This window comes from Columba livia, unplaced genomic scaffold (genome assembly GCF_036013475.1).
Source record: "Columba livia isolate bColLiv1 breed racing homer unplaced genomic scaffold, bColLiv1.pat.W.v2 Scaffold_291, whole genome shotgun sequence".
NCBI classification, from domain to species: Eukaryota; Metazoa; Chordata; class Aves; order Columbiformes; family Columbidae; genus Columba; species Columba livia.
Genome location: NW_027043328.1, coordinates 90,162 through 161,016, shown reverse-complemented (window position 1 = coordinate 161,016; position 70,855 = coordinate 90,162). Strand labels below are relative to the sequence as shown.

The following is a 70,855-nucleotide window of genomic DNA, read 5'->3' as shown; positions in this document are numbered from 1 at the left end:
ACCCAACGCTGCTGTTCCTGTGAATCTTCTACAATAAATACTGCTCAGAGTAACCCACAAGAGTTCGAGTCTCTACCCAGCGCCTACCTACGACCTTTTTTTTCAGTTGGCGACCCAGATGGGACTCTGCAGCATAAACTGAAACAACGGGACCTGGCCAGGGACAGGTGAGTTCGAGTCTCTCCTGTTCTCCCGATTTGTTTCTTTTCTTTATATTTTTATTAGAGTTCAAGTCTCTAAATATATTTACAAGGATGGGGGCTGGACCCTCAGTTCCTAAAAATACTCCTTTGGCTGAAATGATTTCAAATTGGGGAAGATTGTCAGGAACCGCAGGGTTGCACATAAAAAGATTAATTGCCCTCTGCCAAGATGATTGGCCTTTTATAAGCAGAGTGGCTGGGGCTTCCCTTGATGATCGGTGGCCGATTTATGGCTCATTTGAAGAAACTAAATTGCAGTCTCTCCGTAAAATCCTGGAGGACCGCCAGCCCCAACAAATGGACTATTTGTATTTGTGGTTTGACTATGCTGATATACAAAAACGAAAACAACTCCAGAAGAGCATGAATAAACACCAACTACTTGCTTATCTGGATGATGAAATAAGTGACAATTCTAAGCCCAAAACTGATTCACCTGCAGGTATTTTCCCTATGACTTTATCCTATGTGGCTAATCCCAGAGCTGGTCGTAGTAACGCTGGCAACCAGCCACCGCTTCTCAGGGTAACTACACATTACCCCTGGAAACCAGGTGATCTTTTACTCTGGCATGATAAAATGCCGCGACTCCGTGATGACGCGGAGCGATGCTCTAAAATAATTCGAACTATTGCCCGAGATTACTCTCCCAGCTGGAATGATATGCAAACACTTTTGTCCGAATTATTTACACATGAGGAGAAACAAAAGATCCTGGCCAAAGATAAAGAATTGGCTGAACAGACACAGGGACGTAATCCCTGGCCAGAACAAGATCCAAATTGGAATTTACATGAGGAGGACCAAAAAGCTACCTATTTAGTTGCAATTGATAATCTGATTGAAGCAATTCGAAAGTGTGATGAAAAAGTGACTAATTGGTCAAAAGTTACAGAGTGCCAACAGGCTCCTGATGAACACCCAGGAGACTTTTGGCACCGCTTAAGAAAAGCTTTAATACAGTATGGAGGAATGACCGAAGATAATTTTCAGGAACCATTGGCTATTAGCATTTTTGTCAATCAGTCAGCCCCTGATATTCGAAAACATTTTCAAAAACATATGCCTGGCTGGCAAGCAGAGAATTTACAAAAAGTTCTCTCTGTTGCTAATTTTGTGTATAACGGCCGTACAGAAGAGCAACAACGTAAGCTACAATTAGAAAGGGAGGCTGAGCACCTTCAGCAGGAGAAAGAACGTGAGGTCGAACGAAGACGGTATCAGAGAGAAAGACAGGAAGATATGAACTTACTAGCTGTAGCCATAGCTCAGGGGGTTTCCGCAACTCGGGGACGTGGGTATCCCCGAGGAGTCCGAGGGGTATTCCGAGCTCGCTTCCCTCGGGGCCGGGGACTCCTCGGCAGAGGAATCGGGATGGGAAGTTCCTTTCCACCCATGGGGGGTTCTTTCCCTGTTACAAACCCTGCTGTTACCAACCCTACGAATGACGCAATGCAATTAACCTGTTTTTGGTGTGGTAATTTAGGACACATGCAACGTGAATGCCCGTTGCGACCCCAATATCAACCAGGAGCTACTCTACCTGCACCTGCTGCCACTGCTGGTAGTCAACTTGGTGGTATTACTGACGCCCCTTCTGCTCCGCCGCCTCCATATCGTCGTAGCTACTCTCAGTAAGCATTGCATAATGACCTTAGAAATTTCCTCTACAGGCCATGTCTTAGCTGATGTTAATGGAAAATCAGTCTCTTTCTTAGTAGATACTGGGGCTACACTCTCGCTTCTCAACATCGCAGGAAATGATTGCTATCAAGGGTGTTACAGGCTCTGTGCTTAACCATGCTCTCTCTAAACCACTCCCTGTTACTTTAGGCGATAAAGTTACATGGGCTCGCTTTATTGTTGCACCGGGGGCACCGACTTCTTTGCTGGGACGAGATCTCTTACAAGAGTTTGGTACTCAATTGACCTATGGTAAAGGTAAAGCTAAATTGATTTTTATTGGAAGTGTTTTCACTCTAGATCATACTCCGAAGAAAGAAGTGGCCATTCCCTGGGAATTGCGGAATGTCCCTTCTGGACTTTGGAGTCGTACAACTAAAGATATTGGTCTTTTGAAGTCTGCGCTGCCGGTTGTTATTAAAACTAAAGGTGGTCCCCCTCCTGCTATTAAGCAATATCCAATACCAGCTGTTGCATTACCGAGTTTGCGAAAACAAATTCAAACCTTTCTCGATGAAGGGATTCTAAAACCTATTATGAGTCCATTTAATACCCCAATTCTTCCAGTTAGTAAAAATCGACTAGATGAGGATGGAGATCCTGAGTACCGTTTTGTACAAGATTTACGGGCTATCAACGATTATGTTGAAGCTCCGCACCCAGTTGTACCAGATCCAAGTTTAATTTTAACCGAAATTCCATCTTGGGCGCACTGGTACACTGTTTTAGATCTGACAGGAGCTTTCTTTAGCATACCTGTAGCAGAAGAAAGCCAACCTTTGTTTGCCTTCACTTGGGAAGGTCGCCAATTGACTTGGACTCGGCTCCCTCAAGGCTTTACTGCTTCCCCTACCTTGTTTTCGCAAATTCTCAAATATGATCTCCAAGACATTGAATTGCCAAACAAATCTGCACTGATTCAATATGTTGATGATTTGCTTGTTGCTAGCCGAACTCGGGAGGCCTGTGCAATTGATACAGAGCACCTTTGCATTCGACTATATCATAAGGGTCATCGTGCCTCATTAGCTAAGTTACAATTCTGTGAACCAGAGGTAAAATATTTGGGCCTGACTGGGGAGCTGGAGCTGTCAGTGCTGCAGACAGAGCTGTGACACGGATGGAATGAACTGCCAGGCAGGGAGGCAGGAGTGAGTTCATCTGGTCTCAAGGACAGCAGCCTCCAAGCACAGCAACAGTCCAGGTCAAAACTCAGTCTAGACCTGGAAGGTAATTCAAGGGCCCCATAATGAGCTGTTACTACTGCAGGAACAGTTAAAGGAGAAACAAAGACACTGTGTGGACACTGATGAATTTAATAAGAGGTGAGAATCCCTATGTCCTCTTGTTCTCCCTCTTCACCAGCAAGGTCTCTGAGATCTCTGTGACTGGAGGCAGAACAACCAGCAGTGCATGGGGATCAAGTCAGGGGTCACTGGAACTAACACAATCCTTTCCAGTCTATGGGACAGCAGGGGCAGCATCCCAGGAGCTGGGACAGCAGGACCATGTCACAGTGAGGCCACTCTCCCCCATCTGTGAAAGCTCATGGAGACTGGGGGGACTCCCTGACCACTGGCAGCTCTCACACAGTGTGTGCACTTTTCAAAATGGCCAATGGGTGAGCAGGGGAACTAAGGGCTGTGCCCCAGACCATGTCCACTGGGACCCCATTTCTGGGTGTCTGGAAGAGAAGGTGACGGGCTTTACCCAGGGCAGGTTGTGCCTGTCCATCCTCTTTGCTTTCTGTGAGGAAAGGACAGGGTTGTGGACGTGGGGTAACAACAATGGTCTGATACGTGAATGTCAGCAAGGCATTCAGTGTCATCTCCTGTAGTATTCTTGTGTCCAAGGTAGGATATTATGGTCTGTGTTAGTGTGTAAGTAGATGGGTAAAAAGCCAAGTGACCAAGATGTGTCTGGATCAAGCCTGAGTAATCTGGTCTGACCCTGCTTTGAGCAAGAGGTTGGTCAAGACACCTCCCGAGGTCCCTTTGAGCCTGAATGATGCTGTCCATTCATCCCCTTCATGTTTTCAAATTAGGGAGAACGCTCAAGTTCTCCCAGACCACAGAAGTAATTCACATGAGGTGCAGGGCTGCTTTACAGGTGCCCTCAAAGAGTCCTGACCACATCTTTTCCATCCTTTTTCTTTTGCCCTGAGCCAAGATCTTATTTTTTGTTGTCCTAATGCCTCTCCAGAAAGAACAGCCTGTGTTGTTAACCCTTTCAGAGCAGGTTGCTCAAGAGGTGTCAGCATCCATGTACAGAGTCTGCACATCAGCCATACACAAATCCATCATTATAGAAATGGAGACGAGGCTCTTGACCAGCTCCTTGCAGCGAGCAATTGGCACAACTTGTCTGGTGAGATTCCAGGGAACACCGGAACTTTAAGAACTGAGAAGTTTTAGTCCTCGCTGAGCATCCTGGTTCATCTCCTGACCCATGTGGTGCTTCAGGCTGTGAAGAGATTCAAAACCAGCCATTGCACTGGGGTAGTTCCATTTTACACGTGTCACACAGGGCAGATGAAGGGAGCTCAGAACTCCAGACTCTGCTGCACGGTTGGGACTGCAGAGACTGGAAATGCAGGTGACAGTGTGTGTCAGTGCACACACATAAAGATTCTGGCTTCCTTTGGGCCTTTGCACTGACCTGGGATCTGTTCATTGGCCTTCTTTGTCTCAAAAAGAAACTATTCTCCTATGGAACCCCCACAACACACCACATCAGAAATAATTAAAAAGTAGAAAAATAATGAAAGAAGCACAATTTGGGAGTAATTCTGTCTAAGAGGTGTACTCTTTAAATGATTAAAACAAAAAAGAAGTGAGTGAAAAAGCATTGTTCTAAGAACTTCTTTCAATACACAACTGCTGAGGTGTAGTAGATGCTTGGAAAAGCAAGAATGACTGTTCGGACTGAAATTAAAGAGATTTAAATCATGACTGTTTGGACTGAAATTAAAGAGATTTAGGTCATCATGATCCTCAGTGAGAATAAGGAGTTCCCTGTTACTGTTACTAGCGACAGCAGCACTGTTCACAAACATCCTTCAGAGCATCTCCATTGTTCCTGGGCTCCAAAGCTCATCCTGCTCAGAGTTTGACAGGATTGCTGCAAACCCCTGTGACCCAAATCTCTACAACTGTCTCTGCTCAACAGCCTCTTACCCCAGGAAGGGGAAAACTGCCAATGCAGACACCAACCCAGTGCCCAACCTGCCTGGAGAGCCAGGACAGTTGTGCCACACAAGAGAAGCCTCTGAGGGAAGCTGGAGGTGGTGGGTTTGAAACGGTATCAACCCAAATCATAGAATCAAGGAATCATTTAGGCTGGAAAAGACCCTTAAGAGCATGGAGTGCAACCATAAATCAAACACTGCCAAGTCCACCACTAAACCATATCCAAAGCGCCAGATCTCCACAGCTTTAAACACCTCCATCCTGCCCTTGGACTCTGGATCCCATTTCCTGAGATGCAAAGCTGGTGGCCTTCTGAGGATAATCATGTTAAAGGCATGAATAATCCTTCAGGTGTTTGTGTAATTTGTCTAGGAATGTCAGTCGTATATGCTTATATTTACATATCTGTAAAATAGTACTCTGCATCTGTGGTCACCCCTCTGGCAATGACAATTAAATAGGTATTTGCACTATAAGGCTCCATACCCCATCCACAAGCACACATCTAAGTGGTTCAGATGACGGGTGGTCTGGCAAACGTCACCATTTGTGTCCCCAGGTGATGGACACTGCTCATGTGCCTCTGCAGAGAGTGGCAGGAGCTGGATCCCCTTCTCGGGACAGACTCCTTCCAGGAGAGACACAGACACAGGGGGAACTCATCAGGGCTTTACGGCATTTCACTGGGCATCAGTTTGACATATTGGGTGCTGTCCTGTGACTGCCCTTTCTGCACAAATGATCATACAAACACAAACATTTAGTGAGACATGGTCATAAAGGGCTGTTATGGACAAGAAAGCTCATCATGAACTCTGGAGAGAGCGAGGAAGTTCATAATAAGCACCAGGAAGAACCAAGAAGCTCAAGGCCTCTTCTGAAGAGCGGGAGGCCTGAGCAGCCGTGATTGGCCATTGTAGGTGTGGGGGAGGGTCAGGGCATGTCAGGGAGAAGCAATGAGATGGCTGATGGCTTCAGTGAACCCTTCCAGCCATGTCTGAGCCCAGAAATGGAAAGCAGTTGATGTCTGCAGGTGGAGGAGGAACAGGAGGAAGATTTTCCTGGGAATACGGAAGGAAGAAAGGCCTCTCTTGGGCTAATCCTGTATGGCAGTGCCATTTGCATGCTGTGGGCATGGCTGTGCCTGGGAGATGGGGAACGGCTGCTGCTGGGGTGGCTGTGCTCAGTCATGGCCCATGAGCTGACCCTGCTCTGCTCCTCTCTTACACTGCCCACACTTGGATGGTCCTCAGGAATCATCCATGAGCCTGGTGGATCCATGAACCTCCTGCAGTGATGGTATGGATCCAAATAGAGGATTCAAGCAATTTTTGGGACTGGGACATTGAGGTGACTGGTGACCATTGCCAGGTGTATGAAAGAAGCTGGATGAGTTGTGATTTGCTCACAGGCATTTCCAACTCCACAGAAAAGCAGAGTCTTGCAGTTAAAGCAACAGCACTTACATAAACACCACCCCAAAACACAAAACACTCACACTGACCACAGGAAAAGCCTTGAAAAACATTGGAGACAAATCTACCAGGTCCCAGGGGTCAGGGCTCAGCCATTCTGGTGATGAACAAGCATCAAGGGCTGACATGGCACCAGAGCCACCTCCACATGGCCCTCACCACCTGGAACCAGTGTCTCCAAGTCTTTCCTCCACCAGCCTCCAGGGACAGGGACCTGCACTGGTTGTTTCCTTCACAGCTGTGTCAGTGATGGCCCTTCATGGGGTCCAAACACCCTCAGAAACTTGGGGTTTGCTTCTGCCTTTCACTTCACTAGAGGTTTGTTCATTGTTTCAGTAGCTGCAGTTCAGGATCATGGCACCAGAGGGCTCACTAACATCTAAAATGCTCTTACAAGCCAAGGCTCTGTGCATCATTATCCTAAAGGCTTCAAGTCTGGTGTGGATGATTAGGGAGATTTCAGGAATAGCCAAACAGAGAGCATTTGCAAAATAAATAGCAATAAAGCCAAATTTCTTCTATTTCCTTCCCTTCTCACCCTTCCCTCCCTTTCCAGAACAGGGGGTATCGGCAGAATCCAGTTCGTATCCGTATGGAGCGTCTCCTGATAAAGACAGAATATGTCAGAAAAGTGGGTGCCTAAATTAGCATGTGAATCAGGAGACAGGCCAGGACACCTCAAGAGGAGTCACACTCCTCTGGACCAAGAGGTGGGTGTTCCTGGCAATCTCAGGTGCCACAGCACAGCGATACTTGTGTTCAGGGAGCTGGTCAAGTGACCCATCTCCTGTTCTGTAATGGTGTCTGAGTTTGCTCAGGTCACCCCTGACTTGAGCCCCATCCACTGCTGGGTGTTCTCCAGACTCCTGCCTTCAGGAACAAAGTCCCAGGAGACCTTGCTGGTGAAGATGGAGGCAAAGAAGCCATGAAGAACCTCAGTCCTGTCTGATTCTACTCTTACGAATTTCAGCAGCAGGCCCACATTCTCCCTGTCTATTCTTTCACTGCAAGTAAAGAAGTGTCAGCTCATCTTTCTGCCCTCAGTCTCTCCTTCAGGTATGAATTCCAGGGCAGCTTTGTCATCATCCCCACATCCATGGACAAGGTTTCTAAATTCCTCCTTTGCAGCTTCCCCTGCTTCCACCTCCTGTGTGCTGCCTTTGTGCCCTGGAGCTCCATCAGTTCAGATGGGCAGCCTCACGAGATAAATGCTTCTGTTCATGGGCACTTGGAGAGATCATTCTTGTGCTTGGAGCAGCCTGTCCTGTAAGGCTGATCATATTTCCTGAGCTCCTTCACCCTTCAGACCTACTTCTATGTCACCACCTCTATTGGTTGCTGTCCCCCAGTATGTCAAAGTCTTCTCCTTGGGAGCCCACCAGCTTGTGCTTCCTCCCTCCCCTCTGGTGCCTGGGACCCCTCTGTGTCCTGCTCACAACAACCAAGGTGGACACTGATGTTCGCATCCCTCACCAGCTATTTCTTGTTTCCCAGTTCCAGATCCAGTTGAGCATCACTCTCATTGGCCCACAATGCAGACATGTTAAGCAGTTGGCCCAAGATCCTTTGGACTGTTGGCACTTGCCTCTTTGCCAGGCCAGTTAATGTCAGAGCAATTACAGTTCCCCATAGGAACCTGCTCATTGACTGGTGACTTCCTCCTTGAGTTGCTGACAGAAGATCTTGTCCATTTCTTCTACATGATCATGTAGTTTGTAACACCCAACACATTGTCACTCTCTATTGGGATTACATGACAAATTCTTGGAACTGGGGGTAGGTGTGGGTGTGCTACAGCTGTCACCTCTCCGGGAAGACAACAGGAGTTTGACCAATGTCAGACAGAGCTGATTTCAGCTGCTCCAAGATGGACCCACTTCTTGCCCAATCTGAGCCACTCAGTGATGCTGGCAGCACCTCTGGGATATTGTATTTGAGAAAGGGTAAAAAACGCTGCACAACAGCAGGTGGGAGAGAGAAGGGAGGAGATGGGAGAGAAAAGCACTGCAGACACCAAGGTCATATCCCACAGGACCCAAGCAGGTCCCTCAGCAGGACAAAGCTTGCTCTCCTGAAATCCTGCTCTTGGCCTTGTTCTCATCTCCCAGGAGCCTCAGCTCCACTTTCCATCCCTGACTGTTCCATCCTGACCAACTCTTTCTGGTTTGTAAGTGTGAAGTCCCACAGGGCACCTCACCCCACTGACTCCTCAGCCACCCGTGTCAGGAAATGTTGTCAATGAGCTCCAAACCCTCCTTGTCCCCAGCCAGGAACCTGGGAGGGGTGGGACCATAGTCCTGCCCTTGGCCTTGCACAGCCCCACATCACACTGTCCCAGGAAGGGCCCTGGGCAATGTGGGAGGGACAGGATCTGCGTTCCCAGGGCTGGGGGTCAGATCTTGGCCCTTTGGTTAATGAAACACATACAGCTTTACTCAGCATTAGAGAGACCTTTACTTTGCTTTTCCTGACCTGTCATCATTGCCTCCAGTTTTCTTCTCTAACCAAACCTGAGTATTGTTTCTCAGTTGTGTCCCTCAGTGTGACCCATAAACCTTACAATAAACTTTGGAGTTTGAATCTGACTTTGACTTCTTGAGAGATTTCATCAACTTCCTCCAGGGTCTGAGGTCCATGGACTCAGCACCAAACCCACCAGAGGGGTCATTAAAGTGCCTTGGGCTGCTCCTGTGCTGCTGAGCTGGGCTGGGCTCCTGGGACACAGGGAGCTCATGGCAGCGGCAGCGCTGCAGAGAGACAGCTCTGCCCAGGAGCAGCTCCTCTGCACACGCAGCAGGGCTGAGGGCTCTGCCTGCAGCACCGAGGGCACAGGAGCCGGGCAGAGAGAAGGAAACACAGTCTGGGGTGGAAGGATGCTGAGATGCCCCTTGGAGAGAAATCTTCAGAGATATAAAGCCTGTGGCTGCAGGGCATTGCATCTGCAAATCTTGGTAGGATCTCAGAAAGCTGTCACATTGCAGAGCCTGCGAGAGATGTAAGTACAGCTCTCAGGGATTCTCTGATCAGAGGAAAGGATGTGCTGCAGAGCAGGGATTGCCTTCTGCACTGTCAGAGTGACAAGACGTGAATGCTGCGTTGTCCCCAGGGTGGCTGTGGGGGGTAAATGTAAATGTGCAGGCAGGGGTGCCCAGGGCTGTCCTGCAGAGCAGGGTCCCTGCACCCCAGGGCTGTGCCGGGCAGGGACTCTGCCGCCTGCCAGGGTCAGCGCTCAGCCTGCCCGGGAGAGCCCAGCAACACTGAGGGGAGAAGCTGTGGGGTGAAGGAGCAAACCCTATTGGGCAGTAAAAGTGCTTCTGCTGTGGAGAGGGTGCTGTGTGGGTCAGGGCTGCTCACAGCTCCAGAACACCTGCAGGATTTTTCCAAGTGGATGCCCCAATGAAAAGATCAATGCAAGGATCACCAGACAAATAAGGAGCTTTCCTGAGCCTGTCTTTTCAGTTTCCTCTCCCAAGGGGTGGGGGGTGCAGGAAAGGATAAAATGAAAATGAGCTCTCATGCTTAAACAAGTCACTGAGACTCCTGAGCTGCAACTCTGAGTGATCAGTCCATCTGCCAGAAGGCTCATGACATCCCTTCCCCACCCCTCTGCCTGTGCACAGCACCTGCATCACCTTGGCTGGACCCGTCAGCCTTAGTCTGACCTGTCCTGTTTTCCAGCCTGCAAACAGGAAGATGCCCCCAGGCAGTGCCCTGTGAACAGGCAGGATCTGTAGGGCCAGGGGGAGGGCACAGAGGGTGGGATGGTCTGTGAGCACTGACAGGGAAGAGACATGGACAGGGAAACACCTCCCAGGGGGGAATCTCCAGGCAGCAGGGAAATGATCAGAAATGAGAGGAAACCAAACCCGGAATGGTTATGGGAGGGAGAAGAGAGAAAAGTGCCTGTGATCCCCTGCAGTGCAGATCCCTCCTGTGAGCAGCCCCCTGGCCTCCTGTCCCACCCAGCAAAGCCTCTGCCCTCAGGGCCGGGGGCTCCAAGGCATGAAGCAGCTCCTGTGCAGCCAGAGCTCCAGTTCCTCTGCAGAGCACAGGGGCTGAGAGCAGCTGCCCGGCAGTGTTGGTGTCTGGGAGGTGCTGCACAGCTGGGGAAGGGTGACGCTGTCTGCGTGCCCGGCTGCCTCTGCCCTGGCCTCTCTCACACCCACCCTCACCGCATTTTCCTTCTTGCTCCCCTGCTCTGGGTCACTGCTGTTGGGATCTTGTTCTTGCTGTCAGGCTCTCTGGGGATGGCAGTTTCAGCTGCAGAGTCACAGCCTGAGCTTGTGGGTCCTTTCCTGCAGGTGTGTCCATGGGCACACGTGTCCCAGCTTTGCTCTGACCTGTGGGGTGTGGGCAATGCAGTCTGTGGGGCTGGGGAATGAGCTGAGTCTCCCTCAATCAAATGCCATCATCAGGACTGTTGATTGTCTCCTTGACTTTTCTTTCCAAGCTGTGAGCTTCCCTCCAGGATGTAAACCTGTCCTATAGCATCTCTGTGTTATCTGAAAGCCCCATGGAGATGCACAGAGATGCTGTGACAGAGAAACTGCTTTTGGGTTTGTGAAATTAGCTCTGTGTGTTCTGGGCTCAATGTGGGATGCTGAGACCTTAGGGAAGGCTGACACATGTCATGGTCTGAGGTGGATCCCTCTGCTCTCAGCAGTGCCTGGTGGCTTTTCAGGGTAACATGGGAGTGTGATCAGCCCCCATCTCAGAAAGGTGCCAGCCCAGGGCAGCTGGAGCAAGACAGAGGGACAGAGCAGCTGCCCTCACTCTGCACTGACCAACAGGCATCCTCTGGTCTCGCAGGACTCGCTCTGTTCTCCCTGAGTGCAGCAGAAATGCTGAGGGTTTCTGACACCCAAGAACACTCCCCAGGGTGGGAGGGCAGAAGGAGCTGTAGAAACACCAAACCTCTCAAACTCAGTTTCTCAGGCCTGGGGGTAGAGATGCTGACAGTCCCTTCTGCACCAGGAGCGGTTCCAGCTGACAAAGCTGAACCCCAGGACTGGCCCCTGCCTACCCGATCACACAGGGCCAGGCTGAGTCCTCAGGAGCCCCTGGGCAGAGACCCTGCTCTTCATTGCACACTCATCAAGCACCAACGAGGGCTCCAGCCAGGACGTTCTCCTGGAAAAAGAAAAGTGTCTCTTTGTGTGACAGGGTGGGAGGGTCTGTGGGAAATGGTTTTGATTATTCCCAGAGAAGTCTCATCTAAACCTTCACTATCTTTTCCTCCTATGACAGGTCCTCACGCCCACAGGCAGCAAATGTCCAACAGCAGCTCCATCACCCAGTTCCTCCTCCTGCCGTTCACAGACACACGGGAGCTGCAGCTCTTGCACTTCTGGCTCTTCCTGGGCATCTACCTGGCTGCCCTCCTGGGCAACGGCCTCATCATCACCACCATAGCCTGGGACCAGCACCTCCACACCCCCACGTACTTCTTCCTGCTCAGCCTCGCACTCCTGGACCTGGGCTGCATCTCCACCATTGTCACCAAGTCCATTGCAAATTCCCTCAGGGACACCAGAGCCATTTCCTATTCAGGTTGTGCTGCGCAGGTATTTCTGTCTTTGTTTCTCATTTCAGCAGAGTTTTACCTTCTCACCATCATGTCATACGACCGCTACGTTGCCATCTGCAAACCCCTGCACTACGGGACCCTCCTGGGCAGCAGAGCTTGTGTCCACATGGCAGCAGCTGCCTGGGCCACTGGGTTTCTCACTGCTCTGCTGCACACGGCCAATACATTTTCACTGCCCCTGTGCAAGGGCAATGCCCTGGGCCAGTTCTTCTGTGAAATGCCCCAGATCCTCAAGCTCTCCTGCTCACACTCCTACCTCAGGGAAGCTGGGTTTCTTCTAGTCGGCTTTTCTTTCGCTTTTGGCTGGTTTGTGTTCATTGTGGTGTCCTATGTGCAGATCTTGAGGGCCGTGCTGAGGATCCCCTCTGAGCAGGGACGGCACAAAGCCTTTTCCACCTGCCTCCCTCACCTGGCCGTGGTCTCCCTGTTTGTCAGCACTGCCATGTTTGCCTACCTGAAGCCCCCCTCCATCTCCTCCCCATCCCTGGACCTGGTTTTGTCCTTTCTGTACTCAGTGGTGCCTCCAGCAGTGAACCCCCTCATCTACAGCATCAGGAACCAGGAGCTCAAGGATGCCCTGAGGAAACAGATGACTGGATTTCTTCTGAAGCTATAAACTGTCTCTAACTTCTTCTACATAAGAGTTATAGTCCAACTCATTGCAGGTTCATCCTGTGTGCAGTATTTTTTGTTTCTACTTGTGTTTGCTTATTATGAAAATATTTTAATTCCCTTTGTAATTCACTGCCTGCTTTTCTTTTCTCACTGAGTGGCTGTGTCAGTGACAAATTCGTGCTTTCTGTGTTTAAGTAAAATAAAGGGACCTTCCACCATTTTTTTTCTACTGACATCTTAACTCCAAGGCCTTTCTGGAGCTGCAGGGACAGTTCCTGTGATGGGTGGAGGGGAAACGTGTCCATCATGGCAGCCCTGCCAGGGAGCAGCAGCGCTTGCTCTTCCAGAGCTGTTCTGGTTCCACTCCCACACTCTCCTTCTCATCCCTGGTGTTGGTGCAAGGCCTGAGTGCTCTGGCAGCTTGGTCACCGTCCTGCTGTGTGTCAGTGCTGTGGGCGCAGGCAGGGACAGGCAATGGGCACTGCTGTGACAGAGCTGGCCTCACAACAGCCTTTCCAGATAGAAAGGTGATCTCCTATGTGCAGTGCATGATGGTTTATGTCTTCAAGCATATGAGTACAAAAGTGTCCCACAGATTCAGACACCAGGGTACAGCTGAACAGTGTGTGTGTGCAGGGCTGGCACACAGCAGTGTCCTCTCACAGCCAGGCTCCTGCCAGAGACCTGCAGGACCAGCAGAGCAGGGGCTGGGCTGTGCCCCTGTGCACTGGACACCCCAGGGAAGCTGCCCCAGGGCATCGTCAAGGACTGGCCCCTCACAATCACCATTTCTAGCTCTGGCCTCTCTCCCCGACTCACATAGGTTGCTCTTCCCTCCACGGAGGGACACGGAATGAGTAGCTCAGAAGTCCATGTCTGCATTGTTCTGATGAGATGTGAGCACGCACATCATGGATGTGAGATGAGATGAATCCAGGTGAACACTAACAAGATCAGCTATTCCTGGGGGTTCCATGAAGGTCTGTGGGACAGACAGTGTCTCAAGGTCACTTCACGATGGGAGTAACAGCCCATGGGAAAATACCCACTGGGATCTTCTTCCTTGAACTGAGGTCCCTGTGTCCATTCCTCATGATGTGGGACATCTCAGACGGGTGCAGAGCAGGGGGACCCACCACAGGGCTAAGGTGTCTCCCATCGTTTGGGAGTGGCAACAGGAGGCCAGACAGACACTGTGATTCCTGCCTCTGTGTAAAAGGGACAGCCTCTGTCTCTGAGCATCCCTGGATGCATAAGGATTCCTGAGACTGGCTCTGATGGACTTCTGGCATTTCTGTGTGTGACTCCAGGAACAATCCCCAGTGGCCCAGTGAGATTCATCTCAGCTGCTGGGACGACTCATTGCAAACGCTCCTGTCTGCTACATCACCCTTGCCCGTGATTCTGGATTGTGCTTTCAAAAGTGACAGCAAAATCAGAGAAATTCTGAGGTCCTTGGGGAAGGAAGATGTCAAGCCCATCTTCAAGAAGGGCCTGAAGGAGGATTTGAAGAATTAAGGGCTGGTCAGCCTACCTCTGTCCCTGGGAAGGGTAAAGTCCATGTCTTCCTGCACCAATCTCCAGGCACCTGAAGGACAAGGAAGGGATTGCTGAACCCAAATGAGTGGAAAACCCAGTGAGTCATAAGAAACGCTCTGGACCCATTCCAGAGCTTTAGACCCCCAGGAAAGAGCTCAGTGACAGTGCAGCCCAGCCAGTTGCATCTGTGTTCCTCACTGAGCAGCACAACCAGTGTGCAGTCACCCCATGGTCCTGCAGCCAACCTGCTCTGCAGAGCATCAGTGCCAGGTTGGGGCCCTGTGGGGAGCACAGGATGGGGCCAGGAGCACCAGAGCAGATCAGAGGAGGGATGGGGGAGATGAGACAGGAGCTGACCTGGGCTGGAAATTGCCTTGGAGAGAAAAATGCTGGTGTTCAGCTGCCCCAAGATAATAACCAGAGTTAACGGTGCAGGGCCAGAAGTCCTTGCTGTCCTGGTGCTTCACCAGGCCTGGGAAGTAGCTGGAGAAGGATTGGTGTCCTCCACTTGCCATCTCTTAGTGCATTTTACCTCCTAAAGGGTGTAATGGAAAGCAAGTCTGGGACCCTGTGTCCGGACCTGCACTGCAGAAAGTATTCACCCAGAAGCCACACCATTTTGCTCTGGTACCTCAGTCCTGGTGCTCATCACATGTCCTTGAGACAAACTTATGCACCCCTCTTGTCAACCTTACCCCAAAAGTCACCCCTAGACAAGGTTTCTGAGCTGGGGCTGAGCTGGAGAACTGGGGTCCAGCTGTGACCAGAGGAAGGACAAGGCCTGTCCTGGGTCCTTTAAAGGGCTGGCAGCCTCTGTGATCTCCACCAGAAAAGGCAGCGTGCAGGAAACTATGGACGATCCCCATACCCATTGGAGGCCCTTAGGAAGAGTTCCTCTCTCCAAATATCCAGCCCAGCTTGCTGCTGCATGAACAACCAGGAGAAACTGCCCCAGGACCCTCATTCCAGACCCCATCTCCTCCACCCATACAGGCAGTGCTCTTCCGCTTGTCACTGAGGTGGTTCCAGGGACCCAAGAGAGGAGGAGATGTTGGGTGGGGATATGGTGTCCTTCAGTGCTCCTCATGGTACCTCCTGCTGGGCTTTGTGCCACTGGTCACAACCCTCTGAGCCTGGATGTTCAGCCAGTTCTCAGTGGTGCTAAACAGGAACATGCCCATGAGCACATTGGGCTGCACTGGGAGGAGCGTGGCCACCCAGACAAGGGCAGTTATTGCCCATCGTGACTCAGCACTGGTGTGGTCACATCTGGAGCCGTGTGTCCCAGTGTGAGGTTCCCCATTCTGGAGGAACGGGAGGAGCTGTCGTATGGCCAGAGAAAGTCTGGGTCATGTGTGGAGATGCTGAGAGACCCAAACTTCTTTAGCCTGGTGAAGGGGAGCCTGAGGAAACATGCTGGTTTTAGTGAAACTGGGTTAATTTTCCTCATGCATTTTGAACCTGTCTCCTTCACAATTAGTACAGTCTTTTGTTTAGATTTACTATGAGAATAATGAGATAATGCTGTTTCTTCCCTGGGATAGAGTTAATTTTTCCTTTTAGCAGCTTTGCAGTGTTTGCCATTTGCTATGAGAGGAATGTCAGAACTCACTGATATCTTGGCTGTTGTCAGGGAAACCAAGGACTTCTTTGGCCATCCAGCTGTGGATGCAGATTGGCAGGAGGGGACACAGACAGGACAGCACCTGGATTGACATGCAGGCTGATCAATGAAATATTCCCTATCATTAGCGCCATGCTCAGTCTAAAGCTGCAGCCAGCTTTTAGGGCTTGTTACATCCATTACTTTGGGTTTTCCAGCTGGTTTGGTCAGTTCCATTCAGAAGTTTCATTCTGTCAGGAGTTCGATGTCCGTTCGGCCTTTTGCCGTTCTGCCATTTTGCCGTTGGCCTTTGGGCCTTTCTGCCTGTTGCCCTTTTGCTCTCTCTTGCCTGCATGGGCTGTTCAGGACCAAGGTGCTCCCTTCTGCAGGACCGGCTGCTCCGTGTGACTGGAGTTACACGGGGAATAGCACTGAGTATATTTTCTTAATTTAATTTATCTATTTCTATTTAACTTACCTTGACCATTGTCAGTGAAACCAAGGACTTCTCTGGAGTCCAGCTGCAGGTGCAAATTGGCAGGAGAGGGCACAGACAGGACAGCACCTTGATTGACATCCAGGTCAATCAAAGAGCTATTCTCTACCATTAGTGTCATGCTCAGTATAAACCTGGAGATGCCTTTTCCAGCTAGTTAGTTCAGATTTTCTGGCTACGTTGGTTGGTTCTGTTCAATCTGTTGGGAGGTCAGTGTTAGTTCAGTTTTATGACATTTTGTTGTATTTAAGTTGGCTGTTGGGCCTTTCTGCCTTTTACATTTTTGCTTTCTCTTGCTGGGATCAGCTGTTTAGGACCGAGGTGCTCCCTTCTTTTGGGTTAGCTGTTCCACATGACTGGAGATCTGTGGGGGATTGCACTGAGTATCATTTATTTTATGTATATTTTAGTATCTGTATACTAGTAGTAGCAGTATTTTATAATTACTTTTATTGTCTTATGAATTTTATTTTCTAAGCCCACAAGTTATTCTCTTCCCTTTCAGTTCTCTCCCTTGTCCCACTTTGGGGATTAGGGGCAGGATGTGAGCAGCTATCAGGGTCTTAGTTGGTGGCTGTGGTAACACCATGACAAGAAAGGGCAGTAGTAGCTTCAGAAATCTTGAAAATCAATTTCCAAGATGGTGGCAGTTTTGTTTTTTTGATTTTTTTTTTTTTTTTTTTTTTTTTTTTTTGGTGGAGGAAAACAGCATGAGAAAGGAAAACCATCAGAAACTGCAGCTCTGGAGGTCCAGAGTGGATCCAGAAATGTCATTCTGAGCACAGTGCTGTGGTCATTCAGAGGGACTCTGGATCAGCCATGACTTTGTGTTTCCAGGAACAGCTGGTGAGGATGGAGAGACAGCAGCACAGGTGGGGACACACTGGGGTGAGAACAGGGTGGGGAAACAGCGACAGGCCTGGGACAGTGTAGGATGGACTGTGGTGGACATGACCAAGGGTGAGGCTGGATGTCCCTGAAAGAGCCAAGGTCTTTGTCCCCTTGGTTATGGCTGATGCCTCTGCCATGAGGCCTAAGAAAAGACACAGTCGTTATGGCCATGGGGCTTCTTTGCCTCCTTGCACCCCCTCAGGGAGACAGGGAGGTATGACACCATTGTACTGCACTGGACATCGCGCTCCCCACATCCCCAGGAAGAGCCCTGAGCCACACGTGAGGGACAGGATCTCCCTTCCCAGGGGCAGGGGCTCAAGGCTTGACCATTGTTCTTCATCAGACAAACCAAGGGCTTTCTCAGCATCAGAGCTGCTGCACTTTGTCTTTGCCTGATGCAATCACTGCCTCCAATTCTCTGCTCTAACGAGTCCCTGGGGAGGCTTTGTCAGTAACAGCCCTCAGTGGGGCCCATTAATGCTTCAAGGTACTTTGGAGTTTGTTCTGGCTTGGACTTCTTGAGCAGATTCTTCAGCCTGTCCTTGGTATCTGAGGTTCATGGACTCAGCACCAAATACGCCATGGGGCTCATTAAAACACAGAAAGACATAACTAGCAATGCTTCTTTCTTTAATTTCATTCAAATCTTCCAGACTTGTAGAACTAACTGTAGAGGTTTCAATGGGACACTTGCTGATGAAGGTTTCAAAGAAGATTTAATGAAGGAGGTTTATTATTTCAAGGTTGTTTTCTGTCATTTTTCAGTGTATAGAAGAAGTGACAGCAGCATTCTACACTGGACATGGATCCTGAGGGTCTCCTGAAGACATTTGGACAGGCAGGAGAACAGTCCTTGAGGTTGGACACTGTATGGACAACCTGGCTCCTCACCCCCACCTGCCGGTTCCCTCATTGGCCACCACAGATTGCATCACTTTTCCTACATCAGTTTAATAAACAGCAAAACACTTTCCTCAGCTGTGTGTGTAAGCTGGATCTGATGAGGTCCAGCATCCACAAGGGACACCCACACAAGAACTGGTTTAGACAGAGAGATAGGAGAGGATAGAAATAAACACAATGAACGTGTTGACTGCCATGTTAATTAGAGCTCTGAAGAATGGGGCAAGTTTGTAACTCCCTGAAGCTCAAAGCAGAAACCAGACAGTTGAGAGGCAACTGAATGACCAAAGAGCAAGTGGAGGAGAAACCTGAGAGCACTGGGAAGGGCAAACGTCCAGACAGTGCTGGAAAGTTGTCCTTGGACAGGGACATTTAATCAGGAGAGGTGGGAACTCCTGAATGACGAGGGAGATGAAATAATAGAGTGTAGGTAATAGAAGTACAGGGGAAGACCAGTATTTCTTCTCCAATCCTTAGTACACTTCCAGACAGACATCAGTCATCAGCTGTCTCACCATAAACAGCCAGGGCCATTTTAGGGCCCCAGTGTACCTGAGGTGCTGGCCTGGGATTGGCATCTCTCACACAGGACCTGGGGAGACCAGAGCACCTTGCAGTGCAGGTGGAGCCTGGGCAGGGGTTCCCGGGGCATCTACACTGGCACCAGGTGTTTGTGTCCCTGGAGCTGAAGACATTTGTGTCCTAAACCCATGCCCAGTTCTGGAGAACTCTTTCCTTTCCAAAGAAAAGAGACTCCCCTACAAAGACTTAAAAACGAATAAATAAATAAATAAATAAATAAATAAATAAACAAACAAGCAAATAAATAAATAAATAAATCAGTAAGTAAATAACTAACTAAATAAATAAGTAAATAAATAAGTATGTAAATAAGTAAATAAGTAAATAAATACTTAAATACTTAAATACATAAATACTTAAATATATAAATAAATACATAAATACATACATTAATAAATAGAAATAAAGAAAGAAAGAAAGAAAAAGAAAGAAACAAAGAAACAAAGAAACAAACCAAGAAACAAAGAAAGAAACAAAGAAACAAAGAAACAAAGAAACAAAGAAACAAAGAAACAAAGAAACAAACAAAGAAAAAGAAGGTTGACACGCTCCTTTGCTTTGGATCTTTGTCTTCAGTTCTTCTTATTTTAATATCCATTGACATCAACTGACATCTGATGGGCCTGCAGGCATGAAGCCAAGATCATGTTGTGTCTTGCACAGCGCCCCATGCCCTCTGAACCTTCCCTGCCCAGGACTCCTCACACGCTGCCCAGAGCGAGTCACACTGAGGTGTTGGCTGGTTCACGGGCTGAGATGTTGGTTTAGATGGTCACCTACAGCACAGGTGGATCCTGCCCCATCATCACCTGCTCTGCTCCAGTCTGAAACAGAGCCCAACATCACAATGGGATCATGAGAGAACTGAGGTTGAAGGGACCTCAGGAGTCTGCAGTCCAACCTGTCACCAACTGGGCCACACCAAGGTGTTCAAGCCTTGATTCAATCAGAGCTTTAGCAGGACTAGAGAAGTGATCATCCCTTTGTACTGGGCACTGGTGAGGCTGCACCTTGAATCCTGGGGTCTGTTTTAGGCCCCTCATGGCAAGGAAGACATTGAGGTGCTGGAGAGAGTTCAGAGGAGGGTGACAAGGCTGGTGAAGGGTCTGGAGCACCAGTCTGACGAGGAGCGGTTGAGGGAGCTGGGGCTGTTCAGCCTTGAGAACAGGAGGCTGAGGAGAGACCTTATTACTCTCTACAGCTGCCTGAAAGGAGGTTTTATCATGGAGGGTGTTGGTCTCTTCTCCCAAGTAGCAAGTGATAGGACAAGAGGAAATGGCCTCAAGTTGCACATGGAGAGGTTTAGATTGGATATGAGGAATAAATTCTTCACGGAAACCACCAGTGATGTTCCTTAGGACTCAGTCCTAGGGCCAGGTCTGTCCAATATTTTTATCAATAATCTGGATGCAGGAATTTAATGCACAATTAGCAAATTTTCTGATAATACCATCCTCGGAGGTGCTGATGACTATCCTGAGGGACAAGGAGCCTTGCAGAGCGATCTAGATAGATTGGAGCATTAGGCAATGATCAACGGCATAAAATCTAACAAGTCCACATGCCGGATTCTGCACCTGGGATAAAGTAATGCCAAGCACAAGTCTAAATGGGGAGAGGATTGGCTGGAGAGCAGCCCTGCAGAAAGGAGCCTTGGGGCGCTGGTTGACAGGAGGCTCAACAAGAGTCAGCAGTGTGTGCCCTGGCAGCCAAGAGTGCAAATCCCATCCTGGGGTACATCAGACAGAGCAGAACCAACCGCTCAAAGGAGGTGATTATCCTGCTGTATTCAGAGTTGCTGTGGCCTCACCTTGAGTGCTGTGTGCAGTTCTGGGCCCCACGATTGGACAAGGATGTTGAAGTATTCCAATGTGTCCAGAGAGCAACAAAGCTGGTGACCGACTGGAAGGCATGTCCTCTGAGGAGTGGCTGAGCAATCTGGATTTCTCTAGTTTGGAGAGAAGAGCCCTGGTAGCTGTCCCCTCTCTGCACCAGAGCTGATGTCCATGAGGCCCCACAGCGAGGAGGACCAGGCTCACAAAGCCTTTTCTGAGGGGATAACAGGATGGTTTCAACCACTGCAGCGTGGAGAAAATCCCCAGTGTGACCAGAGCCATAGGCTGCGCTGGACAGTGCCAACAGACCGCCATGGAAATAAGACTCGCTTTGAATCCATTCCCAAAGCACAGCCAGGCAATGATGACTCTTCCCAAATGAGCAAAAAGAGTCCATTGCTGCTACTGCAGTCATGTTTCCTTTTCTACCCAAACCAAGATCCACAGTTGGCCATCTGTACAGGGGATGCAAAATGCACTTCAGCCGCAGGGTAAACCTTCCACACCTCCTGTGTGACTTGCACCTTTCTCAGAGTTATTTGCCTACCTTGATTGGTGGGAAGAGGTTCAGAACTTCTGGAAAGCCTTTAAGAGATACTCTTTTGAGTACTGAAAGAGTAAGGAAGCTACTGCCATTTTGGACATTTGCGTCAAAACTCATACACACATGGGATAGTGTGTGGTGTGTGACATGGATTTCTTTTTCTCCTTGTTCTCCTGTTTATTAATGCCGAGATCTTCGCGTTGGAAAAAACATACCTAAAGAAAAGAATCTGAGAACAAAAGTCCTGATCAGAGAGAAGGTCCATCTGGGCCAAGACTCAGTCTCCAAAGCTGCCAGCCATCCGTGTCTACAGGGTCTTGGGGTGCTCAAAGGCCTCAGTGGCTGGGACCGGCCTCCCTGGGGACCATCTCCTGCAGGGGCCCAGGGGCCGTGTCTCAGCTCAGCCTGGGACCTCTGGTGCCTGCCTGAGCCATGTTGTAGGTGTGTGTGCCTGTCTCTGCCCCATCTCCTGGACGGGCCTGGGCCCTGCCCTGCAGAGAGCGGCTCTCCTGGATGGAGTCCTCAGGCCTGGCTCAGAGCTCATCGTGCTCCAGGCACAGCTACTGAGCACAACCATGCTGTGCTGTGCTGTGCTGTGCTGCTCTATTCTGTACGCTCACAAGGAGTCCAATAAAGATGTGACTGTTCGACTGAAATGCCAGAGAGGTTTTAGATCCAAAAACAGTTTCAGGGACACATACACAAAGGATACAACTGGAAACAGATTTTTAAAATTATTTTTTAATATTTATATTTATTTAATTAAAATTACAAATGTTAATAGAAGAAGGAGAAGGAGGAGAGCTGGCTCCTGCTGCAAACTTGCCCTGGGAGAAAGAACCCGAGAAAGCCAGGGCACGAGTGGTGCCTTGGAGGGCAAGAGCAGTGGGCATGAACCGAGCCAAAAGGGCCCAGAGGAGCTCTGACAGGTGGTCATGCTCAATGCTGCAGAGGAAGGCAAAAAAACCCCGGGGACCAGGGCCAGTCTGCCCCGGGGGAAAATTCCTTCCTGACCCCAACACTGGCGATCGGCTGTTCCCTGAGCATTTGAGCAAGACCTGGCTCCTCGGCCCACAGGCTGGTCATGCCTCCCAGGAGACCACAGAATAATAGGAGGATAGGATGATGATCTCTTCTTCTCTCCCTTCCCCTTCCCCTTCCCCTTCCCCTTCCCCTTCCCCTTCCCTTCTCCCTCCCCCTCCCCCTTCCCCTTCCCCTTCCCCTTCCCCTTCCCCTTCCCCTTCCCTTCCCTTCCCTTCCCTTCCCTTCCCTTCCCTTCCCTTCCCTTCCCTTCCCTTCCCTCCCCCTCCCCCTCCCCCTCCCCCTCCACCTTCACCTTCACCTTCACCTTCCCCTTCCCCTTCCCCTTCACCTTCCCCCTCCCCTTCCCCTTCCCAATCCCCTTCCCCTTCCCAATCCCCTTCCCCTTCCCAATCCCCTCCCCTCCAATCCCTTCCCTTCCCTTCCCTTCCCTTCCCTTCCCTTCCCTTCCCTTCCCTTCCCTTCCCTTCCCTTCCCTCCCTTCCCCTTCCCCTTCCCCTTCCCCTTCCCCTTCCCCTCTCCTCTCCTCTCCTCTCCTCTCCTCTCCTCTCCTCTCCTCTCCTCTCCTCTCCTCTCCTCTCCTCTCCTCTCCTCTCCTCTCCTCTCCGCTTCTCCACTCTGCTTCCCTCTCCTTCTTTTCCTTCTCCCTCCTTTCACTAGCAGTACATGCTAAAGAAATTGCTGACAAACACTAATAACCTTGCCCTGCTTACCCATTCGCTCCATCACCTTGTGCCACCCACGCATCTACCTTCTGGTGGCCGGGAGAGCACCGCGCCCCCTTCAAACCACTCTGCATTCCACTTCCTACGGCTGCTGACCCTAGCTCCCCACTCCATCAGGACGGTGAGCTCTGCAGTGCTCCTCAAGAAGGCATTCCCTTCATTTTGCTACTGCTATCCAGCTGAAAAGGATGATCATCCATCAGATGAACCTGGAAGGTTGCCCTGCTGGGAGATGGCCTTGCAGCAGAGAAACTCCAGCTGCCTCGTCCAGCTCTTCCTCCTTCAGCCCCTGTCAAGGGATTCCACCGGCTCCTCAAGGACTTCCTCTCCGATGTCTTCAGGCTGCCTCCAGGCCAGCTCTGGCAGCAGACACGGGACGCTGCTCCCTTTTATACTGTCCCGGGGCATTGTGACATCAGCATTGCCCCGTGGTCGCATTGTGACACGGAGGTGACATGGGCCCCCGGTGTCCCACCCCACCCACTGCCCATGTACCCAGCACTCCTTGGAGGAAGGACTTTGGGGTGCTGCTGGCCCCCAGGCTGTCCTTGTGCCCAGGAGGCCCAGGGCGCTGTCCCTGCTCTTGGTGGTGAGATGAAGGCTGGTCTGGCAAACATCACCCTCTGTGTTCCCAGGTGATGGACACTGCTCATGTGCCTCTGCAGAGAGTGGCAGGAGCTGGATCCCCTTCTCGGGACAGACTCCTTCCAGGAGAGACACAGACACAGGGGGAACTCATCAGGGCTTTACAGCATTTCACTTGGCATCAGTTTTGACATATTGGGTGCCGTCCTGTGACTGCCCTTTCTGCACAAATTATCATAAAAACACAACCAGTTAAAGCAACAGCACTCGACATAAAACCCACCCTAAAACACAAAACACTCACACTGACCACAGGAAAAGCCTTGAAAATCAGTTCAGAAAAATCCACCAGGTCCCAGGGGTCAGGGCTCAGCCATTCTGGTGATGAACAAGCATCAAGGGCTGACATGGCATCGGAGCCACCTCCACATGGCCCTCACCACCTGGAACCAGTGTCTCCAAGTCTTTCCTTCAGCAGCCTCCAGGGACAGGGACCTGCACTGGTTGTTTCCTTCACAGCTGTGTCAGTGATGGCCCTTCATGGGGTCCAAACACCCTCAGAAACTTGGGGTTTGCTTCTGCCTTTCATTTCATTAGAGGTTTGTTCATTCTCTCAGTAGCTGCAGTTCAGGATCATGGCAGCAGAGGGCTCATTAACATCTAAAATGCTCTTACAAGCCAAGGCTCTGTGCATCATTATCCTAAAGGCTTCAAGTCTGGTGTGGATGATTACGGACATTTCAAGTGACCCATCTCCTGTTCTGTAACGGTGTCTGAGTTTGCTCAGGTCACCCCTGACTTGAGCCCCATCCACTGCTGGGTGTTCTCCAGACTCCTGCCTTCAGGAACAAAGTCCCTGGAGACCTTGCTGGCAAAGATGGAGGCAAAGAAGCCATGAAGAACCTCAGTCCTGTCTGATTCTACTCTTATGAACTTCAGCAGCAGGTCTATTTAACCCTGGTCTATTCTTTTTTGGTAAGGAAGCTGTATCAGCTCATCTTGCTGCCCTCAGCCTCCCCTGCAGGTATCAAGTCCAGGGCAGCTTTGGCATCATCCCCACATCCATGGACAAGGTTTCTAAATTCCTCCTTTGCAGCTCCCCCTGCTTCCACCTCCTGTGTGCTGCCTTTTTGCCCTTCAGCTCCATCAGTTCAGAGGGGCAGCCTCACAAGATAAATGCTTTTGTTCATGGGTATTTGGAGAGATCATTCTTGTGCTTGGAGCAGCCTGTCCTGTAAGGTGATCAGATTTCCTGAGCTCCTTCAGCCTTCAGATCTACTTCCATGGCACCACTTTGCCCACCATCCCCCATTATGTCCAAGTCTTCTCCTCTGGAGCCCACCAGCCTGTGCTCTGCTGCTGGCCTTCCTCCCTCCCCTCTGGTGCCTGGGACCCCTCTGTGTCCTGCTCATGACAGCCAAGGTGGACACTGATGTTCACATCCCTCACCAGGGTTTCCTTGTTTCCCAGTTCCAGATCCAGTTGAGCATCACCCTTGTTGGCCCATCAGGCAGACATGTTAAGCAGTTGGCCCAATATCCTTTGGACTGTTGGCAGCTGCAGCTTTGCCTGGCCAGTGAATGTCAGAGCAATTACAGTTCCCCACAGGAACGTACTCATTGACTGGTGAGTTGCTCGAGTTGCCAACAGATGATCCATTTCTTCTCCATGATCAAGTAATTTGTGGCACACAACATGTTGTCAACCTGTACTGGGCTTACATGGCAAAGTCTTGGAACTGGGGGTGAGTGTGGCTGTGCTACAGTTGTCACCTCTCTGAGAAGACAACAGGAGTTTGACCAACGTCAGACAGAGCCGATTTCAGCTGTTCCAAGATGGACCCACTTCTTGCCAAATCTGAGCCACTCACTGATGTTGGCAGCACCTCTGGGATATTGTATATGAGAAAGGGTAAAAAACGCTGCACAACAGCAGGTGGGCGAGAGGAGGGAGGAAATGGGAGAGAAAAGCTCTGCAGACACCAAGGTCATATCCCATAGGACCCAAGCAGGTCCCTCAGCAGGCCAAAGCTTGCTCTCCTGAAATCCTGCTCTTGGCCTTGTTCTCATCTCCCAGGAGCCTCAGCTCCACTTTCCATCCCTGACTGTTCCATCCTGACCAACTCTTTCTGGTTTGTAAGTGTGAAGTCCCACAGGGCACCTCACCCAACGACTCCTCAGTCACCCGTGTCAGGAAATGTTGTCAATGAGCTCCAAACCCTCCTTGTCCCCAGCCAGGAACCTGGGAGGTGTGGGACCATAGTCCTGCCCTTGGCCTTGCACAGCCCCACATCACACTGTCCCAGGAAGGGCCCTGGGCAATGTGGGAGGGACAGGATCTGCGTTCCCAGGGCTGGGGGTCAGATCTTGGCCCTTTGGTTAATGAAACACATCCAGGTTTACTCAGCATCAGAGAGACCTTTACTTTGCTTTTCCTGACCTGTCATCTCTGCCTCCAGTTTTCTTCTCTAACCAAACCAGAGTATTGTTTCTCAGTAGTCTCCCTCAGTGTGACCCATAAACCTTACAATAAACTTTGGAGTTTGAATCTGACTTTGACTTCTTGAGAGGTTTCATCAGCTTCCTCCAGGGTCTGAGGCCCATGGACTCAGCACCAAACCCACCAGAGGGGTCATTAAAGCGCCTTGGGCTGCTCCTGTGCTGCTGAGCTGGGCTGGGCTCCTGGGACACAGGGAGCTCATGGCAGCGGCAGCGCTGCAGAGAGACAGCTCTGCCCAGGAGCAGCTCCTCTGCACACGCAGCAGGGCTGAGGGCTCTGCCTGCAGCACCGAGGACACAGGAGCCAGGCACAGAGAGGAAAACGCAGTCTCGGGTGGAGGATGCTGAGAGTTCACTGGAAATAAAATCCTCTCAGATATGAAGCCTGTGGCTACAGGGCATTGCATCTGCAAATCATGGTAGGATCTCAGAAAGCTGTCACATTGCAGAGCCTGCGAGAGATGTAAGTACAGCTCTCAGAGGTTCTCTGATCAGAGGGGAGGATGTGCTGCAGAGCAGGGATTGCCTTCTGCACTGTCAGAGTGACAAGACGTGAATGCTGCGTTCTCCCCAGGGTGGCTGTGGGGTGTAAATGTAAATGTGCAGGCAGGGGTGCCCAGGGCTGTCCTGCAGAGCAGGGTCCCTGCACCCCAGGGCTGTGCCGGGCAGGGACTCTGCCGCCTGCCAGGGTCAGCGCTCAGCCTGCCCGGGAGATCCCAGCAACACTGAGGGGAGAAGATGTGGTGGAGGAGCAAACCCTATTGGGCAAGAAAGGTGCCTCTGCTGTGAAGAGGGTGCTGTGTGGGTCAGGGTTGCTCACACATCCAGATCACCCCCCAGCATTTTTCCAAGGGCATGCCTCAAGGAGAAGATCAATGCAAGGATTGCCAGACAGATAAGGAGCTTTCCTGAGCCTGTCTTTTCAGTTTCCTCTCCCAAGGGGTGGGGGGTGCAGGAAAGGATAAAATGAAAAGGAGCTCTCATGCTTAAACAAGTCACTGAGACTCCTGAACTGCAACTGTGAGTGATCAGTACATCTGCCAGAAGGCTCATGACATCCCTTCCCCACCCCTCTGCCTGTGCACAGCACCTGCATCACCTTGGCTGGACCCGTCAGCCTTAGTCTGACCTGTCCTGTTTTCCAGCCTGCAAACAGGAAGATGCCCCCAGGCAGTGCCCTGTGAACAGGCAGGATCTGTAGGGCCAGGGGGAGGGCACGGAGGGTGGGATGGTCTGTGAGCACTGACAGGGAAGAGACATGGACAGGGAAACACCTCCCAGGGGAGAATCTCCAGGCAGCAGGGAAATGATCAGAAATGAGAGGAAACCAAACCCGGAATGGTTATGGGAGGGAGAAGAGAGAAAAGTGCCTGTGATCCCCTGCAGTGCAGATCCCTCCTGTGAGCAGCCCCCTGGCCTCCTGTCCCACCCAGCAAAGCCTCTGCCCTCAGGGCCGGGGGCTCCAAGGCATGAAGCAGCTCCTGTGCAGCCAGAGCTCCAGTTCCTCTGCAGAGCACAGGGGCTGAGAGCAGCTGCCCGGCAGTGTTGGTGTCTGGGAGGTGCTGCACAGCTGGGGAAGGGTGACGCTGTCTGAGTGCCCGGCTGCCTCTGCCCTGGCCTCTCTCACACCCACCCTCACCGCATTCTCCTTCTTGCTGCCCTGCTCTGGGTCACTGCTGTTGGGATCTTGTTCTTGCTGTCAGGCTCTCTGGGGATGGCAGTTTCAGCTGCAGAGTCACAGCCTGAGCTTGTGGGTCCTTTCCTGCAGGTGTGTCCATGGGCACACGTGTCCCAGCTTTGCTCTGACCTGTGGGCTGTGGGCAATGCAGTCTGTGGGGCTGGGGAATGAGCTGAGTCTCCCTCAAACAAATGCCATCATCAGGACACTTGGATATCTCCCTGGGGTTTCCTTCCAAGCTGTGAGCTTCCCTCCACAATGCAAACCTTTCCTACAGCATCTGTGTGTATCTGAAAGCTCCACAGAAAAGCAAAGATTCTACAACAGATAAAATGCTTTTTGGTTTGGGAAATGAGCTGTGTGTGTCCTGGGCTAAACGTTGGGTGCTGAGACCTTAGGAAAGGGTGAGACCTGTCATGGTCTGAGGTGGATCCCTCTGCTCTCAGCAGTGCCTGGTGGCTTTTCAGGGTAACATGGGAGTGTGATCAGCCCCCATCTCAGAAAGGTGCCAGCCCAGGGCAGCTGGAGCAAGACAGAGGGACAGAGCAGCTGCCCTCACTCTGCACTGACCCACAGGCATCCTCTGGTCTCGCAGGACTCGCTCTGTTCTCCCTGAGTGCAGCAGAAATGCTGAGGGTTTTTGACTCCCAACAACACTCTGCAGTGAATATGGGGGGATATGTAAAAAAACGTGGAACTCCCAAACTACCTTCACCATCTCTGTTCCCTATCACTGGGAAAGCAAGTGCTGACAGCCCTACTGTGTTAGCAGAACCAGGACAGTCCCCACTGTTCCCGTGGCCCCACTTCTGCAGAGCTGGGCTGACTCAACGTGAGCCCATGGGCAGAGGCCCTGCTCTTGGTTGCACATTTTCCAGCCCCAAGCAGGGCTATAGCCACAGTGCTGGAGAAAGTTCCTCCAGAAAAGGAAAAGTGTGTCTGTCTGTGGCAGGGGACGATCTGTGGGAGTTGGTTTGATTTTTGTCCAAGAACTCTTCCCTGGCTTCTCACTGTCTCATTTTTCTCATGACAGTGCCCCATGCTCAGGAAAAGCATTTCAGTTGGGGTCATTTATATGAAAAATGGAGTGGCTTTCTCAGAGGAGTGTGTCCTGATTTTAGGTTGTCATTTCCATTTTAGAAGAGACCCCACATGTCAAGAAACAGCCAATGTCCAACAGCAGCTCCATCACCCAGTTCCTCCTCCTGCCGTTCACAGACACACGGGAGCTGCAGCTCTTGCACTTCTGGCTCTTCCTGGGCATCTACCTGGCTGCCCTCCTGGGCAACGGCCTCATCATCACCACCATAGCCTGGGACCAGCACCTCCACACCCCCATGTACTTCTTCCTGCTCAACCTCGCCCTCCTCGACCTGGGCTCTGTCTCCACCATTGTCCCCAAATCCATGGCCAACTCTCTGTGGGATTCCGGGGTCATTTCCTATGCAGGTTGAGCTGCACAACTCTTTCTGTTTGTCTTTTTAGCTTCAGCAGAGTTTTACCTTCTCACCATCATGTCGTACGACCGCTACGTTGCCATCTGCAAACCCCTGCACTACGGGACCCTCCTGGGCAGCAGAGCTTGTGTCCACATGGCAGCAGCTGCCTGGGCCACTGGGTTTCTCAGTGCTCTGCTGCACACGGCCAATACATTTTCACTGCCCCTGTGCAAGGGCAATGCCCTGGGCCAGATCTTCTGTGAAATCCCCCAGATCCTCAAGCTCTCCTGCTCACACTCCTACCTCAGGGAAACCAGGCTTCTTGTGGTCAGTGTCTGTTTAGCATTTGGCTGTTTTGTGTTCATTGTGGTGTCCTATGTGCAGATCTTGAGGGCGGTGCTGAGGATCCCCTCTGAGCAGGGACGGCACAAAGCCTTTTCCACCTGCCTCCCTCACCTGGCCGTGGTCTCCCTGTTCCTCAGCACTGCCTTGTTTGCCTACCTGAAGCCCCCCTCCATCTCCTCCCCAAGCCTGGACCTGGTGGTGTCAGTTCTGTACTCAGTGGTGCCTCCAGCAGTGAACCCCCTCATCTACAGCATGAGGAACCAGGAGCTCAAGGATGCCCTGTGCAAACTCATATCCCTCTGTTTTCTGAAGCAATAAACTGGCCATCTTCTTCTATATAGGAGTTTTAATGTAGCTAATTACAAGCTCAGCCTGTCAACTGGATTTTCTGGTGTTGTTGGTTGTTTTCTTATTGTGATAATGTTGTCAACCCCTTTCTAATTCACTGCTGGCTTTTCTTTTATAACTGTTGGTTGCTTAAATGAGCAGCACTGCTCTCCTTGTCTCTAAAAAGAATAAAGGGCTCTTTAGTGACTTGTTTTTCTCTATATCCTTCCTGCAAAGGCTTTTTGGAGCTGCAGGGACAGTTCCTGTGCATGGGTGGAGGGGAAAAATGCTCTGGCATGGCAGCCCTGCCAGGGAGCAGCAGCGCTTGTTCTTCCAGAGCTGTTCTGATTCCACTCCCACACTCTCCTTCTCATCCCTGGTGTTGGTGCAAGGCCTGAGTGCTCTGGCAGCTTGGTCACCGTCCTGCTGTGTGTCAGTGCTGTGAGCGCAGGCAGGGACAGGCAATGGGCACTGCTGTGACAGAGCTGGCCTCAGTAACAGTACTTGCACAAGGAAAAGTGATCTTCTTTGGGCAGTGCATGATGGTTTATATCTTCTTGCAATGTTTCTCTCAAGCTTATTCCTACAGAATTGGCCACAGATGAAACACCCGTGTGCAGCTGAACAGTGTGTGTGTGCAGGGCTGGCACACAGCAGTGTCCTCTCACAGCCAGGCTCCTGCCAGAGACCTGCAGGACCAGCAGAGCAGGGGCTGGGCTGTGCCCCTGTGCACTGGACACCCCGTGGAAGGAGCCCCAGGTCAATCACCATGGACTGGCCCCTCACAACCACCATTTCCAGCTCTGGCCTCTCACCCCAGCTCAGAGGTCTTTGTCCCTCCATGGAATTACACTGAATGACTAGGTCAGAAATCAAAGTTCGCATTGTACAGATGGGACGTGAGCATTGAGAACAGGTACATGAGTTGACATGAACTTGAGTCAAAACAAACACCATCAGCTATTCCTGGGGTTCCATGATGGCCTTTGGGACAGACAGGGTCTCGAGGTCATTTCTCATTAGGACTAACATTGCATGGAAACTGTTTGAATGCAGCACTGGGTTGTGCTTCCTTTAATCAATGTCCCTGTGTCCATTCCTCGTGACGTGGAACATATCAGATGAGTGCAGAGCAGGTGACACACCACAGGGCTGAGGTGTCTCCCGTCCTTTGGGAGCGGCAACAGGAGGCCAGAGGGACACTGTGACTCCTGCCTCTGTGTGTAAAAGGGACAGACTCTGTGTCTGAACATCCCTGGGTGCACAAGGAGCCCATGAGGCCAGCTCAGATGTGGACACCTGACAGAAACTGACATTTCTGTGTGTGACTCCAGAACAAACCTCACTGGCCCGGACAGACCAATCTCACCTGCTCCTGTCTGCTACGATGTCCTTACCCGTGAGTCTGGATTGTGGTCTCAAATGTGTCAGAACAACCAGAGAGGTACTCAGGTCCTTGGAAAAGGCAGTTGTCAAACCAGTCTTCAAGAAGGGCAGGAATGAGAACTGGGAGAATTACGGGCTAGTGAGCCTACCTCTGTCCCTGGGAAGGAAATAAGACAAGTCTTCCTGCAGCCATGTCCAGGCACTTGGAAAACAAGGAAGGGATTGCTGAACCCAAATGGGCAGGGAAAGAATGGGCACGTTGTGCACATGGAATTTCACAAGGTGTCAGACAAGGTTTCCTGTGGTGTCCTTATAATGTGATTGGTGCTCCATGGGTAAAGAAGTGGATGCTGGATGGGAAGTTGGCTGGATGATGGAGCCCAAATGTCACCAGTGGTACAAAGTGCCCACAGAGCCAGTTTCCAGTGGGATCCCTCAGGGACCAGCACTTGGGCCAGCACTGTTGAACGTCTCTGTTCTCCCCCTGTATGATGTGACACAGTGAACCTTCAGCTCCTTAGTGGATGGTGCAAAGCTGGGCAGAGGCCTTGGACAAGCTCACCTGGGTCACCCTGCCCTGAGCAGGACAGTGGACAAGATGATGTTCAAACCTGAGTTGCTCTGTGATTCCAGGAATCTTTCCATTGGAAACGTTTTGGAAGAAGGAAGAGGTGGAGGAACAAGAAAATAAAAATACAGGCAGAGGAGGAGACCTCAAAGGTGCCAAATAAACAGAGCAGTTCTGTGAAGAATGTTTCTCTGCTCAAACTGTTAGCAGGAAATCTATAACCAGCTCCCCAAACTCCCTGTTCTGCTCATTGGCCCCTGGGATTTCCAGCACATTTCTTTACATCAGATTCTGCACTGAAGTTTGCACTGATTGTTACAGCTTCTTCGCAGGATTGCTTCATGTTTCCTTAGAGAACTGGATGTAAACAGGCACCGGGGAATTTTTAATTAGAGGAAACAGAAAAAAAAAAAGGAGAAAAAAAAAGAAAACACAATAGAACTTAATGATGTTTCTCAGTTCTATGGTTAAATTAAGCAGTTTCCAGCGAGGTCCATTGCCATAATTGAAGAGATGCCTGTAGGGAGTAGGAGAGCAACTGCTGAAAGACTTGAGCTGCCTGAAGCTCAAAGCAGAGTGAGAGCTGAGAGGCTCTGAATGAGCCAAGAGTGAGAGGTGAAGAACCTCTGGGGAGTGATGGAAAGTGCAAATGTCCAGACAGGCTTCTGAAGAGATGAGTTCAGACACAGGGAGCTGGGTAAGGACAGGTGGAAACTCCTGGATGTGCAGGGGATTAAATACACGTAGTGATAGACAGAGTTCTGGCACTGCAAGCACAGGGAAAGGCCAACGTTTCATCTCCCACAGTCCGTACACATTCTGAAAATTCATATTTTGGCAGGATAGAAATTCCACAGACATTTTATTGGAAATATTGAATTATTTAATCTGATTAAAAAAGTGTGGGTTTCTTGTTCTTGTTGTTGTTGTTGCTTTGGTTTGATTTGGTTTGGTTTGGTTTTTAAGATGTTTGCCTGGGACTGGTGGGAATCAAACCAGACTGATAGAGTGATGGTGCTTTCCTCATTTACAATTAGTTTTCAACACTTGTGCATCTAATTAGATAAGTTTCAGGACTGTAGGTAAAGAGGCAGATATGTGAAGAGCACTTAGAAGATGTGATAGAAGAATATTCCAGTTGATGATAGAGAATCATAGAATTATTTCAGTTGGAAGAAACCATCAGGACCATTGAGTCCAACCACAACCTAAATCTAGAACTAAACCGTGTCCCTAAGAACCTCATCTAAACATCTTATAAACCCCTGCAGGGATGGTGACACCCCCACTGCCCTGAGCTGCCTGTTCCAATGCCTGACAGCCCTTTCCAGGAAGAATGTTTTTGTAATATCCAATCTGAACCTTCCCTGGCACAATTTGAGGCCATTTCCTCTTGTCCTATCACTTGCTACTTGGGAGAAGAGACCAACACCCTCCATGTTCAACCTCCTTTCAGGCAGTTGTGGACAGCGAGAAGGTCTCCCCTCAGCCTCCTGTTCTCCAGGCTGAACCCACCAGTTCCCTCAGCCGCTCCTCATCACACTTGTGCTCCAGCCCCTGACCAGCTCCGTTCCCTCCTCTGCACTCTCTCTAGTGCCTCAGTGTCCTTCTTATGATGAATGGCCCAAACCTGAACACAGGATTCAAGATGCGACCTCATCAGCGCTGAGAACAGTGGCACAATCACGCTACTTCTGCTGGCCACACCATTCCTGATACAAGCCAGGATGCTGGTGGCCCTTTTGGCCATCTGGGCACACACAGGCTCATGTTCAGCTGCTGTCGATCAACACCCCCTGATCCCTTTCCACCAGGCAATGTTCCAGCCACTCTTCCCTGAGCCTGGGGTTGTTGTGACCCAAATGCAGGACCCGGCCCTTGGTCTGGTCAAACCTCATACAAATGGCCTCAGCCCAATGATCCAGTGGGTCCAGATCCCTCTGCATGGCCTTCACACCCTCCAGCAGATCAACACTCCCACCCAACCTGGTGTCATCTGCAAACTTAATGAGGGTGCACTCGATCCCCTCATCCACATCACTGATAAAGCTTAAACAGAACTGAGTCACATACTGAGCACTGGGGACACCACTTGTGACCGGACGGCAACTGGATTTGGCTCTGTTCACCACAATTCTTTTGGTCCAGCCCTCCATCGCACATACACCATCCAGGCCATGAGCTGCAGCTTCTCCAGGAGATGCTGTGGGACACGGTGTCAAAGGCTTCACTGCAGTCTAAGGACACAACACCCACAGCCCGTGTGGCGGATTCACTCCCCACGACAGACTTTCCCTCATCTGCTCAGCCGGTCACCTTGTCACAGAAGGAGATCAGGGTGGTCAAGCAGGACCTGCCTTTCATCCAGCCATGATGATTGGGCCCGATTGCTCGTCTCGTCTGTGTGACCTCCCAGTCCTTTCCCAGCCCTGTTCCTGCTGTTGGCCAATCCCCTGCAGAGGCAGAAGTGACCTCACAGTCCCCTCCACAGCCATTGGTTCCTACTGGACTATGAGTTCCTGAGACACAAGTGAACACATGACATCGTACCCACCATCACCCTCCTTGTGGTCCAGGGTGTGAGCAGATCAAACTGAGCTGCTTTCATCAAATGTATCCAATAGATTTCCTATCAAGGGTTTGAGTGGAGAAACATTCCTCAGAGGAGCTGCTGTATTTACTCTGGGGCATTTTACATCTCTGCTTCTGCCTTTTGTTCTCCTTCCTTTGTCTATTCTTATGTCAAAGAGCTCTCCAAGGAAAAGATTCATGGAATCCTGCAATTACACAGGTTGGAAGAGACCCCTGAACACCATCTCTGTCCCACAGACCTTTATAGCACCCCAAGGAATGGCATTTGTGCTCACTTGGGTTCATCTCACCACATGCACACACTGGACATGCACATGATGTGTATGTTTACAACTCATCTGTACCATGAAAACAAGGACTTTTCACCTAGTATTTCATAGAATATTGGAATGTCCTGAGTTGGAAGGACCCAAAGGATCATGGAGTCCAACTCCTGTCCCTGCACAGGACACCCCACAGTTCACCCCGTGTGTCTGAGGACGTTGTCCAGTCTCTTCTTGAACACTGTCAGGTTGGGGCCGTGACACCTCCCTGGGGAGCCTGTTCAGTGTCCAGCACCTCTGGGGGAAGAACCTTTTCCTCACGTTCAACCTGAACCTCCCCTGACACATATTCCTGCCATTACATTGGGCTCCTTCACTAGTCACCACAGAGAAGAGATCAGTACCTACCCTTCCTTCTCCCCTTGTGAGGAAGCTGTAGCCACCATGAGGTCTCCTTTGAGTCTTTTCTTCAGCTCTGATGGTGAGAAACCCCTTGGTTTGCTTTCTGAAGCAGAAAAGAGAAGCCATGACATCCAGCCTCTTTCCCTGCAGGCTGCAGACACCCATCTCGCTTCCCCACCTGCTCTCACCCCAGCATTTCTGCACCTTCACTGATGTGTCTGCACCCTCACTGGCTGCTCTTTGGAACACAAACCATGGGCTGATCCAGCTCCCTCTGGGTCATCTCTTGCACCACAGCACTGCCCTTCCAGTGACATTTCTTCCTCCTCATATCCAGTCCTCACCTTCCAAGTAGACTTCTTTTTTCTCTTTCCTGCTTCTTCCCACTATCAAGAAAAGCTCAACCATCTCACAAACTGCCCTTCATGCAGGGAACCCAACCCGTTAGGCTTCTTGTGGTCTTTTACCTGACCAGAGAGAAGTCACCTTGCCATGGTCTTCTAAATCCCATGAGTGCTGCTGGCCTTTCAGCTTCTCTGACAGACATGACCATGTCCCTGCCGATGTCCCGTCATGTTCTCAGGTGGGATGGACATGACAACCCATCTCTCTTCCTGGGTACGACCTGTGGGCCCTTGGGCAGAGGTTCTTTCCCAGCCATGTCCCTGCTGCTGGGCTGTCACCTCCAGGCACAGAACTGACCCCACTGTCCCCTTCGCAGCCACAGGATTCTGACTGGATTATGAGTGTCTGAGACTCAGCTGTCCTCATAATACCGAACCCAACCATCCCCCTCCCCATAGCCCAGGGCCTGACCAGATAACAGTATGCTTGTTGTATCAAATTAAACAAATGTATTTCCCTCTAAATGTTTGAGTGGAGAACCTTTCTTTGCAGTAACTATTGTTTTTATGTTGACATCATTTCTATTTCCTCTTCTGCCTTTTTTTTTTTCTTTTCTGTAGATATTCTATATTCAAAAACGTGTCCAGGGGAAAGACTCATTGAATCATAGAGTCAGTCAGGTTTGAAGAGAGCCCTGAACATCTTGTTTCACTCTCCTTCCCAAAGCAGGGTGACCAGGTGAGGTTCTTCAAGGTCTTCGCTCAGGTTTGCGTCAACTCCATCACAGCACAGGAGGGAGAGTAAAGACCTTCAGCAGTTTTGGCCCAAATGCTGGTCACTGGGGGATGACACACTAACTGCACAGAGGACACTGCATCACAGATGATATTTGGGCTTGATGTTTCAGTGAACTTCCCACCAAGCATCGACATCCTCAGCACAAACAGCATCAATTGGGCTATAAGGACACCACTGGAGACCATGTCCAAGGCCTGGCACAATTTCATACACACAACGTGCCTGTCTTTCCCCTGCCCATTTTGGTTCACAAGTCTCTTTCTTGTCCTTCAAGTGCCTGCAGATGGCTGCAGGAGGACTTGTCCCATCACCTTCCCAGGGACAGAGACAAGCTGACCAGCCTGTGATTCTCCCCATTCTCCTTCCTACCTTTCTTGAAGATGGGTTTGATGGATGCCAGGACCTCCTCGATTGCACTGTCATTTTAAAAACACAATCCAGAATCACAGGGCAACTGAGGTGAATCTCACTGGGTCAGTGGGGTTTGTTCCCAGAGTCACACACACAAATGTCAGGGTTGTGCCAGGTGTCCATAACTGAGTTGGCTTTGTGGACTCTCAGCTGAGGCAGAATCATAGAATCATAGAATACTCTGATAGGAAGAGAGCCTTGGGATCATTGTGTCCAACCATAGCCCAGCTCTCGCACTAACCCATGTCCCTGAGAACCTCGTCTAAACACCTTTAAACTCCTGCAGGGGTGGTGACTCCCCCACTGCCCTGGGCAGCTTGTTCCAATGCCTGACAACCCTTTCCAGGAAATACTTTTTTCCTAATACCGAATCTAAACCTCCCCTGGTGCAAATTGCGGCCAATTCCTCCTGTCCTATCACTTGCTACTTGGGAGAAGAGACCAAGACCCGCCATATTGCAACCTCCTGTCAGGCAGCTGTGGACAGTGAGAAGGTCTCCCCCCAATCTCCTGTTCTCCAGGCTGAACAGCCCCAGTTCCCTCAGCCGCTCCTCATCACACTTGTGCTCCAGCCCCTCAGCAGCTTTGTTGCCTCCTCTGCACTCTCTCTAGTACCTCAATGTCCTTCTTGAGATGAGGTGCCCCAAACTCAACACAGGATTCAAGGTGCGGCCTCACCAGTGCCAAGCACAGTGGCACAATCACTTCTCTAGTCCTGCTGGCCACACCATTTCTGATACAAGCCAGGATGCTTGTGGCATTTTGGCCACCTGGAAACATTCTGGCTCATATTCAGCCAGCTATCGATCAACACCCGCACATCCCTTTCCACCAGGCAGCTTTACAGCCACTCCTCCCTGAGCCTCTAGCGCTGCCTGGGGTTGTTGTGACCCAAGTGCAGGACCCAGCACTTGGCTTTGTTAAGCCTCAGACAATAGGCCTCAGCCCCATGATCCAGCATGTCCAGGTCCTTAGGCATGGCCATCCTCATGTCCCACGTCATGAGGAATGGACATGGGGACCCCAGTTCAAGGCATCACATCCTAGTGCTGCATTCAGGCCTTCATGGAACATGCAGGAATAGTTGATGGGGTTTGTACTGAGTCGAGTTCAACTTATGTACATGATATGCATGTTCATATCTCATCCATACAGTGAAAACATTGGCTTCAACTTACTCATTCAGTGTCCTTGTGTTGAGGGATGAACAACCTCTCTCAGCTGGGGTGAAGGGCCAGTGCAGGAAAAGGTGGTTTTGAGGGGCTGGTCTGTGGTGACTGTGCTGGGCCAGTTTCCCCAGGTTGTCCCATGAACATGGGCACACACCAGCCCCTGCTCTGCTGGTGCTTCAGGGCTCTCCCAGGAGGCCTGGCTGGGAGAGGACACTGCTGTGTGCCAGCCCTGCACACTCACACACTTCAGCCGTTCACTGGTATTTTCTTCTCTGGGGCATTTGCCAGTTCAGCCCTCCCACCCCCTCCTGAATTGTGCCACCCCCCTGCCCTCTCCCCAGCCGAGCCCGCAGAGCAGCCACACTGGAACTGGAACTGGTCCCACAGCAGTGGGGACCAGTGAGAATGAGGGACAGTGAGAATGTTCATCCAGCCAGCAACCTGAGTGGGTCTCCAGCACAGGCAGCTCCAGACCCAGCTCCAGACTGGCTCCCCAGGACAGCATGAGACATTTGGCCCCACTCTTCTCCTGGAACATCCCGTCTCCCCACAGAGCCCTTTCCCAAGAGAGTTGAGCTATGCTGATGTGGCCAGCTGTTCCTGCCCCCCTTTCCACACTCCATACAGCCCCGACCTGGTGGTGCTGCTCTGCAGAGCAAGTGGGCTGTGGTGCCCAGGGCCATGGGGTGAGTCCGCAGATTCACGTTGGTCAGGGTGGGAGGAAGACTCAGCTCAGGGTGGCTCCTGCTCACTCCCCCACAGCACACAGACATGGCTCCTGCAGCCCCAGAGATGCCAGAGAGAGGATTCTGGGCAAACAAGTCAGTGCGGGGTCCTTTATTTCATTTATACACACAGAGAGTACAGCTCCTTATTTACACAAAGACTATGGGACACACCAGACAGGTAGATATGGACACAGCCATAGGATGACAAATAATTTTGCTTGTGAATAGCATTAATATAAGCAAGAAAAACAAACACTAAAGAGAAAAACAAACAAACAAACAAACAAAACCACAAAAGCTACAGAACTCAGGTTGAACTAGTAATGCGTTATATTACAAGTGACATGCAGAAGCAGGAGGTCACTTTATTACTGCTTTTGAAAAGTGAACAGTCATCACTTTCCTTATAGACTCCTTGAGTTCCCTGTTCCTCATGCTGTAGATGAGGGGGTTCACTACTGGAGGCACCACCGAGTACAGAACTGACACCACCAGGTCCCGGGATGGGGAGGACATAGAGGGGGGCTTCAGGTCAGCAAACACACCAGTGCTGACAAACAGGGAGACCACAGCCAGGTGAGGGAGGCAGGTGGAAAAGGCTTTGTGCCGTCCCTGCTCAGAGGGGATCCTCAGCACGGCCCTGAAGATCTGCACATAGGACACCACAATGAACACAAAACACCCAAATACTACTAATATACTAACCACAAGAAGCCCAGCTTCCCTGAAGTAGGAGTGTGAGCAGGAGAGCTTGAGGATCTGGGGGATTTCACAGAAGAACTGGCCCAGGGCATTGCCCTTGCACAGGGGCAGTGAAAATGTATTGGCCGTGTGCAGCAGAGCAGTGAGAAACCCAGTGGCCCAGGCAGCTGCTGCCATGTGGACACAAGCTCTGCTGCCCAGGAGGGTCCCGTAGTGCAGGGGTTTGCAGATGGCAACGTAGCGGTCGTACGACATGACCGTGAGCATAGAATACTCTGCCACTACCAAGAAGACAAATGAAAAGAGCTGTGCAGCACATCCCATGTATGAAATGGCCATGGTGTCCCAGAGGGAATTCACCATGGATTTGGGGAGAGTGGTGGAGATGGCGCGCAGGTCGAGGAGGGCGAGGTTGAGCAGGAAGAAGTACATGGGGGTGTGGAGGTGCTGGTCCCAGGCTATGGTGGTGATGATGAGGCCGTTGCCCAGGAGGGCAGCCAGGTAGATGCCCAGGAAGAGCCAGAAGTGCAAGAGCTGCAGCTCCCGTGTGTCTGTGAACGGCAGGAGGAGGAACTGGGTGATGGAGCTGCTGTTGGACATTTGCTGCCTGTGGGCATGAGGACCTGTGAAAGGAGGAAAGGACAGTGACAAGTTAGGGGAGTCTTCTCTAAGGAAAATAAACAGGCTGTTTCTCATGGAAAACCCCCTCCCTGATGGAGGGATGTATCCGCTCATTCTTTCTTTCTACCAATTGAGAAAAACAGTTGATCACAATTTAAAATGCAGCTTCGGCATCTGGTTTCCATGAACACACCCGTGAGGCAAGATCCACTGAATTGGTGTCAGAACAAAAACTGACCCACACTCCCACCCCAATCCCAGAGAGCAAGAGCACCAGGGACAGGTGGAGAAACAGGGAAGAACACTGCAGAGCTACCAGAAAATAAAGCAAGGACAGAAAGGCAGACGGGCATGCTGTGGACCTTCTACTGACCCGGCTGTGCTGCTGCCACTCACATAGTGACACTGGAGAGCAAGTACTTTTAGCACCTTATTTGTGTACCACGTTCCAGGAACCCTTCACCTGGAGGTCCAGCTGCTGAGGTGGAGACTCGTGACCTGGACCCCATGGCTTTGGGGCAGAGGGTCTGCTGGGGAGGAGAGGAGACCAGGGGTTGCACTGGGAAATGTGTCTGCACTGCAGGGTATGGCAGGGGGGCCTGAATCCCATCCCCAGCATTTCTGGTCGATCTCATTCTCCCTGCCCATGTCTGTGCTGCCTGCAGCTGTGTCTCTCTCCCTGGTCTGCTCCCTGTCAGTGTCACAGACCCCGTCCCACCCGCTGTGTGCTCAGCTCTGTCCTGCTCACACCTCCTGGCACTGCCCAGGGACAGCTCTGTGTGTGCAGGGGCTCAGGAGCAGCTCAGACCAGTCCTAACGAGAACTGGGGTCTCAGTGTCTGCTCCAAAGAGAGAAATAAATCCCCATCTCCCACTGCAAACCCAGACGAACAAGAGTGGAAAACTGGAAGCACAGACTCCTTCCCTTGCAGCTGTTGCTGTATCAATGTCGTTGTTCAGAAGGACCCTCTGCCATGTCTGTGGGGGGATCTGGAGCTCTGAGCAGCCCTGACCCACACAGCCCCCTTCAACCCCACAAGCTCCCTGCCTGCCCTGCCGGGGGTCGCTCCTTCCACCCACAGCTGCTGCCATGGGATCTCCCGGGCAGGCTGAGCGCTGACCCTGGCAGGCGGCAGAGTCCCTGCCCGGCACAGCCCTGGGGTGCAGGGACCCTGCTCTGCAGGACAGCCCTGGGCACCCCTGGGTGCTCACCCGGCTTCACAGCTGTTCAACATGGCCTGACAAGAGCCGCGTCCCTACAGACCCCACAAGCTGTGCCTGTGCCAGTTTTAGGAGATGCCTCCAGGAGCTACAGCTGTACTGCCCTGCACCCAGAGACTTACCATGGCAAGGGCTGCAAAGGTTTCTCCTCCAGTGAGCTCTCAGTCATCCTCCCAGTCCTGACCACCTTTAATCTCTCTCTGCCTTGCTCGTCTCCCGAGATCCCCAGGCAGAGCCCTCAGCCCTGCTGCGTGTGCAGAGGAGCTGCTCCTGGGCAGAGCTGTCTCTCTGCAGCGCTGCCGCTGCCATGAGCTCCCTGTGTCCCAGGAGCCCAGCCCAGCTCAGCAGCACAGGAGGAGCCCCAGGCACTTTAATGACCCCTCTGGTGGGTTTGGTGCTGAGTCCATGAACCTCAGACCCTGAGGGGAAGCTGAAGAAACTTCTCAAGAAGTCAAAGTCAGATGTAAACTACAAAGTTTCTTGTAATATTAACAGGTCCCACTGAGGGACACAGCTGAAGAACTGACCCCAGAGTTCGGTTAGAGCAGAAAACTGGAGGCAGTGATGACAGGTCAGGAAAAGCAAAGTAAAGGTCTCTCTGATGCTGCGTAAACCTGGATGTGTTTCATTAACCAAAGAACTAAGCCCTGACCCCCAACCCTGGGAAGTCAGATCCTGTCCCTCCCACGTTGCCCAGGGCCCTTCCTGGGACAGTGTGATGTGGGGCTGTGCAAGGCCAAGGGCAGGACTATGGTCCCACACCTCCCAGGTTCCTGCCTGGGGACAAGGAGGCCATGAGGCCCCTGTGCTGCAAGGACAAGGTGTCTCCTCACAGGCATCAGAGGTGCAGACAACAGCCACAGCCAAGGGGAGAAGGAGCTCATGTCTGGCGGGGCTTTCAGCCTCTTTACATCCCTTGGTCATCCCCACGACAGCCTGTCCTGTGCTGTGGCATCCCCTGCACCTCTGTCCCTGCAGGCTGGAGACATCCCCCCTGCTGCCCCACCTTGCTCCTGTCTGAGCATCTTCCTTCCTTTGCTGAGATCTCTCCATCCTCCCCAGCTGGTCCTTGAAGCACAAAGCCTTGGGCTGATGCAGACTCCCTCTGCTGACCTGCTCCCCCACAGCACTGCCCTTCCATCACATTCCTTTCTGCTCATGTCCAGCCTGGACCTCCCCAGCTGCACTTTGGCCATTATTTCTTTCTCAAGCTCTTTCCCACTATGAAGAAACCTCCACCACCTCTGAAACCGCCCTTCAAGCACTCTCAGGCTACTCCTGCACTGCTGCAGCCTCCCCAGCGCTGCTGGGCCAAAGCAGCCCAGGTCCCTCAGCACCCCACACCATGTGCACAAGGTGCTGAACCTGCCTTGGCACAGCCCTGCACTCTCCAGTTCCTCCCTGCTGCTCCAAACTGGGAAGCCGCACACTGGCACACACCCGTGTGTGTGGGTCACACCAGTGCTGAACCGAATGGGATGAGAACTGCAGGTGTCTGGGTCCCCACGCTCCTCCTCATGCAGCCCCGTGTGCAGCTGCCTTGTTCATGGTGAGCGTGCACCACGGGCTGGTGTGGGGACCTTGTAGTGCCCAGGCCCTTCTCCTCAGGGTCACTGCTCAGCGTGTCAGGTCCTGCTCTGTCCTGATGGATGGGGTTGTTCTCCTGCCCCGATACAGAACTGGTCACTTCTCTTTTTAAATCTTTAGAGCTTTCTGATGGGCGAACACCAGATTTTCTCAAGGTCTGCACTCTCCCTTGACCTCCTGTTCCAAAACTTTGACATGTAAGCCCAGTCCAGGGTGACAACATGTTGTGTGCTACAAATTACTTGATCATGGAGAAGAAATGGAAAAGATCTTCTGTCAGTAACCTGAGGAAGTTTCAGGTCAATGAGTATGTTCCTATGAGGAACTGTAATTGCCTTGACATTCACTGGTCAGGCAAAGCTGCAGCTGCCAACAGTCCAGAGGATCTTGGGCCAACTGCTTAACATGGCTGCCTGGTTGGCCAACAAGGGTGATTCTCACCTGGATCTGGAACTGGAAAACAATGAAACCCTGGTGAGGGATGTGAACATCAGTGTCCACCTTGGCTGTTGTGACCAGGACACAGTGGGGTCCCAGGCACCAGAGGGGAGGGAGGAAGGCCAGCAGCAGAGCACAGGCTGGTGGGCTCCAGAGGAGAAGACTTGGACATATCTGGGGGGGCTGATTCAGGTGGTGCCATGGGAAGCAGCTCAGAAGGGTGAAGGAGCTCAGGAAATCTGATAATCCTTACAGGACAGGCTGCTCCAAGCACAAGAATGATCTCTCCAAGTACCCATGAACATAAGCATTTATCTTGTGAGGCTGCTCCTCTGCACTGATGGAGCTCCAGGGCACAAAGGCAGCACAGAGGAGGTGGGAGCAGGGGAAGCTGCAAAGGTGGAATTTAGAAACCTTGTCCATGGATGTGGGGATGATGCCAAAGCTGCCCTGGACTTGATACCTGCATGGGAAGGGCAGCAAGATGAGCTGACAGAGCTTCACTTGCAGTAAGAGAATAGACATGGTGAACGTGGGCCTGCTGCTGAACTTCATAAGAGTAGAATCAGACGGGACTGAGGTTCTTCATGGCTTCTTTGCCTCCATCTTCACCAGCAAGGTCTCCTGGACTTTGTTCCTGAAGGCAGGAGTCTGGAGAACACCCAGCAGTGGATGGGGCTCAAGTCAGGGGTGACCTGAGCAAACTCAGACACCGTTACAGAACAGGAGATGGGTCACTTGACCAGCTCCTGAACACAAGTATCGCTGTGCTGTGGCACCTGAGATTGCCAGGAACACCCAGCTCTTGGTCCAGAGTTGTGTGATTCCTCCTGATGTGTCCTGGCCTGTCTCCTTGCTCAAGTGGTGCTTTAGCACCACTTCTCTGACACATTCACTCTTTATCAGGAGATTCTCTAGATCAGTATATACTGAAGACTGTCGATACTAGCTGTTTTGGAAATGAGGGCTTTGGGAGGGGGACGGAAATATAAGAAATCTGGCTTTTTTATTATTTATCATGGAAATGCTCTCTGTTTGGCAACAGTTCTGAAATCTCTCTAATCATTCACACCGGACTCAAAAGCTTTAGGAAAATGACGCACACAGCCTTGGGTATTAAGAGCATTTTAGATGTTAATGAGCCCTCTGCTGCCATGATCCTGAACTGCAGCTACTGAAAGAATGAACAAACCTCTAATGAAGTGAAAGGCAGAAGCAAACCCCAAGTTTCTGAGGGTGTTTGGACCCCATGAAGGGCCATCACTGACACAGCTGTGAAGGAAACAACCAGTGCAGGTCCCTGTCCCTGGAGGCTGGTGAAGGAAAGACTTGGAGACACTGGTTCCAGGTGGTGAGGGCCATGTGGAGGTGGCTCTGATGCCATGTCAGCCCTTGATGCTTGTTCATCACCAGAATGGCTGAGCCCTGACCCCTGGGACCTGGTAGATCTTTCTCCAATGTTTTTCAAGGCTTTTCCTGTGGTCAGTGTGAGTGTTTTGTGCTTTGGGGTTGGTGTTTATGTCAAGTGCTGTTGCTTTAACTGCAAGGCTCTGGTTTTCTGTGGAGTTGGAAATGCCTGTGAGCAAAGCACAACTCATCCAGCTTCTTTCATTCACCTGGCAATGGTCACCAGTCACCTCAATGTCCCAGTCCCACACTTGCTTGAATCCTCTGTTTGGATCCATACCCATCACTCCAGGAGGTTCATGGATCCACCAGGCTCATGGATGATTCCTGAGGACCATCCAAGTGTGGGCAGTGTAAGAGAGGAGCAGAGCAGGGTCAGCTCATGGGCCATGACTGAGCACAGCCACCCCAGCAGCAGCCGTTCCCCATCTCCCAGGCACAGCCATGCCCACAGCATGCAAATGGCACTGCCATACAGGATTAGCCCAAGAGAGGCCTTTCTTCCTTCTGTATTCCCAGGAAAATCTTCCTCCTGTTCCTCCTCTACCTGCAGACATCAACTGCTTTCCATTTCTGGGCTCAGACATGGCTGGAAGGGTTCACTGAAGCCATCAGCCATCTCATTGCTTCTCCCTGACATGCCCTGACCCTCTCCCACACCTACAATGGCCAATCACGGCTGCTCAGGCCTCCCGCTCTTCAGAAGAGGCCTCGAGCTTCTTGGTTCTTCCTGGTGCTTATTATGGACTTCCTCTCTCTCTCCAGACTTCACCCTCTACTGAGAGTGTGGTCAAATACTGGAACAGCCTTCTGAACGATAGGATGAGGGGCAACGGGCACAGCATAGGAGGTCCCATCTGAATATTAGGAAAAACTTCTTTACTGTGAGGGTGCCTGATCACTGGAACAGGCTGTCCAGAGAGGTTGTGGAGTGTCCTCCTCTGGAGACATTCAAAAGCCGCCTGGACACCTTCCTGTGCGATCTGCTCTGGGCGAACCTGCTTTAGCAGGTGGGTTGGGCTAGATGATCTCCAGAGGTCCCTTTCAAGCCCAACCATTCTGTGATTCTGTGACAGCTGGTTGATGCCCCAAGCCTCAGCATTCAAGAGGCATTTGGCCAATGCACTTACTACCCTGTTTTAACTTTAGATCAGCCTTGAATTGGTCATGCAGTGGGACTAGATGGTCATTCTAGGTCCCTTACAGCTGAACTATACCTCACTTCCCTTCTTCCCTTTCTCCTCCTTTCCCTAGCAGGGGGAAGCTGCAGAGCCCCCCCACCACAGCCCCACCCAGCACCCTTTGCAGGAAGCCTTTGAGGTGCTGGCCCCAAGGCAGTCCCGGTGCCCAGGAGTTCCAGGGGGCTGTCCCTGCCCTTGGTGGCCACGTGCTGGGCACAGCTGCTGGCTGTCCCTGATGCCTTCTCTGCCCTTTGGCTCTCCAGGACAAAGCTCCTGCTCTTCTCTCCAGTCATGGCAGAAACCAGCCCTGCAACCAAGAGAAGAGCCCTGGTAGCTGTCCCCTCTCTGCACCAGAGCTGATGTCCATGAGGCCCCACAGCGAGGAGGACCAGGCTCACAAAGCCTTTTCTGAGGGCATAACAGGATGGTTTCAACCACTGCAGCGTGGAGAAAATCCCCAGTGTGACCAGAGCCATAGGCTGGGCTGGACAGTGCCAACAGACCGCCATGGAAATAAGACTCGCTTTGAATCCATTCCCAAAGCACAGCCAGGCAAATGATGACTCTTCCCAAATGAGCAAAAAGAGTCCATTGCTGCTACTGCAGTCATGTTTCCTTCTCTACCCAAACCAAGATCCACAGTTGCCCATCTGTACAGGGGATGCAAAATGCACTTCAGCCGCAGGGTAAACCTTCCACACCTCCTGTGTGACTTGCACCTTTCTCGGAGTTATTTGCCTACCTTGATTGGTGGGAAGAGGTTCAGAACTTCTGGAAAGCCTTTAAGAGATACTCTTTTGAGTACTGAAAGAGTAAGGAAGCTGCTGCCATTTTGGACATTTGCGTCAAAACTCATACATAGTGTGTGGTGTGTGACATGGATTTCTTTTTCTGCTTGTTCTCCTTTTTAGTAATGCCTGAGATCTTTGCTTTGGAAAAAACTTAACTAAACAAAAGAATCTGAGAACAAAAGTCCTGATCAGAGAGAAGGTCCATCTGGGCCAAGACTCAGTCTCCAAAGCTGCCAGCCATCCGTGTCTACAGGGTCTTGGGGTGCTCAAAGGCCTCAGTGGCTGGGACCGGCCTCCCTGGGGACCATCTCCTGCAGGGGCCCAGGGGCCGTGTCTCAGCTCAGCCTGGGACCTCTGGTGCCTGCCTGAGCCATGTTGTAGGTGTGTGTGCCTGTCTCTGCCCCATCTCCTGGACGGGCCTGGGCCCTGCCCTGCAGAGAGCGGCTCTCCTGGATGGAGTCCTCAGGCCTGGCTCAGAGCTCATCGTGCTCCAGGCACAGCTACTGAGCACAACCATGCTGTGCTGTGCTGTGCTGTGCTGCTCTATTCTGTACGCTCACAAGGAGTCCAATAAAGATGGGACTGTTCGACTGAAATGCCAGAGAGGTTTTAGATCCAAAAACAGTTTCAGGGACACATACACAAAGGATACAACTGGAAACAGAATTTTATTTTATTTTTTTATTTACATTTATATTTATTTTATTAATATTACAAATATTAATAGAAGAAGGAGAAGGAGGAGAGCTGGCTCCTGCTGCAAACTTGCCCTGGGAGAAAGAACCCGAGAAAGCCAGGGCACGAGTGGTGCCTTGGAGGGCAAGAGCAGTGGGCATGAACCGAGCCAAAAGGGCCCAGAGGAGCTCTGACAGGTGGTCATGCTCAATGCTGCAGAGGAAGGCAAAAAAACCCCGGGGACCAGGGCCAGTCTGCCCCGGGGGAAAATTCCTTCCTGACCCCAACACTGGCGATCGGCTGTTCCCTGAGCATTTGAGCGAGACCTGGCTCCTCGGCCCACAGGCTGGTCATGCCTCCCAGAAGACCACAGAATAATAGAAGGATAGAATGACAGGATGATGATGTCTTCTCTCTTCTCTTCTCTTCTCTTCTCTTCTCTTCTCTTCTCTTCTCTTCTCTTCTCTTCTCTTCTCTTCTCTTCTCTTCTCTTCTCTTCTCTTCTCTTCTCTTCTCTTCTCTTCTCTTCTCTTCTCTTCTCTTCTCTTCTCTTCTCCTATATCCTCTCCTCTCCTCTCCTCTCCTCTCCTCTCCTCTCCTCTCCTCTCCTCTCCTCTCCTCTCCTCTCCTCTCCTCTCCTCTCCTCTCCTCTCCTCCTTTCTTCACCTCTTCCCTCTCCCTCTTCTCTCTCCTTCTTTTCCTTCTCCCTCCTTTCACTACCAGTACATGCTGAGGAAATTGCTGACAAACGCTTGTAACCTTGCCCAGATTAGCCATTCGCTCCATCACCTTGTGCAAAGGACGCATGTACCTTCTGGTGGCCGGGAGAGCACCGTGCCCCCTTAAACCACTCTGCATTCCACTTCCTACAGCTGCTGACCCTAGCTCCCCACTCCATCAGGATGGTGAGCTCTGCAGTGCTGCTCAAAAAGTTATTCCCTTCATTTTGCTGCTGCTATTCAGCTGAAAAGGATGTTCCTCTTCCTCTTCCTCCTCCTCCTCCTCTTCATCTTCCTCCTCTTCCTCTCTTCTCTCTTCTCTCTGCTCTCTTCTCTCTTCTCTCTCTTCTCCTCTTGCTTCACCTCTTCCCTCTCTCTCTCTCCCTCTTCCTCTTCTTCTCTCTCCCTCTTTTCCTTCCCCCTCCTTTCACTACCAGTACATGCTGGGGAAATCCCTCACAAACACTTGGAACCTTGCCCAGCTTACCCATTCGCTCCATCACCTTGTGCCAAAGACGCATCTACCTTCTGGTGGCCGGGAGAGCACCGGGCCCCCTTCAAACCACTCTGCATTCCACCTCCTACAGCTGCTGACCCTAGCTCCCCACTCCATCAGGACGGTGAGCTCTGCAGTGCTCCTCAAGAAGGCATTCCCTTCATTTGGCTACTGCTATCCAGCTGAAAAGGATGATCATCCATCAGATGAACCTGGAAGGTTGCCCTGCTGGGAGATGGCCTTGCAGCGGAGAAACTCCAGCTGCCTCGTCCAGCTCTTCCTCCTTCAGCCCCTGTCAAGGGATTCCACCGGCTCCTCAAGGACTTCCTCTCCGATGTCTTCAGGCTGCCTCCAGGCCAGCTCTGGCAGCAGACACGGGACGCTGCTCCCTTTTATACTGCCCCGGGGCATCGTGACATCAGCATTGCTGGCTGGTCACACTGTGACATGGAGGTGACATGGGCCCCAGTGTCCCACCCCACCCACTGCCCATGCACCCAGCACTCCGTGGAGGAAGGACTTCGGGGTGCTGCTGGCCCCGAGGCTGTCCTTGTGCCCAGGAGGCCCAGGGGGCTGTCCCTGCTCTTGGTGGTGAGATGAAGGCTGGTCTGGCTAACATCACCCTTTGTGTCCCCAGGTGATGGACACTGCTCATGTGCCTCTGCAGAGAGTGGCAGGAGCTGGATCCCCTTCTCGGGACAGACTCCTTCCAGGAGAGACACAGACACAGGGGAACTCATCAGGGCTTTACGGCATTTCACCGGGCATCAGTTTTGGCATATTGGGTGCTGTCCTGTGACTGCCCTTTCTGCACAAATGATCATACAAACACAACCATTTAGTGAGACATGGTCATAAAGGGCTGTTATGGACAAGAAAGCTCACCATGAACTCTGGAGAGAGCGAGGAAGTTCATAATAAGCACCAGGAAGAACCAAGAAGCTCGAGGCCTCTTCTGAAGAGCGGGAGGCCTGAGCAGCCGTGATTGGCCATTGTAGGTGTGGGAGAGGGTCAGGGCATGTCATGGAGAAGCAATGAGATGGCTGATGGCTTCAGTGAACCCTTCCAGCCATGTCTGAGCCCAGAAATGGAAAGCAGTTGATGTCTGCAGGTGGAGGAGGAACAGGAGGAAGATTTTCCTGGGAATACGGAAGGAAGAAAGGCCTCTCTTGGGCTAATCCTGTATGGCAGTGCCATTTGCATGCTGTGGGCATGGCTGTGCCTGGGAGATGGGGAACGGCTGCTGCTGGGGTGGCTGTGCTCAGTCATGGCCCATGAGCTGACCCTGCTCTGCTCCTCTCTTGCACTGCCCACACTTGGATGGTCCTCAGGAATCATCCTGAGCCTGGTGGATCCATGAACCTCCTGGAGTGATGGCTATGGATCCAAATAGAGGATTCAAGCAAGTGTGAGATAGGCACATTGAGGTGATTGGTGACCATTGCCAGGTGTATGAAAGAAGCTGGATGAGTTGTGAGGAGCTCACAGGCATTTCCAACTCCACAGAAAACCAGAACCTTGCAGTTAAAGCAACAGCACTTGACATAAAACCCACACCCAAAACACAAAACACTCACACTGACCACAGGAAAAGCCTTGAAAAACATTGGAGAAAGATCTACCAGGTCCCAGGGGTCAGGGCTCAGCCATTCTGGTGATGAACAAGCATCAAGGGCTGACATGGCACCAGAGCCACCTCCACATGGCCCTCACCACCTGGAACCAGCGTCTCCAAGTCTTTCCTTCAGCAGCCTCCAGGGACAGGGACCTGCACTGGTTGTTTCCTTCACAGCTGTGTCAGTGATGGCCCTTCATGGGGTCCAAACACCCTCAGAAACTTGGGGTTTGCTTCTGCCTTTCATTTCATTAGAGGTTTGTTCATTCTTTCAGTATCTGCAGTTCAGGATCATGGCAGCAGAGGGCTCATTAACAGCTAAAATGCTCTTACAAGCCAAGGCTGTGTGCATCATTTTCCTAAAGGCTTCAAGTCTGGTGTGGATGATTAGAGAGATTTTAGGAAGAGCCAAACAGAGAGCATTTCCATCATAAATAGCAATAAAGCCAAATTTCTTCTGTTTCATTCCCTGCTCTCCCTTCCCTCCCTTTCCAGATCAGGCGGCATCAGCAGCCTCCAGTTCATATTGATGTGTTGCATCTCCTGATAAAGACTGAATATTTCAGAAAAGTGGGTGCCTAAATCACCATGTGAGTGAGGAGACAGGCCAGGACACATCAGGAGGAGTCACACTCCTCTGGACCAAGCGGTAGGTTTTCCTGGGAATCTCAGGTGCCACAGCACAGTGATACTTGTGTTCAGGGGGCTGGTCAAGTGACACATCTCCTGTTCTGTAACGGTGTCTGAGTTTGCTCAGGTCACCCCTGACTTGAGCCCCATCCACTGCTGGGTGTTCTCCAGACTCCTGCCTTCAGGAACAAAGTCCCAGGAGACCTTGCTGGTGAAGATGGAGGCAAAGAAGCCATGAAGAACCTCGGTCCTGTCTGATTCTACTCTTACGAATTTCAGCAGCAGGCCCACATTCTCCCTGTCTATTCTTTCACTGCAAGTGAAGACGAGTCAGCTCATCTTTCTGCCCTCAGTCTCTCCTTCAGGTATGAATTCCAGGGCAGCTTTGGCATCATCCCCACATCCATGGACAAGGTTTCTAAATTCCTCCTTTGCAGCTTCCCCTGCTACCACCTCCTGTGTGCTGCCTTTGTGCCATGCAGCTCCATCAGTTCAGAGGAGCAGCCTCACGAGATAAATACTTCTTTTCATGGGTACTTGGAGAGATCATTCTTGTACTTGGAGCAGGATGTCCTGTAAGGATTATCAGATTTCCTGAGCTCCTTCACCCTTCAGATCTACTTCCATGGCACCATGTTACCCCCCATCCCCCAGTATGTCAAAGTCTCCTCCTCTGGAGCCCACCAGCCTGTGCTCTGCTGCTGGCCTTCCTCCCTCCCCTCTGGTGCCTGGGACCCCTCTGTGTCCTGGTCACAACAGCCAAGGTGGACACTGATGTTCACATCCATCACCAGGGTTTCCTTGTTTCCCAGTTCCAGATCCAGTTGAGCATCACTCTCATTGGCCCACAATGCAGACATGTTAAGCAGCTGGCCCAAGATCCTTTGGACTGACAGCACTTGCCACTTTGCCAGGCCAGTTAATGTCAGAGCAATTACAGTTCCCCATAGGAACCTGCTCATTGACTGGTGACTTCCTCCTTGAGTCGCTGACAGAAGATCTTGTCCATTTCTTCTACATGATCATGTAGTTTGTAACACCCAACACATTGTCACTCTCTATTGGGTTTACATGACAAACTCTTGGAACTGGGGGTAGGTGTGGGTGTGCTACAGCTGTCACCTCTCCGGGAAGACAACAGGAGTTTGACCAATGTCAGACAGAGCAGATTTCAGCTGCTCCAAGATGGACCCAGTCCTTGCCAAATCTGTCCCACTCAGTGATGCTGGCAGCACCTCTGGGATATTGTATTTGAGAAAGGGTAAAAAACGTTGCACAACAGCAGGTGGGAGAGAGGAGGGAGGAAATGGGAGAGAAAAGCTCTGCAGACACCAAGGTCATATCCCACAGGACCCAAGCAGGTCCCTCAGCAGGACAAAGCTTGTTCTCCTGAAATCCTGCTCTTGGCCTTGTTCTCATCTCCCAGGAGCCTCAGCTCCACTTTCCATCCCTGACTGTTCCATCCTGACCAACTCTTTCTGGTTTGTAAGTGTGAAGTCCCACAGGGCACCTCACCCCACTGACTCCTCAGTCACCCGTGTCAGGAAATGTTGTCAATGAGCTCCAAACCCTCCTGGATGGCCGGTACCTTGCAGATATTGGGATATCTCAGGTCTGCCATGAGGACACGGCCCTGGAAACATGAGGCTTCTTTCATTTGTCTGAAGGAGTCCTCATCTCATTCCTCTTCCTCATCAGTGACTCTGTAGCTGATGTTCAATCACCACAACACTGCCCATGTTGTTCTGCCCTCTCACGCTGACTCCTCAACGTTCAGCTGACATTGTCTGTCCCCAGACAGAGCTCCACGCATTCCTGCTGCTCTACCATATGAAGGGAAACATCAGAAACTCCAGACCTCTGGCATTATGAGTATCAGACACCCAAGACCCCATTTTTAGCCATGAGATGATATTTATAGTGTCCTGTAACGCCTGATGATGTTATGTTGGGAGAGACACCCTCATCAGGATAAACCGTCTGTGTGCAAACATTAACAGCTGAGCAAATGGAGCTGCAGCCCAGGGAGAGTCCAGACCTTGTGAATATCTGGTGTTTGCCCATCAGAAATCTCTGAATTGTGACAAGATGAAATGCCGAGTTCTCAGTGACCCTGAGGAGAAGGGCCTGGGCACTACAAGGTCCCCACACCAGCCCGTGGTGCACGCTCACCATGAACAAGGCAGCTGCACACGGGGCTGCATGAGGAGGAGCGTGGGGACCCAGACACCTGCAGTTCTCATCCCATTCGGTTCAGCACTGGTGTGACCCACACACACGCGTGTGTGCCAGTGTGCGGCTTCCCAGTTTGGAGCAGCAGGGAGGAACTGGAGAGTGCAGGGCTGTGCCAAGGCAGGTTCAGCACCTTGTGCACATGGTGTGGGGTGCTGAGGGACCTGGGCTGCTTTGGCCCAGCAGCGCTGGGGAGGCTGCAGCAGTGCAGGAGTAGCCTGAGAGTGCTTGAAGGGCGTTTTCAGAGATGGTGGAGGTTTCTTCATAGTGGGAAAGAGCATGAGAAAGAAATAATGGCCAAAGTGCAGCTGGGGAGGTCCAGGCTGGACATGAGCAGAAAGGAATGTGATGGAAGGGCAGTGCTGTGGGGGAGCAGGTCAGCAGAGGGAGTCTGCATCAGCCCAAGGCTTTGTGCTTCAAGGACCAGCTGGGGAGGATGGAGAGATCTCAGCAAAGGAAGGAAGATGCTCAGACAGGAGCAAGGTGGGGCAGCAGGGGGGATGTCTCCAGCCTGCAGGGACAGAGGTGCAGGGGATGCCACAGCACAGGACAGGCTGTCGTGGAGATGATCACGGGATGGAAAGAGGCTGAAAGCCCCACCAGACATGAGCTCCTTCTCCCCTTGGCTGTGGCTGTTGTCTGCACCTCTGATGCCTGTGAGGAGACACCTTGTCCTTGCAGCACAGGGGCCTCATGGCCTCCTTGTCCCCAGCCAGGAACCTGGGAGGTGTGGGACCATGGTCCTGCCCTTGGCCTTGCACAGCCCCACGTCACACTGTCCCAGGAAGGGCCCTGGGCAACGTGGGAGGGACAGGATCTGATTTCCAAAGTGGGGTCAGGGCTTGGCCCTTTGATTAATGAAACACAAGCAGGTTTACTCAGCATCAGAGCCACCTTTTCTTTGCTTTTCCTGACCTTTCATCTCTGCCTCCAGTTTTCAGCTCTAACCAAACTTGGATGTTGTTTCTCAGTAGGTTCCCTCAGTGGTACCCATTAATATTACAGGAAACTTTGGAGTTTGCATCTGAGTTTGACTTCCTGAGAAGTTTCTTCAGCTTCCCCTCAGGGTCTGAGGTCCATGGACTCAGCACCAAACCCACCAGAGGGGTCATTAAAGCGCCTTGTGCTGCTCCTGTGCTGCTGAGCTGGGCTGGGCTCCTGGGACACAGGGAGCTCATGGCAGCGGCAGCGCTGCAGAGAGACAGCTCTGCCCAGGAGCAGCTCCTCTGCACACGCAGCAGGGCTGAGGGCTCTGCCTGGGGATCTCAGGAGACGAGCAAGGCAGAGAGAGATTAAAGGTGGTCAGGACTGGGAGGATGACTGAGAGCTCACTGGAGGAGAAACCTTTGCAGCCCTCGCCATGGTAAGTCTCTGGGTGCAGGGCAGTGCAGCTGTAGCTCCTGGAGGCATCTCCTCAAACTGGCACAGGCACAGCTTGTGGGATCTGTAAGGACGGGGCTCTTGTCAGGCCATGTTGAACAGCTGTGAAGACAGGTGAGCACCCAGGGGTGCCCAGGGCTGTCCTGCAGAGCAGGGTCCCTGCACCCCAGGGCTGTGCCGGGCAGGGACTCTGCCGCCTGCCAGGGTCAGCGCTCAGCCTGCCCGGGAGATCCCATGGCAGCAGCTGTGGGTGGAAGGAGCGACCCCCGGCAGGGCAGGCAGGGAGCTTGTGGGGCTGAAGGGGGCTGTGTGGGTTAGGGCTGCTCAGAGCTCCAGATCCCCCCACAGACATGGCAGAGGGTCCTTCTGAACAACAACATTGAGACAGGAACAGCTGCAAGGGAAGGAGTCTGTGCTTTCAGTTTTCCACTCTTGCTCATCTGGGTGTGCAGTGGGAGATGGGGATTTATTTCTCTCTTTGGAGAAGACACTGAGACCCCAGTTCTCGTTAGGACTGGTCTGAGCTGCTCCTGAGCCCCTGCACACACAGAGCTGCCCCTGGGCAGTGCCAGGAGGTGTGAGCAGGACAGAGCTGAGCACACAGCGGGTGGGACGGGGTCTGTGACACTGGCAGGGAGCAGACCAGGGACAGAGACACAGCTGCAGGCAGCACAGACATGGGCAGGGAGAGGGAGATCGACTAGAAATGCTGGGGAGGGGATTCAGGACCCCCTGCCATCCTGTGCAGTGCAGACACATTTCCCAGTGCAACCCCTGGTCTCCTCTCCTCCCCAGCAGACCCTCTGCCCCAAAGCCATGGGGTCCAGATCACGAGTCTCCACCTCAGCAGCTGGACCTCCAGGTGAAGGGTTCCTGGAACGGGGTACACAAATAAGGTGCTAAAAGTACTTGCTCTACAGTGTCATCATTTGAGTGGCAGCAGCACAGCCGGGTCAGGAGAAGGTTCCACAGCATGCCTGTCTTCCTTTCTGTCCTTGCTTTATTTTCTGGTAGCACTGCAGTGTTCTTCCCTGTTTCTCCACCTGTCCCTGGTGCTCTTACTCTCTGGGGTTGGGGTGGGGATGTGGGCAGTTTTTGTTCTGACACCAACTCAGGGGGTCTTGACCCAGAGGTGTGTTCATAGAATCTAGATGCCTTAACTGCATTTTAAGCTGTGATGAACTGTTTTTTTCAGTTGGTAGAAACAGAATTGGCTGAAACGTCCTTCCATCAGGGAGGAGGTTTTCCATGAGAAACAGCATGTTTATTTTCCTCAGGGAAGTCTCCCCTAACCTGTCACTGTCTTTTCCTCCTATGACAGGTCCTCATGCCCACAGGCAGCCAATGTCCAACAGCAGCTCCATCACCCAGTTCCTCCTCCTGCCGTTCACAGACACACGGGAGCTGCAGCTCTTGCACTTCTGGCTCTTCCTGGGCATCTACCTGGCTGCCCTCCTGGGCAACGGCCTCATCATCACCACCATAGCCTGGGACCAGCACCTCCACACCCCCATGTACTTCTTCCTGCTCAACCTCGCCCTCCTCGACCTGGGCTGCATCTCTACCATTGTCCCCAAATCCATGGCCAACTCTCTGTGGGATTCCAGGGTCATTTCCTATGCAGGATGTGCTGCACAGGTCTTCTCTTTTTGTTTCTTGCTTGGTTCAGAGTATTTTCTTCTCACCGTCATGTCGTACGACCGCTACGTTGCCATCTGCAAACCCCTGCACTACGGGACCCTCCTGGGCAGCAGAGCTTGTGTCCACATGGCAGCAGCTGCCTGGGCCACTGGGTTTCTCTATTCTCTGCTGCACACGGCCAATACATTTTCACTGCCCCTGTGCAAGGGCAATGCCCTGGGCCAGTTCTTCTGTGAAATCCCCCAGATCCTCAAGCTCTCCTGCTCACACTCCTACCTCAGGGAACTTGGGCTTCTTGTGGTCAGTGTCTGTTTAGCTTTTATGTGTTTTGTGTTCATCGTGGTGTCCTATGTGCAGATCTTGAGGGCCGTGCTGAGGATCCCCTCTGAGCAGGGACGGCACAAAGCCTTTTCCACCTGCCTCCCTCACCTGGCCGTGGTCTCCCTGTTCCTCAGCACTGGCATGTTTGCCAACCTGAAGCCCCCCTCTATGTCCTCCCCATCCATGGACCTGGTGGTGTCTGTTCTGTACTCAGTGGTGCCTCCAGCAGTGAACCCCCTCATCTACAGTATGAGGAAACAGGAGCTCAAGGATGCTGTGAGGAAACTGATGACTGGATGGTTTTCTGAATCATTAAACTGCTCATCTGCTTCTGCCTAGTTGTTTCAATATAACTACAGACCCAGCCCGTCATCTGGATTGTCTGTTGTTGTTAGTAGGGTGTTTATTGTGAAAATGTTGTCGTCCGCTTTCCTAATTCTCTGTCTGCTTTTCTTTTATAGCCACTGGTGGTTTAAATGAGGAGCTGTGCTCTCCTTGTCTTTAAGCAAAATAAAGGGCTCTTTAATGACTCGTTTTTCACTATATCCTTCCTGCAAGGCCCTTTTAAAGCTTCTGGGATGGTTCCCGTGATGGGTGGAAGGGAAGAGTCCATCATGGCAGCCCTGCCAGGGAGCAGCAGCGCTTGTTCTTCCAGAGCTGTTCTGGTTCCACTCCCACACTCTCCTTCTCATCCCTGGTGTTGGTGCAAGGCCTGAGTGCTCTGGCAGCTTGGTCACAGTCCTGCTGTGTGTCAGTGCTGTGAGCGCAGGCAGGGACAGGCAATGGGCACTGCTGTGACAGAGCTGGCCTCAGTAACAGTACTTCCACAAGGAAAAGTGATCTTTTTTGGGTGGTGCATGATGGTTTATATCTTCTTGCAATGTTTCTCTCAAGCTTATTCCTACAGAATTGGCCACAGATGAAACACCCGTGTGCAGCTGAACAGTGTGTGTGTGCAGGGCTGGCACACAGCAGTGTCCTCTCACTGCCAGGCTCCTGACAGAGACCTGCAGGACCAGCAGAGCAGGGGCTGGGCTGTGCCCCTGTGCACGGGACACCCCATGGAAGGAGCCCCAGGTCAATCACCATGGACTGGCCCCTCACAACCACTATTTCCAGCTCTGGCCTCTCACCCCAGCTCAGAGTTCTTTGTCCCTCCATGGAATTACACGGAATGAGTAGGTGAGAGGTTCATGTTTGCATTGTACAGATGAGATGTGACCATGCACATCATGCACGTGAAGTGACATGAACCTGAGTCAGCAAAAACACCATCCTACAGTTGCTAACCTAAAATATGTAAATCTTCTCAGTTTTGGTCAGTCTGCTGCTTGAACAAAGATGGAAGTGACATTTTAGACACCTAATCAGAACCTGCAAAGAATACTGTCCTTGCAGCGTAGACACTCTGGAGCCTGCACAATTAGCTGAGTCTTGTTCTAACATCTGTCTCAAGACTGTTACATAAAGTGTCCTTTAGCTGAGCTTTGCTCCTTTTACGCTCATTATAATACTAAAATACGCATCCCCAGGAGGGGAGCCCCAGGCTCAGCCCGGGACCCTCTCTCAGCAAGCATGTGTAGTGGTAAAATGATTATGTAACCAATATGCCAATGTGTAAGCACTTGGCTCTTTAGGACTGCCGGGAGGGTGTGAATGTAGGGATAAGATTTGTATACAATAGATGTTCCTTCTCTATCTGTTGTGCTGGTTTCATTCCGGCATCCAGACTTGCACAACTCTGGAATAAACAAGATCTCATCTCTGGGTGTGGTATTGGCTGTGCACTTCAGGTAGCAAATTCACCATGAGCAACCAGGAAGAAGGAAAACAATAAAAAATAAAAGAGGTAGGAGAGGACATAGAAAAGGTCTCAACATTTCTCATTCCTGTCAAGAATGCTTCTCCTCTCAGATCTTTAGCAGGAAATAGATTTGATCAGTTTGAGAAAACAAGCATAGTTTTATTTAGTCAGGTCGCGGCCCATAAGGAGGGGGATGGATGGGTGTGGGATTATGATGTCAGTTGAGCCTCTGAAACTCATAATTGAGTGGAAAGACTTTGGCTGTGAAGGGGACGGTGGGGTCAGTTCTGTGTCTGGAGGTGACAGCCCAGCAGCAGGGACATGGCTGGGAAAGAACCTCTGCCCAAGGGCCCACAGATCTTACCCAGGAAGAGATGACGGGTTATCATGTCCATTCCACCTGAGAACATGATGGGACAGCAGCAGGGACATGGTCGCGTCTGTCAGAGAAGCTGAAAGGCCAGCAGCACTCATGGGATTTAGAAGATCATGACTTCTCTCTGGTCAGGTAAAAGACCACAAGAAGCCTAACGGTTTGGGTTCGCTGCATGAAGGGCAGTTTGTGAGATGGTCGAGCTTTTCGTGATAGTGGGAAGAAGCAGGAAAGAGAAAAAAGAAGTCTACTTGGAAGGTGACAAATGGATATGAGGAGGAAGAAATGTGACTGGAAGGGCAGTGCTGTGGGGCAAGAGGTGACCCAGAGGGAGCTGGATCAGCCCATGGTTTGTCTTCCAAAGAGCAGCCAGTGAGGGTGCAGACACAGCAGTGAAGGTGCAGAAATGCTGGGGTGAGAGCAGGTGGGGAAGAGAGATGGGTGTCTGCAGCCTGCAGGGAAAGAGGGGCAGGGGTAGCACCGTGTGGAACAGCCTGTGGTGGAGATGGCAAAGGGCACCGTAAGGCTGTAAGGGACCCACAGAACCCAGGTCTCTGTCCCCTTGGCCAGGGCAGTTGTCTCTGACACTGAGGCCCAGGACAAGACATGTTGTCCTCATGGCACTGGGGCCTCGGTGCCTCCTTGCAGCCCCATGGGGAAGCTGAAAGTTGCTGGACCAGTGTTGTCCTTCCCTGGGCCTTGCACACCCACATCCCACGGTCCCAGGAAGAGCCCTGAGCCGTGTGTGAGGGACAGGATCCCCCTTCCCATTGCCTGGAGCTCATGGCTTCTTCTTTCTGCTTCAGAAAGCAAACCAAGGGGTTTCTGAGCATCAGAGCTGAAGAAATGACTCAAAGGAGACCTCATGGCGGCTACAGCTTCCTCACAAGGGGAGAAGGAGGGGAAGGTAATGATCTCTTCTCTGTGGTGACCAGTAAAGGAACCCGAGTAAATGGCAGGAAGATGTGCCGGTGAAGGATCAGTTGGACGTGAAGAAAAGATTCTTCCCCCAGAGGTGCTGGACACTGAACAGGCTCCCCAGGGAGGAGTCATGGCCCCAACCTGACGGTTTTCAAGGAGAGACTGGACAACGTCCGCAGACACACAGTGTGACCTGTGGGGTGTCCTGTGCAGGGACAGCAGTTGGACTCCATGATCCTTGTGGGTCCTTCCAACTCAGGACATTCATTGATTCTATGAAATACTAGGTGAAAAGTCCTTGTTTTCATTGTGCAGATGAGTTGTAAACACACACATCATGTGCATGTCCAGTGTGTGCATGTGGTGAGATGAACCCAAGGGAGCACAAATGCCGTCAGCTGTTCCTTGGGGTGCCATAAAGGTCAGTGGGACAGAGATGGTGTTCAGGGGTCTCTTCCAACCTGGGTTATTGTAGGATTCCATGAATCTTTTCCTTGGAGAGCTCTTTCATGTCAGAATAGACAGAGGAAGGAGAACAAAAGCAGAGGTAGAAGCAGAGATATAAAATGTCCCAGAGTAAATACAGCAGCTCCTCTGAGGAGTGTTTCTCTACTCAAACCATTGATAGGAAATCTATTGGATAAATTTGATGAAAGCAGCTCAGTTTGATCTGCTCACACACTGGACCACAAGGAGGGTGATGGTGGGTGCGATGCCATGTGGTCGCTTGTGTCTCAGGAACTCATAGTCCAGTAGGAAGCCAATGGCTGTGGAGGGGACTGTGAGGTCACTTCTGCCTCTGCAGGGGATTGGCCAACAGCAGGAACATGGCTGGCAAAGGACTGTGAGGTCACACAGACGAGACGAGCAATCAGGCCCAATCAGCATGGCTGGATGAAAGGCAGGTCCTGCTTGACCACCCTGATCTCCTTCTGTGACAAGGTGACCGGCTGAGCAGATGAGGGAAAGTCTGTCGTGGGGAGTGAATCCGCCACACGGGCTGTGGGTGTTGTGTCCTTAGACTGCAGTAAAGCCTTTGACACCGTGTCCCACAGCATCTCCTGGAGAAGCTGCAGCTCATGGCCTGGATGGTGTATGTGTGATGGAGGGCTGGACCAAATGAATTGTGGTGAACAGAACCAAATCCAGTTGGCATCTGGTCACAAGTGGTGTCCCCAGGGCTCAGTATTTGACTCAGTTCTATTTAAGCTTTATCAATCATGTGGATGAGGGGATCGAGTGCACCCTCATTAAGTTTGCAGATGACACCAGGTTGGGTGGGAGTGTTGATCTGCTGGAGGGCGGGAAGGCCATGCAGAGGGATCTGGACCCGCTGGATCATTGGGCTGAGGCCATTTGTATGAGGTTTGACCAGACCAAGGGCCGGGTCCTGCACTTGGGTCACAACAACCCCAGGCTCAGGGAAGAGTGGCTGGAACATTGCCTGGTGGAAAGGGATCAGGGGGTGTTGATCGACAGCAGCTGAACATGAGCCTGTGTGTGCCCAGATGGCCAAAAGGGCCACCAGCATCCTGGCTTGTATCAGGAATGGTGTGGCCAGCTGGAGTAGCGTGATTGTGCCACTGTTCTCAGTTCTGATGAGGTCACATCTTGAATCCTGTGTTCAGGTTTGGGCCCTTTATCATAAGAAGGACACTGAGGCACTAGAGAGAGTGCAGAGGAGGGAACGGAGCTGGTGTGGGTCTGGAGCACAAGTGTGATGAGCAGCGGCTGAGGGAACTGGTGGGTTCAGCCTCTAGAATAGGAGGCTGAGGGGAGACCTTGTCGCTGTCCACTGCCTGAAAGGAGGTTGAACATGGAGGGGGTTGGTCTCTTCTCCCAAGTAGCAAGTGATAGGACAAAAGGAAATGGCCTCAAATTGTGCCAGGGGAGGTTTAGATTGGATATTAGGAAAAAATTCTTCCTGGAAAGGGCTGTCAGGCATTGGAACAGGCAGCTCAGGGCAGTGGTGGAGTCACCATTCCTGCAGGGGTTTATAAGGTGTTTAGACGAGGTTCTTAGGGACACGGTTTAGTTCTAGATTTAGGTTGTGGTTGGACTCAATGCTCCTGAGGGTCTCTTCCAACTGAAATAATTCTATGATTCTCTATTATCAACTGGAATATTCTTCTATCACATCTTCTAAGTGCTCTTCACATATCTGCCTCTTCACCTACAGTCCTGAAACTTAGCTAATTAGATGCACAAGTGTTGAATACTAATTGTAAATGATGAAAGCACCATCGCTCTATCAGTCTGGTCTGATACCCGCCAGTCCCAGGCAAACACCTCAGGTACACGGGGCCTCTCGAGGTTTGCACTGGGTGCTTATAGAGAGACCATGGAGCTCAGCCCAAAAACCTGAGAACTCCCCTCAAAAGTTAAAAACCAAACCAACAACAACAAAAAGAACAAAAAACCCCACACTCTTTTTTTAATCAGATGAAATAATTCAAAATTTCCAATAAAATGTCTGTGGAATTTCTATCCTTCCAAATATGAATTTTCAGAATGTGTACGGACTGTGGGAGATGAAACGTTGGCCTTTCCCTGTGCTTGCAGTGCCAGGACTCTGTCTATCACTACGTGTATTTAATCCCCTGCACATGCAGGAGTTTCCACCTGTCCTTACCCAGCTCCCCGTGTCTGAACTCATCTCTTCAGAAGCCTGTCTGGACATTTGCACTTTCCATCGCTCCCCAGAGGTTCTTCACCTCTCACTCTTGGCTCATTCAGAGCCTCTCAGCTCTCACTCTGCTTTGAGCTTCAGGCAGGTCAAGTCTTTCAGCAGTTGCTCTCCTACTCCCTACAGGCAACTCTTCAATTATGGCAATGGACCTCGCTGGAAACTGCTTAATTTAACCACAGAACTGAGAAACATCATTAAGTTCTGTTGTGTTTTCTTTATTTTTTTCCTTTGTTGTTTCCTCTAATTAAAAATTCCCCGGTGCCTGTTTACATCCAGTTCTCTAAGGAAACATGAAGCAATCCTGCAAAGAAGCTGTAACAATCAGTGCAAACTTCAGTGCAGAATCTGATGTAAAGAAATGTGCTGTAAATCCCAGGGGCCAATGAGCAGAACAGGGAGTTTGGGGAGCTGGTTATAGATTTCCTGCTAACAGTTTGAGCAGAGAAACATTCTTCACAGAACTGCTCTGTTTATTTGACACCTTTGAGGTCTCCTCCTCTGCCTGTATTTTTATTTTCTTGTTCCTCCACCTCTTCCTTCTTCCAAAACGTTTCCAAGGGAAAGATTCCTGGAATCACAGAGCAACTCAGGTGTGAACATCATCTTGTCCCACTGTCCTGCTCAGGGCAGGGTGACCCAGGTGAGCTTGTCCAAGGCCTCTGCCCAGCTTTGCACCATCCACTAAGGAGCTGAAGGTTCACTGCGTCACATCATACAGGGGGAGAACAGAGACGTTCAACAGTGTTGGCCCAAGTGCTGGTCCCTGAGGGATCCCACTGGAAACTGGCTCTGTTGGCACTTTGTACCACTGGTGACATTTGGGCTCTACGGGGGACTATAAATGCTATATAAAATGCTATAGAAAAAGATGTGCTCATGCTTTTGTGACACTAGTGTATTGAAAAATTAAAATGTCATGAGTTTGCCTGTTTAAGAGTTGGGGTGTTCAGCTGGAGAAGAGAGGCTCCTGGGAGACCTTATTGCAGCCTTTCTGGGCTGAAAAGGGGCCGATAAGAACAATGGGGACAGACTTTAGAGCAGGGGCTGTTGCGACAGGACAAAGGGTGATGGTTTAAACTAGAAGAGGGGAGAGTCAAGGAATGAAATGAGGAAGAGATTTTTTACACCGAGGGTGGTAAAACACTGGGACAGGCTTCCCAGAGAGGGGGTGGATGAACCATCCCGGAGACATCCCAGGCCAGGCTGGACGGGGCTCTGAGCAACCTGAGCTGCTGAAGATGTCCCTGATGGCCGAGGGGAGTTGGACCAGACGGGCTGTGAATGTCACTTCCAACTCCAACTACTTTGTGATTCTAGGATTCAGTGACAGGAAAGACTGGATGCATCGATGCTGATAACCAGCAAAGGTCTTGTCTGGCTTGTGCGAGCCAGGCCGGCAGCTTCACCCAGCAGCTCTCCCCACCCGAGTGGAGAGCTGACCCACTTGTGTACAACCGACCCTGCCCCTGCCCCACAGTGCCCAGAGGATGCTGCCCAGGGCCCCAGGATGGACATTTGTGGGGGAGTATTGGGAGCACTGGGAGGTTTACTGGAAGCACTGGGGGTTTACTGGGACTTCTTGGAGGTTTCCTGGGAACAATGGGGGTTGCTGGGATCACTGGAGAGGATAGTGGGGGTTATTACGTACTCATGCACTGGGAGTTAACTGGGAGTTCTTGGAGTATTACTGGGAACAGTGGGGGCTGCTGGGAGCACTGGAAAGGTTAGCTGGGGGCTACTGGGAGTACTGGGAATACTGGGAGGGTTACTGGGAGCATGTGGGGTTGCCTGAGTGTTACTGGGAGTACTAGGTGGTTACTGGGAGCACTGGGAGGGCTACTGGGAACACTGGGGGTTTACTGGGAGTCCTTGCAGGATTACTGGGAACAATGGCGGTTGCTGTGAGCACTGGAGGGGTTAGTGGGGGCCACTGGGTGCTCTGGGGGGGTGTCTGGGAACACTGGGGGTTGCTGGGGAGTTACTGGGAGCACTAGGTGATTACTGGGAGCACTGGGAAGGTTACTGGGAACAGTAGGTTTATTAGTGCGGGGTTTTTGGGAACACTGGGAGGGTTACTGGGAGCACTGGGGGTTTACTGGGAGTTCTTGCAGGATTACTGGGAACATTGGGGCTTGCTGGGGCTTTACTGGGAGGGTTATTGGGAGTGTAACTGGGAACATTAGAAGGATTAGTGCGGGGTTATTGGGAACATTGTGGGGGTTACTGGGAACATTCCAGTTGGTGGGGGTTTACTGGGAGCACTAGGTGGTTGCTGGGAGCACTGGGAGGGTTATTGGGAGCACTGAGGGTTTACTGGGAATTTTTGGAGGATTACTGGGAACAATGGGGGTTGCTGGGAGCACTGGAGGGGTTAGTCGGGGGTTACTGGGAGCACTGGTAGGGGTTACTGGGGACGATGGGGGTTGCTGAGGGCTCACATGAAAGCACTAGGTGGTTACTGGGATCACTGGGAGGGCTAGCGGGGGATTACTGGGAGCAATGAGGGGGTTGCTGGGGCTCACTGAGAGCACTGGGGGGGTTGCTGGGAGCACTGGGAGGTTTACTGAGAGCACAGGGAGGTTTACTGGGAGGATTACTGGAAACAGTAGGACGATTAGTTTGGGGTTAATGGGAACACAACACGGTTACTGGGAGCACTGTGGGGGCCTGCTGGGAGCACAAGGACAGTTAGTGGGAGCACTGGGGGTTAACTGGGAGTTCTTGGAGGATTACTGGGAACAATGGGGGCTGCTGGGAGCACTGGAAAGGTTAGCTGGGGGCTACTGGGAGCACTGGAGGGGTTAATGGGAGGGTTACTGGGAGCACTGGAGGGGTCAGTGGGAGGGTTACTGGGAGCATTGGAGGGGTTAATGGGGGTTACTGGGAGCACTGGATGGGTGAGTGGGGGTTACTGGGAGCAGTGGAGGTTTGCTGGGAGCACTGGAGGGGTTTGTGGGAGCATTACTGGGAGCACTGGAAGGGCTAGTGGAAGCATTACTGGGAGCACTGGAGGGGTTACTGGGGGCACTGGAGGGGTTAGTGGGAGCATTACTGGGAGCACTGGAGGGGTTAGTGGAGGTTACTGGGAGCACTGGAGGGCTACTGGGAGCACTGGAGGGGTTAGTGGGGGTTACTGGGGGTACTGGAGGGGTGAGTGGGAGCATTACTGGAAGCACTGGAGGGGTTACTGGGGAAATTGGAGGGATTACTGGGAGCACTGGAGGGGTCAGTGGGAGGGTTACTAGGAGCACTGGAGGGGTTAGTGAGAGCATTACTGGGAGCACTGGAGGGGTTAGTGGGGGTTACTGGGGGCACTGAAGGGGTGAGTGTGGGCATTACTTGAAGCACTGAAGGGGTTACTGGGGGCATTGGAGGGGTTACTGGGAGCACTGAAGGGGTTACTGGGAGCACTGGAGGGGTGAGTGGGAGCATTACTGGGAGCACTGGAGGGGTTAGTGGGAGTTACTGGGAGCACTGGGAGCATTAGGGTGACACTGCTGTGGGTGTCCATCACAACCCACCAGCTCAGGGTGAGGACGTTGCCGAGGCCTCTCCAGCAGCTGAGAGCGGCCTCAGTCACAGGCCCTGCCTGTCGTGGGGGTTTGAACTCCCCTGATGTTTCTGGAAGGACGACTCAGCCAGACACAGCCCAGGAGGTTCAGCAAGTGCATCCATGGGAACTTCCTGATGCAAAGGGTGGAGGAGCCGACCAGGAGAGGAGCTGCTGGACCTCATCCTCACTAACAAGGAGGGGCTGGTTGAGGCGGTAAAGGTTGAGGGCTGCCTTGGCTGCAGTGACCGTGAGATGGTGGAGTTCAGGATCTCCTGTGGCAGGAGCAGGATAGCAAGCAGAATTGCAACCCTGGATTTCAGCAGGGCAAACTTTGGCCTGTTCAGGTAATTGCTGGGGGAAATCCCGTGGGCAAGGCTGCTTGAATGTAAATCCATAAATCCATGGGTCCGGATGGGATGCACCCGCGGGTGCTGAGGGAGCTGGCTGAGGTCATTGCTGGGCCGCTCTCCATCATCTTTGCTAAGTTGTGGCAAATGGGAGAGGTGCCTGAGGACTGGAGGAAAGCAAATGTCACTGCAGTGTTCAAAAAGGGCAAGAAGGAGGACCCGGGGAACTCTAGACCGGTCAGCCTCACCTCCATCCCTGGGAAACTGAGGGAATGACTTCTCCTTGGTGCCATCTCAAGGCATATCTGGGATAAGAGGGTCATTAGGGGCAGTCAGCATGGCTTCACCAAGGGGAAGTCGTGCTTGACAAACCTCGTTGACTTTTATGAAGACATAACGATGTGGATACATGGTGACAAAACAGTGGATGTGGTCTAGCTTGACTTCAGTAAAGCCTTTGACACAGTCTCCCACAGCATCCTCACAGCTAAACTGAGGGAGTGCGGTCTGGACCATCAGGTAGTGAGGTGACTGTGAACTGGCTGAAGGGAAGAAGCCAGAGGGTCGTGGTCAATGGGGCAGAGTCCAGTTGAGGCCTGGATCTAGTGCAGTGCCTCAGGGGGCAGTGCTGGGGCCAGTACTATTCAATAAATTCATCAGTGACTTGGATGAGGGAATAGAGTGACTGTCAGCAAGTTTGCTGATGACACCAAGCTGGAGGAGTGGTGACACTGGAAGCTGTGCTGACATCCAGAGACCTGGACAGGCTGGAGAGCTGGGCAGGGAAAAATGTAATGAAATATAACAAGGGCAAGTGTAGAGTCTTACATCTGGGCAAGAAGAACCCCAGGTTCCAGTATAAGTTGGGGAAGGACCTGTTGGAGAGCAGTGTAGGGAAAGGGACCTGGGGGTCCTGGAGACAGCAGAGTGACCATGAGCCAGCACTGGGCCATTGTGGCCAGGAAGCCAATGGTACCTGGGGTGGGTTAGAAGGGGGTGGTCAGTAGCTCAGAGAGGTTCTCCTGCCCCTCTGCTCTGCCCTGGGGAGACCACACCTGGAATATTCTCATACCAATTTATTTTTTACTAGCAAGAATACAATGCTGGCAAGAAGTATCTCTGCAGAGCAGACACAACTAACATTACTGCTTACTATAGGTTGTCTCAAAGGATGTGCCCCTGGAGCCTGAGGGACACCTGGAGGGAGCCCAGAGGGGACAGAGAAAGGGACATCATGTGCTGCTCCTGTGCTGCTGAGCTGGGCTGGGCTCCTGGGACACAGGGAGCTCATGGCAGCGGCAGCGCTGCAGAGAGACAGCTCTGCCCAGGAGCAGCTCCTCTGCACACGCAGCAGGGCTGAGGGCTCTGCCTGCAGCACCGAGGGCACAGGAGACAGGCACAGAGAGGGAAACGCAGTCTGGGCTGGGAGGATGCTGAGAGATCACTGGAAATGAAATCCTCTCAGATATGAAGCCTGTGGCTGCAGGGCATTGCATCTGCAAATCTTGGTAGGATCTAAGAAAGCTGTCACATTGCAGAGCCTGCGAGAGATGTAAGTACAACTCTTAGAGATTCCCTGATGCAGAGGAGAGGATGTGCTGCAGAGCAGGGATTGCCTTCTGCACTGTCAGAGTGACAAGACGTGAATGCTGCGTTCTCCCCAGGATGGCTGTGGGGTGTAAATGTAAATGTGCAGGCAGGGGTGCCCAGGGCTGTCCTGCAGAGCAGGGTCCCTGCACCCCAGGGCTGTGCCGGGCAGGGACTCTGCCGCCTGCCAGGGTCAGCGCTCAGCCTGCCCGGGAGAGCCCAGCAACACTGAGGGGAGAAGATGTGGGGGGAAGGAGTGACACCCAAAATGACAGGGTCCTTCTGCTGTGGAGAGGGTGCTGTGTGGGTCAGGGCTGCTCACAGCTCCAGATCACCTGCAGGATTTTTCCAAGGGGATGCCTCAAGGACAAGATCAGTGCAAGGGTTACCAGACAGATAAGAAGCTTTCCTGAGCCTGTCTTTTCAGTTTCCTCTCCCAAGGGGTTGGGGTGCAGGAAAGGATAAAATGAAAAGGAGCTCTCATGCTTAAACAAGTCACTGAGACTCCTGAACTGCAGCTCTGAGTGATCAGTCCATCTGCCAGAAGGCTCATGACATCCCTTCCCCACCCCTCTGCCTGTGCACAGCACCTGCATCACCTTGGCTGGACCCGTCAGCCTTAGTCTGACCTGTCCTGTTTTCCAGCCTGCAAACAGGAAGATGCCCCCAGGCAGTGCGCTGTGAACAGGCAGGATCTGTAGGGCCAGGGGGGAGGGCACAGAGGGTGGGATGGTCTGTGAGCACTGACAGGGAAGAGACATGGACAGGGAAACACCTCCCAGGGGAGAATCTCCAGGCAGCAGGGAAATGATCAGAAATGAGAGGGAACCAAACCCGGAATGGTTACGGGAGGGAGAAGAGAGAAAAGTGCCTGTGATCCCCTGCAGTGCAGATCCTCCTGTGAGCAGCCCCCTGGCCTCCTGTCCCACCCAGCAAAGCCTCTGCCCTCAGGGCCAGGGGCTCCAAGGCATGAAGCAGCTCCTGTGCAGCCAGAGCTCCAGTTCCTCTGCAGAGCACAGGGGCTGAGAGCAGCTGCCCGGCAGTGTTGGTGTCTGGGAGGTGCTGCACAGCTGGGGAAGGGTGACGCTGTCTGAGTGCCCGGCTGCCTCTGCCCTGGCCTCTCCCACACCCACCCTCACCGCATTTTCCTTCTTGCTGCCCTGCTCTGGGTCACTGCTGTTGGGATCTTGTTCTTGCTGTCAGGCTCTCTGGGGATGGCAGTTTCAGCTGCAGAGTCACAGCCTGAGCTTGTGGGTCCTTTCCTGCAGGTGTGTCCATGGGCACACGTGTCCCAGCTTTGCTCTGACCTGTGGGCTGTGGGCAATGCAGTCTGTGGGGCTGGGGAATGAGCTGTGTGTGTCCTGGGCTAAACGTTGGGTGCTGAGACCTTAGGAAAGGGTGAGACCTGTCATGGTCTGAGGTGGATCCCTCTGCTCTCAGCAGTGCCTGGTGGCTTTTCAGGGTAACATGGGAGTGTGATCAGGCTCCATCTCAGAAAGGTGCCAGCCCAGGGCAGCTGGAGCAGGACAGAGGGACAGAGCAGCTGCCCTCACTCTGCACTGACCCACAGGCACCCTCTGGTCTCGCAGGACTCGCTCTGTTCTCCCTGAGTGCAGCAGAAATGCTGAGGGTTTCTGACACCCAACAACACTCCCCAGGGTGGGAGGGCAGAAGGAGCTGTAGAAACACCAAACCTCTCAAAGTCAGTTTCTCAGGCCTGGGGGTACAGATGCTGACAGTCCCTTCTGCACCAGGAGCGGTTCCAGCTGACAAAGCTGAACCCCAGGACTGGCCCCTGCCCACCCGATCACACAGGGTCAGGCTGAGTCCTCAGGAGCCCCTGGGCAGAGACCCTGCTCTTCATTGCACACTCATCAAGCACCAACGAGGGCTCAGCCAGGACGTTCTCCTGGAAAAAGAAAAGTGTCTCTTTGTGTGACAGGGTGGGAGGGCCTGTGGGAAATGGGTTTGATTATTCCCAGAGAAGTCTCATCTAAACCTTCACTATCTTTTCCTCCTGTGACAGATTTCCCATGACCATCAGCAGCCAATGTCCAACAGCAGCTCCATCACCCAGTTCCTCCTCCTGCCGTTCACAGACACACGGGAGCTGCAGCTCTTGCACTTCTGGCTCTTCCTGGGCATCTACCTGGCTGCCCTCCTGGGCAACGGCCTCATCATCACCACCATAGCCTGGGACCAGCACCTCCACACCCCCATGTACTTCTTCCTGCTCAACCTCGCCCTCCTCGACCTGGGCTGCATCTCCACCACTGTCCCCAAGTCCATGGCCAATTCCCTCTGGGATTCCAGGGCCATCTCATACTTGGGATGTGTGACACAGCTTTTTTTGTTTCTCTTCTTGATTACAGCAGAATTTTATCTCCTCACCATCATGTCCTACGACCGCTACGTTGCCATCTGCAAACCCCTGCACTACGGGACCCTCCTGGGCAGCAGAGCTTGTGTCCACATGGCAGCAGCTGCCTGGGCCACTGGGTTTCTCAATGCTCTGCTGCACACGGCCAATACATTTTCACTGCCCCTGTGCAAGGGCAATGCCCTGGGCCAGTTCTTCTGTGAAATCCCCCAGATCCTCAAGCTCTCCTGCTCACACTCCTACCTCAGGGAACTTGGCCTTATTGTGGTCAGTGCCTGTTTAGCTTTTACGTGTTTTGTGTTCATTGTGGTGTCCTATGTGCAGATCTTGAGGGCCGTGCTGAGGATCCCCTCTGAGCAGGGACGGCACAAAGCCTTTTCCACCTGCCTCCCTCACCTGGCCGTGGTCTCCCTGTTCCTCAGCACTGCCATGTTTGCCAACCTGAAGCCCCCATCCATCTCCTCCCCATCCCTGGACCTGCTGGTGTCTGTTCTGTACTCTGTGGTTCCTCCAGCAGTGAACCCCCTCATCTACAGCATGTGGAACTAGGAGCTCACGGATGCTGTGTGGAAATTCATATTTTAGTGTTTTCTGAAGCAATAAACTGCCCATCTGCTTCCACATAGGAGTTTTAATGTAACTAGTTACAGGTCCAGCCTCTCATCTCTATTTTCTGCTGTTATTGGCATTTTTTTTTTATTGTGATAATGTTATCATCCCCTTTCTAAATCACTGTCTGCTTTTCTTTTATAACCCCTGGTTGTGTAAATGAGGAGCCATGATCTGTCTGTATTTAAACAAAGTAAAGAGTCCTGTAATGACTTCATTTCCACTATATCCTTCCTTCAAGGGCTTTTTGGAGCTGCAGGGACAGTTCCTGTGTGTGGGTGGAGGGGAAAACAGCTCTGGCATGGCAGCCCTGCCAGGGAGCAGCAGCGCTTGTTCTTCCAGAGCTGTTCTGGTTCCACTCCCACACTCTCCTTCTCATCCCTGGTGTTGGTGCAAGGCCTGAGTGCTCTGGCAGCTTGGTCACCGTCCTGCTGTGTGTCAGTGCTGTGGGCGCAGGCAGGGACAGGCAATGGGCACTGCTGTGAC

The 70,855-nt window shown here is 51.9% G+C and overlaps 2 protein-coding genes across 2 annotated transcripts; both read left to right on the top strand.

The window, feature by feature from the left end:
* Window positions 1–29,224: 29,224 nt before the first annotated feature.
* On the top strand, window positions 29,225–36,145 carry LOC135578059 (olfactory receptor 14J1-like; the record flags this gene model as incomplete). Its single annotated transcript, XM_065048247.1, has 2 exons — window positions 29,225–29,686; window positions 36,071–36,145. Coding segments are annotated over 2 exons (537 nt in total), but the record flags the coding sequence as incomplete, so codon positions are not given.
* A 19,343-nt stretch (window positions 36,146–55,488) lies between these two features.
* LOC135578058 (olfactory receptor 14J1-like) lies at window positions 55,489–56,445 on the top strand. The gene has a single exon (XM_065048246.1). The coding sequence runs from the start codon at window positions 55,489–55,491 to the stop codon at window positions 56,443–56,445; it is 957 nt and encodes a 318-aa protein (XP_064904318.1).
* The last annotated feature ends 14,410 nt before the right edge of the window (window positions 56,446–70,855 follow it).

What these genes read in the sequence shown, in the direction of transcription:
- LOC135578058 (XM_065048246.1), top strand. Translation starts at nt 55,489, where the DNA reads ATGTCCAACAGCAGCTCCATCACCCAGTTCCTCCTCCTGCCGTTCACA.